Raw genomic sequence first — 71,386 nt, forward strand, 5'->3', positions numbered from 1 at the left:
CTAGGTAAGGAGTGTGGGATGCTGCAGGGGGGTTGGGGAGGCCCTGTGAGGCCCAGCTCAGGCTGCATGCGAGTCAGGGGAGGGGGTGAGCTCAGAAATCTGGGGAATGAAGGTGCAGGGTGTATGCAGTCACAAGGAAGTCAAGGAAAGAGGGTGCAGGGTACATGCATGCGTGCGATCGCAGGGAAGGCGCGGTGTGTACAAATGAAGAAGCACCCAGATTGTGATCACATGACTGCAGGAGTGGCTGGGATGGCTGCAACTTTGAAGACCAGTCATAAATCTCCTTTTTCAGCACATTCGTAACTTTGAACAGTTGCTGAACAAATGGTTGTAACTCAAGGACTACCTGTATAGTGACTTTGCATCAATGTAGCCCCGATCTATTTCTGAAAGTGACAAAAAATGTGTTCAGATTTCAAATGTAAGTGTTCTTTGTATTTCCCACAGATAAGCCCAAATACGGTGTTGGAACATATAAAGGAAATGGAGCCTCAGAGACTTCCTTGTCCCCCTGCCTCCCTAGAAGAGCCACCAGTTCAGCTCTCTTGCCTTCAGGCCATACCAGCAGCATCAGATCTCTTGCTGAGTCCCATGATTCTCCAGCCAGAACAAGCACTTGCTCAAACTGTATACTTGAAAGCTCTGACTGTTCCATTTTACCAGCCTATTCAGTCTAACCACAAACTTTCCAGAGTCCAGACCAATATCAACATAGACAACAGTAATATACCTTTAATCCTCAATCCACTTTTACATTCAGAAGGGACAGATCAACTTCAGGCAATCATTCAAAAGCAACCCAGCACAATAAACATAGTTAGTCATTTTTCAGTTTTGCCACAAAATTCTTCTCCATGTGCACCAGTTGGAAGCCCAGGGAAATCCAAAAATGCTGGGAAGTACCTCTGTAAGCATTGTGGGCATGACTGTCTGAAGCCAAGTGTCCTAGAGAAACATATGCGATCACATACAGGTGAGAGGCCTTTTCCATGTACAACATGTGGCATTGCATTTAAAACTCAAAGCAATCTGTATAAACACAGGAGAACTCAAACACACGTCAATAACGCTAGGGTGCCCTCAGAATCTGATAGCAGTAGTCTATTAGAAGAGAATGAGAAGGTGACCGAGAAAGTTGCATCCTCCCAGACAACAATATCCAATGATAAAAATGGTGTCCACCCAAGTGCAAGGATTAGACATGCTGCTTCAGAGCCCAGTGCTGTAGTGACTAGCGACAAACATATTCTTGCTACTTCATTATCGGAATGTGTTTCTGAAAGTCAGAGAGTGAAAACTGGTAACTCCTGCCATGGAGAGAGAAATCAGAATGCCTTTGAAAAAGAGACCACCAGAGATCCAACAGACCTACCTCAGAGAAGGAAGATCCAGGATCAAAGGTCTCCAACAGGAAGCAAACATAGTCAGCTACAGAGACAGCAAGCTCTGTATTCAGAGAAGCTGTGGAACAGCAGATCTGTGGACACCAAGCTAAAAAAGTGTGAGAGCACCGACTCGGGTTATCTATCACGCTCCGATAGTGTGGAACATCAGATGCCCTCACCTGGCTTCCTGCACAGTCTTTGTGAACATAGCACAGAGTCAGAAGATGATGCAGCAATCACCAATAAATGCATGCCAGACAGTTTCTCAAAAGTAGATTCAATTGAGAAAGTAGCAGGAGCTGTGACACTGGAGAAAAAGAAGTTGGAAGAGCATATCTCAAGGTTAATCTCTCATAATAAAGTAGTTGTGGACGATACCCAGTTGGACAGTGTTAGGCCCAGAAAAACAGTTCTGTCCAAACAAGGAAGTATTGACTTGCCAATGCCTTATATGTACAAAGACTCCTTCCATTTTGACATACGGCCTCTTGACATCAGCAAGAAAAAGAATCTTTCTCTGCGCTCAGCCAGGTCTATCTTCACTCCTGCAGAAAAGCCTAAGCCATTGTTTTTTCACTCAGTCCCCACTCAGTTCTCAACAACAATTGACTGTGTGCCTGTTACAAGAAGTAACTCTCTGCCTTTTATTGAGAGTACAAGGAAGATGCAGGACCAGGCAGATAGTTCAAAATTATCTTCTTTTACTAGAGTGTCCCCAGATATAGGTTTTTCTGGCTTGTTGCATAGCAGCAGCTTAGCCACAAGTATGACAAATGTTCTTAACAGCCACCCCCGGGCACTTGTCAGACAGGTGGCAGTAGATGATGCGCCACTAAATTGTATGAATGAATCTTCACCTTCTTTAGAAGAGAAAAAAGGTAAAAAAAAATCTGAGACTGGGGTGGAAGGAGTGAACAGCAAGAATAAGAAACCTAGTCAGAGAAAAGTAAAAATGTTTTCTCAGGAAAAATGGCAAGTTTATGGGGATGAGACATTCAAGAAAATTTATCAGAAAATGAAAAGCAGTAAACCAACCAAAAAACAAAAAGGCAATCTAACAAATGTTTCAAGCGTTTATTCAGATATCAAGGAAACTGCCTGTAATGAGGAAATTACATTGTCGAGAGATGACAGAAGTTCCATAACTAAAAATGTAATTTCATTAGCTGTAGATGTTACTACAAAACCAAATGCTGAAGTATTGGAAAGCCACTCCATAGCTGGCCCTGTTTCTCACCCTGCTTTTTCACAGGGGAATTCAAGAAAATTGGCAGAATTAATAGAACCATTGTGTTCAGTTGGTGATTGTGAACAACACAGCATGGCAAGTGAAACATCATCTGTTGAAAATAGATGCAGAGACTTACATGTTTCAAAACACAACCAGAGTGGCAATAGTAAGGCTTTGCCTATAAGTAATGGTTGTGAATTGAAAGTCCAACTTAAGGAAACTCGATTAAACCTTGCTAGTCGGCATGATCATGACTTAGAAGACACACATGGACGAAAGGAACTTACTGAATGTGTGCAAAAATATGAGGATATTGCATCTAATGGAAAAGGATGCAGTGGGAAAGAAACCTTCCACCATGGACACACAGCTTTATCAGCACCACAGTGCAACACCAGTGAGCTGGTCTATGAATCTCAGAAGTTACCCTCAGAAAGAAAAAAGCCTAAAGTGGATAAACTGAAAAACATGGAAAATATAACATCTAAAAACAGTAGTTCAGCTGAGTCTGTTGGGAAACTGATAGATTGTTATAATCTTAACATAGTTGCTCCAGAATCAGTAAAGCACTCAGGTAAGGGAGAAAAATGGACAGTTATGGTAGGAACGCATGTTTCAGGTGACAGCATGGAACGTAAGGAAGGAACCCAACATTCTATAACAGTATCTAATAATAGAGATTGTATTATAAGTCTTACAGATACAGCAAGTATATCTACACCTTCATTTCCGGAACAATTCAAGACTGATGTAACAGAGAAAGGCACCAGTAATTTGTTTGCTATAAAAAAGCTGACAAAGAAATCATCTCCCATAACAACAGGAACAAGAGAATTATCAAACTGTAGAGACTCAGCACCAGCACCAACCCCCACTCAGCATTTGGTATGCAATCAAGTGATTCCCCATCTAAAGAAAAATGATTTTCTTCCAAAGTATATCTTAAAATATTCACAAGAAGGGAGCAATATAGGTGTGCCATTGTTTCATACAGAAGAGCCAGAAAACATACCGTATGTTTCATTGCCAAGCATGTCAACCATCTCCCCATATCCTTCCTGTAACAATAAGCTACTTGATAGTAATTCTGTTGATATATCTTTGTGCCCTTTGCAATTGGATCTGAGCCATCCAGCTAGAAGAAAAGAGCTAAAATGGGATATGCACACAAAGTGGACATCTCTGGTAGCTTCCCCACCAGCTATCCTTGAAGCAACAACAATTACAACTATGGTAGATCAAAAATGTCATCTTCAAAGTGCAAGTAAGAAGATGAATGATACATGTAAAGGAGACAATAGAGACAGCTTAGATGATCAAAGATTAGTAACAAAAGAAGATGAGTGTGTAATTGCTTGCACATCACCTGCTTCTGGGAGGAAAGTGTGCTTTACAACTATATATACAGGAGGGCTTTTCATATCATCAGACATGACTGGGCAGAGTTCAGCCCTAAAGTTAATACAGTCAGGGAGGAGTTCAGTAATTTCACTCTCTTCACTGGTGGAAAGGGCAGTTTTGTGTGAAGGCAGTGAGGAGGAAGTCAAGGAATGGCAGTCAGAGACTAACTCTTTGTCAGGATTTGAGGACTTACCCACCTGTTCAGTGGGTAGTCCAAAATGTCTTTGTCATTCTTCCAGTATGCTTTATTGTCATGTACTCTGTACTCAACCAAAGGAATCTTGCTCTCGGCCCCAATTAAGTGTAGAGTCTCATGCAGGAAAGTTAAAAATCCCAAGCCTGAATCTGTCCTTCCCAACTCTAAATGCAGAGCCTCAGCTGACTTGGTGTTGCTTATCAAGAAGCCTGCCTCTTCCTATTGAGCAGAAGGAGATGAAAGATTCTGCATATTCTTCCTTGTATATGAATAAGAATGAAAATTTCATTTCAAAATGCGGACTGTCCATTTGCAAAATGAAAAGCCATGGGAAGGCTGCTAGCAAAGGCTGGAGAATTGAAAGCCCCCAAACACTAGTCTCTTCTCCGCAAAGGCAGCAAATAGAGAAGGTAATTGCTTTATTCTTTTCCTATCTGGATAGAGGAATGCTGGTAATGATTATGATTTAGCTGTAGAATAAAATGGGAATGGTAGTTAAGTGGAAGCTGCTATGCTATCTTATTAGTAATGAGATTTGAAGATACACACTCTGGGGAGTCAGTGTGACAAGATGATTATTGGTTGAACCATTAGGTTACAGTAGCATAGGTAACCTTTCTTGGAATTTTGAGTGTCCTCTTGCAAGTGGCTGCTACAGTGGGCATATCTTCTTCTTCTTCTTCTTCTTCTTCTTCTTCTTCTTCTTCTTCTTCTTCTTCTTCTTCTTCTTCTTCTTCTTCTTCTTCATCATCATCATCATCATCATCATCAATTTATTGGCTACCCAACTCCAGTTTATCAGAAGGGAGATTAGTGTGACATTTATCTAGCTCAGAAACACTCTTTGAACTCTCCCTGGTTTATCTTTTTGAGTCAGGGATGGGTGGGAAGGACAGGTAACACATTTCCAAACAAGGCACTCCTTTTTTGTTGACTTAAGAATCTTACAGAATGCAGGAGGGGCTCAGAAGTATTCTTGTAAGCAGAGAGGATGCTAGAGGCTGGTGCTGTGCTTGGCAGCAGGCCAGTTTCTTTCTTATTCATTAATTCATGATTTTCAAAGTTAAATCTTTTTTAAAAGACTCAGTTGGGTGAGGCATCGTGACAAAGGCATGCATGGATATATTAATGCCCATGGATGCCAGGTATCTTACCATATATGACTACTGGACATTATTTTCTTGCATTTGTATTCTGCCTTTATTCCATCAAACTGAAAGAAGCATATATAGGATGCTAGCTGATCTTCCATTCAGGCATTTACCAGACCCAAATGTACTTAAATAAAGTATGCCCCAAATCACATAATCTGGGGAATCGTGATGCATCACAATTCTCCAGATTATGTGATTTGGGGCATACTTTTTTCTGCTTGTATTCCTATTTTGAACATAATATATTGAATCAAATTAAAAGGAAGCTCAGGTAGCTGTTAGATTATTGTAATATAATCATTTTTATATTGATCTATCTGTTTATAGTCCTGAGGTCTTGGAGCTAGTATGCTTGGATCTTTTTTATTGACAAATGAATTATAAATATAATACAAATGGATTGATATAAATTCCCATTAAAACACACTAATTTAAGATGTTGACAGTACAATCCCACTAATAGTTGGAGAGTTCTGACATTTTCTGAACTCTGCCAGCAACAGACAGAGAAAATGAAAGTGAAATGGAAGTAAAATGGAATCATTTTATATAGGATTTTCCCTTTTCATCATAAGCAATAGAAGAGAATTTAAGATTACTGAGGATCATAGACTGCTTAATGATTTGGGGCTGCCTTGGGGAATCAGAGAGACTAGTGGTTTTCCAGATCCTCACACAGTATGCCTCCATTTCAATGTCATGATTTTCCCAGATGAGAAGAAAATGAGTCTCCTGCCACATTAGAAATGCCTTTGAATACCCCATTTCTTGCATAATCAGTTTGCAGCCACCTCAAAGAAGGCTTGTGGCAGTGGGAAGAGAGATTCCCATCATTCTGATTCCCTGAGTGCTCTTCTGGAAAGCAGAGGACCATTCTCATTCTTTTCCAAAAATAAGATATTTATAAATAATATGAGCAGTAATTAGCATAAAAGAAAAATACATTTAAAAATTGGGATAATAAATGGGTCTCTTCTAGCACTAGAAGGACAACATTGTAGTGCCACAGAGGGTCTTACAAGACGGAAATGTTTTATTTATTTATAAGATTTATAAGGCTGCCAAACTCAACCAGTGTGACTCTCGGTAGTATACAGCATAAAAACAAGAAATCAAAGAAGGAAAAAAAACCCCTTTACAATAAACAATACAGTATATAAATACCAAATACAAAATGGCAACCAAGCACATAGCAATATAATCAAGCAAGGGAAATAAAGGGAACTATATCCAGAACTCTTTTGAGAGGAGACAAACTGTTCTACCATTTTCATGTTTTGTGCTGTTTATATTTTGATTATTGTCTTGCAATTTTATTCATTTTTTACACTTACAGAAGTACTTTTTAAATACTGGTGTTCAGGAGATCTCTAAAAACATCCCAGAAAAGAAAAAAGAAAAACTTGACAAAAGGAGAGAAAACCAAAACCTAAAAAAGATAAAGGTGAAGATCAACCCAAAACGGTAAGAAATTTGGGGTCTAGCCTTAATCTTAGAAGAACAACTTTTCTTTGACTATGTGTGGCATGCAAAAACTTTGTGCTGAGAATTTCTCAAAATTTTATTTCAGAAAGAAGTGGCATACTTACATGGCTTGTGCTGTAGTAATACTAGCAGTAACAAAAGTAATCTTTACTAACATTTAAAAGTCTTAAATTAGTTCCTGGATTAACTATTATGTTGCGACTTCAGATGTCATGTCTCTCAGCCTTCATAACCTATTGATGTCAAGGCGCAGTGGGACGTAGATACCCACACAGATATCTGCAGTAAAATAACCTGCACACAGTGACATCATGACACAAATCCTATCCTGCCTGCATCACAAGTATTTAAGTTGCAGCTTTCACATACATTTTATCCTTCCCCAACCCATGTCTAGAGAATTAGGAATTTCCTCTGCCTTTCCTTCACATTTCTTGATCTGCCAGCTTTTTGTTTATGAGATAGCTAATTTCAGCTTCCTTCCTGCATTTGTTCCCTAAACACTCTTTTCTCAAATCTTCTTTTGGTAGACTATAGCCAGCTACTTCATATATTGCATTTCCTGTACATAAACTTTATCGCTGTTAAAACTTACAAAACCTGTTCAGCGGTTCTTGCACAGGTTTGAACTCACCTTCCAAGGAGAATAAAATGCTTCCTCCAACATATTATTTGTATTTGGTCTCGCTACATCTTTTTATTTCTTTCCCTGCAAACAAACATAATGGAAATATTAATTAAAAAAAGGGAAAGCAGCCAGGGAAGAAAGAGCAGAGATTATATGCTGAAAGAAGCCCCAAAGAGGACAACTTCTGTTTTTATGTTTTATCAATGTTGGGTTGTAATGCTGGTATTTGAGAAAATGTTTTTATTTCTCTTGAATCATGAGGCTTGTGTACTGGTAGCTGAAAATTTTACTGTAGCAAGAAAAAATACCATGCTAGACATAATTAAAATAGTATACAAATCTCCAAAGACAGAACAGCCATTTGGTTTTGGATGAGAACCTGCTTTTCAACACAACCAATTAAAGCCAGACAAAACAGATTATGTCATCAAGGAGATTTGAAAGGAAGAATAAAAATGGAACCACATTAATTAGATATAATTTCATTTGTTTTAAGTAGGATATTTACTGGCATTTTTAAATTCACAACAGTTAATTTAATAACCTGATTGCTGAGCATTACAGTTGATTACATTGAACATAATTTTTTCCTCTTGAGACAAACTGTGCAGGAAACAATATTCTTTATTTTTTTGGATTACTGAAATTTGGCAAGCTAAGTCAGTCCTAAATATTTGTCATGAAATATGGACTTGAAGGATGTTCTAAAGACATAACATTAATTTGTAGATTTCATTATATAGACATGAAGATCATCACAGACATAGACACCATTTTCTCAAAAGCCGCAAGTCAAGCAAGCAGTGCTGGGCCTCGAGGACTTCCAGAAAGCGTTCCCGTATCAGTGCTTCTGGCATTTGGGAGCATTGTGGAAAATGCCATTGTTTTCCAACAACTTCACTAGGTAAGCCAAATAGGAGGGGAAGTGGAGAATGACAAAAAATTCTGAAGTTAAGGGCGGCTGTCTCTTAACACTCATGATGTTTTGTTTTTTTTTTGGCAAATTATTGCTCCCTGACATGTATACGTATACTTATTTCTGGTATTCATATTTCAGTTTGCCATACTGTAACACAGAAAACCAGAACTACATGATTTTGGTCATATTCACAAGTTTACTTCCATCTGACAAGCTCTTTTTGATGCACTTTTAATTTGTAAACAATGCTTATCAGTATGTTTGTGAGAGATGATTGCAGGCATGGAAGCTCACTGGCTGACTTTCTTTCTGACCTACCTAACAGGCAGGGTTGTATGGTCAGAAAAGTCATGATAGACATGATGGTGCAATTAAAGTTCTGCCTGTTTTCAGTGCAGCACAGATAAAAAAATGAGCAGAGCTTCAGTTGTATCCTCATGGCCTCTGACTTTTTTGACCACATCTTGCAGACATCCTTGCTCACAGGGTTATTATTGATGGGGAAAAAATAGGAGATAGTCCTCTGTATGTTGCCATAATCTCCTGAATGAAAGGCAGGATATAGATCAAAGAAAGAAATAAAAGAGTAATAAAGAAAGCTATCTAGTGCTTAAGGATTTCTTCCAACATCTGCCCTGAAAAACCCTTCTGTGTCTGAGGATCCCAACAGGTTGCAGGAAACGCTTAGGACATCACAGTCATCCTGGAGAACTTGATAGTTCATCCTGAACATATTTTACTATCTTCTTTATGTATTGTAAGAAATTTGCAACTACAGGTAGTCCTTGAGTTAAGAATGCCTAGTTTATGGATGACCCTTAGTAAAGAACAGAGCCTACTACCTCGGGCCAATCACAGTCTCTCAACCCTAGGAAGGAGATAATCGCAAACCACTTCCAAAATCTTGCCAAGACAACTGCAGCGTTTAGTCCAGGCAGTTGCCAGGAGTTGAAACTGACTTGAAAGCAGAGGGAAAAAAAGTACTTAAAGATACACCCAAGCAAATTGGAAATGTTGAAGTGTATATTGCCTGGTAGTAGATAATCAAGATAATCATATGGTTGTTGTTGTAAGAAGACATTAATTTTGAGCGTAGTGCAAAAGCACTTCAATTTCTATGATGTTTGTGGGGCTGCATGTGTTCCAGGATTCCTGTGTAGTTTATTTTTAAATTATACTTGGGGCTTGATTTAAGGCCTTGGTCAATTTCTTGCTTGGCACACTTTTTCCTGGCTCCAAATTATTTTCAGTCATCCCAGTTTAGCCCTTAGTGTCAGTTTCCTTGAAGATTTGAACTTGTAATAGGGTACAGTAAAAAAATATAAAGAAAACTGCAGGGTCTAGTCCAGGCAATTGCCAGGAGTAAAAACTGACTTGAAGGCAGAGGAAAAAAAAGTTTTTCAAGCATGGAATTTTACCAGTCCCAGCTGTTCTGTAGCAGTAAGAAAAAACAGCATAGCTTTTGTACTGGACTTTTTAATTCTGTCCTTTGATCTTCAGATCTTAGAATTCAAGTAGTATGACAGATTATGAGTTTGAACTAATCTGTTTTTATCTTCCATAGATGGAAACATAGTTTATAAATCTGAAAGATATGTAAGTTTGGACTTTGTTGCCACTTGGTACAAATGTTCCATATTTAGAATATACAGATAGTCATTGCATTATTCCCTTTTGGGAAAAACAGCATTGTGGAAAAACAGAAAAAAATTAATCAGCAAAAGGTATTATAAGCATGAGATAAAACATAGCTACATCTAATTTACACTATTCATCATTTTTGATTACATCCCATCAAGTTGTTGTCAACTCTTAGCGACCACATAGGTACATTTTCTCCATGATGATCTGTTCCTAACCTGATCCTTCAGCTCTTTCAACAGTGCACTCATTCCTGCTGTAATTGAGTCTATCCACCTTGCTCCTGGTTGTCCTCTTCTTCTCTTTCCTTCCACTTTTCCCAGCATTAGAGCCTTCTCCAGAGAACTGGGTCTTCACATAATGTGTCCAAAGTAGGATAATTTGAACCTCACCATTCACTATATCTCTCCATAAACATCCTTGCTTCTACCACAACACAATTCTATCACAAACAATTTCACACTGTGCTTTTTATTCTTTATACTTCTCATCTGTTTCTTCTCAAGGATCTCATCAACAACTTCCACTATTTTTTGGCCTTCTCTTTCCTTTCAACCTATTTCCTCTTCATATATTTGTTGTACAATTTAATTCTCTTCCATTCTCTATGTCCAAAACTCTTTAATATACTTTTTTTTAATATTGAAGAAATTTTTAACAAGATAAAAACAATACAAATATTAGAAAAGAAACAAAGAAGAATAGTGAATAATTTGTTAAAATAGAAAAAGAAAAAAGATTATAAAGAAGCAGCTTCCAATCTTTTTGACAGTGTTTATAAATGCATTTATATTTTACCCTCTCTCTCTAAGGTAACATAATAATATCCTTCTTTCCATAAGCTACCCTTTCCAATCCTCAAACCCATAAATCACAAGTTCATTTTTCTCTTTTTTCAGCAAAAAGTCCGTAAGGGGTTTCCAGTCACTGATAAATGTACTGTAGTTGTTGACTTTCTTTAATCAAACAAGATTTTCACCAAACATTCTCCATTGTGGGTATTTCAGAATCTTCCCATTTTTGTGCATATAATAGTCTTGCAGCAGTAGTCCTATATAAGAATAATCTTCCATGGCTGTTTTCTAATTGACTGTCTATTAATCCCAGCAAGAAATGTTCCAGTTTCAGTTGAATGTTGATCTTTAACATTCTTTATATCATTATATGTATTTGAACCCAAAATTTTCTGGCTTTTTTACAAGTTCACCAGGCATGATAAAATGACCATTATATCCACATTTTCAACATAAATTTGAAGTAACTTTATGCATTCTAGTAAATTTTTCTGGAGTCATATACCAATGGTACATCATTTTATAAAAATTTTCTTTTAAATTATAACATAATATAAATTTCAATCCTTTTAACCAATTTTCCCACTATTCCATCAGTATATTCTGTCCAAAGTTCTTAAGCCTGTTTTATCATATACTTTTCACTCCTTTGTCCACCATTTCAAATTTCAATGAAAGTATATACATTTTAGCAATTACATGTTCATCACTTATACATAATTCAACTTCAGATTCTGTTTCTGCTCAATTCCAAATCTCCTATTATCTACCTTAAATGTTTCTCTTAACTGTGCATACAAACACCATTGGAAACTAAATCCCTCTGCAATCAATTGCTCTCTTGATTTCATCTTATATTCTCCATATTCCTGTTCTAACAACTCTCAATAAGTTAACCATTTTTCTTTACCTACTGTTCCTTTCCTATAAAATGCTTCTTGTGGTGAGACCCATGAAGGCATTTTCAGGCACAGTCTGGGGTTATATCTGTTCCATAATCTCAATATGGCACTTCGAATATAATGATTCTTAAAATCTACATTAACCTTAACTTTAACATACCATAGAAAACCATGCCATCTGAACCCCAGATTGTGCCCTTCTACTTCTAAGATCCTCATATTTCTCAGCAGAACCCACTCTTTCATTCAGACTAAGCAGCAGGCTGCAAAGTACAATTTCAAATCAGGCAGTCCCAATCCTCATTCCTTTACATCTTGAAGTATTTTATATTTAACCCTTGGTTTTTTCCCTTGCCAAACAAACTTAGATATATCTTTCTGCCATTGTTTAAATGGTACATCAGTTGTCAAAACAGGTATTGTTTGAAACAAAAACATCATCCTTGGCTAAACATTCATTTTTATCACAGATTCTCCCCAACAATGACAACTATAATTTCTCCCATCCTAACATGTCCTTGAGTTCATTCCATGTCTTAACATAATTATTCTGGTATAACACACAATTCATATTAGTCAGGGTGATACCCAAGTATTTTACTTTTTTCTCAGTCTTAAAATCAGTTTTTTCCATCAATTCCTTTTGTTTTTCAATGTTCATATTCTTTGTTGACACCTTCAACTTTTGTTTGTTAATTTTAAAGCCAGCTAATACCCAAAGTCCTTTAGTTTTTCCATTAATATTTCTATTCTTTCCAGAGGATCTTCTAAGATTATTAGCAGGTTCCAAAGTTAAAATAAATAGTGGTGTGAAGGGATATTCTTGTCTAGTCCTTTTCTATATCTCACAAGGTTTTGTTAATTCTTCATTCACAATTACAGGTAGTCCTTGACTTACAACCACTTGTTCAGCAACCATTTGAAGTTACAACGGCACTGAATGAATGGTGGTTATGACCGGTCCTTGGAGTTCCACCATCCCAGGACCCCCACGATCACGTGAACATGATCTGGGTGTTTGGCAACTGGCTCACGCTTACAACTGGTTGCAGCATCCCACAATCATGTGATCACTATTTGCAACCTTCCCTGCCGGCTTCCCCAGAAAATCAATGGGGAAGGCAGCAGGGAAGGTCGCAAGTCACTGGGGTAGGTCTCCTCCACCTGTGCACCCTCCCCAGCCCCTCTGCACTCATGCTTCACCGGCCACTTGCGCACCCCCACACCCTCCCCAAACCTCACCGCACCTTCCCCACCACACGTGCATATAACACCCCTTCCCTGACCCACCCTATGCCTCCCTTGCACCCCTGCGCAACCTTGCCTTGCCTCCCTCATGCACCCCCTTGCATTCCCACCTCTCCCCAAGCCTTGCCACACCTCCCTTGCCCCCTCATGCCCTCCCCCACCTAGCAGCTGCCACTTGCCTGCCTGCTTGCGAGCTACCTGGGACTTGCAACTTTCTGCTGGCTTCCCCACTGACTTGGTGTGGAAAGCCAGCAGGAAGTTGCCTTGACTAACGACTGTGGCATTTGGTTAATGACAGCAACCGGAACTTCAGGGATTGCCATCACTAAGCGATGAGGTCATGCTTTACAGCTGCATTGCTTAGTGACAGAAATTCCAGTCCCATTGCTGTTGTAAGTTGAGGACTACCTATATCTGTGTCTTTTGTGAAGTATAAATCAATTTTACCCATTTGATAAAATTCTCACCAAAGTCCATATCCTCCAAAATTTTAAGCAAGAAAGTCCAATTCAAATTGTCAAAGGCCTTTCCTGCATCAAGAAAAATCAGTGCTGCTTGTTTTTCATTATACTGTTCCAAATATTCGAAAATATCCAGTATATTTCTAATATTGTCCCTCAGCTGTCTTTTAGGTAAAAACCCACACTGATCTTCATGAATAAAGTCCTATAAAACCATCTTCATTCTCTCAGCGAAAATCATCATTAATAACTGATATTTATTATTCAGTAATGATATTGGGCAGTAATTTTTTGGTGAGGTCAAATCTTGACCTTCTTTAGGTATTAATGCTATATTGGCCTCTATCCAACTGTCCAGTATCTTTCCAGTCTGTAAAATAGAGTTCATCATATGTTGCAACAGTTGTAGTAGTTCATCTTCAAAATATTTATAATAAGAGGCTGGTAAATTATCTTGTCCAGACACTTTCCCTATTTTAACCTTGTTTATAGCTTCACAAACTTCCCTTATTGTTATAGGCCCATTCAATAATTGTTTTTCTTTAATCTTCGATAAATGTTGTTTCTTTAAATAGGCATCAACCTTTGTCAGTGAAATTTCTTCTCCTTTACATAATTTAGAGTAATATCAATGAAATATTTTTTGCATCATTAAATTATCAGTTCTTATAGTATTTCCATCTAGTAGTTTTAATATTTTTTCTCTTTTTCTTTCCTCAATTTATATGCCAACCATTTCCCTGGTTTATTTGCAAATTCAAAATGTTTTTATTTTGCATAATTCATTTCAAAAAAGTCATTTTATTTATTTTTAATCCAAAAGTAAAAGTAAATCGCAAGATAAAAGTAAAAGTAAAGCTCAAGATAAAAAGCAGATTTCTCTATTTTTCCCTCATTCACTTTCTTTATACACTTAAGACTTTAGTCCAGCTTATCTTTCCATAGTTTTAATGACACAGCCCATCTTCCTGTTACACTTATCTCCTTGTTTGGTAAATTCCACCAATTATCTTTTCCCTTTGATGTCAGACAACTAACATTCCCAGGAATCTGGTCTGTTTAATTCCACATAATACTGAAAACCCTTTCACCAAAATCTTGATCTTCAGATTAATACTGTCCCCTTTATCCACTTATAATCTTCTTAGTCAAAATCTTGATTAAGCTCTTTGTTGTTGTTTTAAAGTGTTTTAAAAGAATTATTTTCCTCTTTATTTTACTTTCTGTAATTAGGAAGGAATGCTAACTCACTGAGTTTTCTTTGTCCTGCTGTTTTCAAAGACCTCTTTTCAACTGTAAATTGATTATATCCCAAAGTGATCAAGAAAGTGAGGATTGGTCATACTTAGTGTCCTTGAAAAGGCTACATGGCTAGTGTGAGTGAGCTGTTTCTCCTGTGACCCCCAGGCGCTCTACTCATGAGAAGACTGCAAGACTTCAATCGCGCAGTCTCCTCCTGAAGAGCAGTTGTTCGGGGTGCAGGTGGGCAATCTCTTGTTCTCTCCTTTATCCGGAAAGACTTGCCAGGCAGAAGTCACCATTGGCCGGTGTTCACTTCACTGCACTGTCTCCACTACTTGTCAAGTACACCAGGGAACCTCAACAGAAGCCTTGAATATACTCCTTTTTGTACTTACTGCTTTTGTATTTAATCCATATTTAGTCATTGTCCATTCATTCTTGATCTGATCTTATTTTACTCCACAACATTTTTAAGTACCCTATTCTCATTGCATTCAACTTAACGTTACATAACCTGAAAATCATTTCATCACTTTTATTTTTCATTCTATTCATTCTGCTGGAAGCTCCTTGTTTAGCCTTCCATATATATACACACACACACACATACACACACACACACACATACACACATACATATATACATACAGTGGGGCAAAAAAGTATTTAGTCAGCCACCAATTGTGCAAGTTCTCCCACTTAAAAAGATGAGAGAGGCCTGTAATTTTCATCATAGGTATACCTCAACTATGAGAGACAAAATGGGGGGGGGGGAATCCAGAAAATCACATTGTCTGATTTTTAAAGAATTTATTTGCAAATCATGGTGGAAAATAAGTATTTGGTCAACTACAAACAAGCAAGATGTCTGGCTCTCACAGACCTGTAACTACTTCTTTAAGAGGCTCCTCTGTCCTCCACTTGTTACCTGTAGTAATGGCACCTGTTTGACCTTGTTATCAGTATTAAAGACCCCTGTCCACAACCTCAAACAGTCACACTCCAAACTCCATTATGGTCAAGACCAAAGAGCTGTCGAAGGATACCAGAAACAAAATTATAGACCTGCACCAGGCTGGGAAGACTGAATCTGCAATAGGCAAGCAGCTTGGTGTGAAGAATCAACTGTGGGAGCAATAATTAGACAATGGAAGACATACAAGACCACTGATAATCTCCCTCGATCTGGGGCTCCACGCAAGATCTCACCCGTGGGGTCAAAATAATCACAAGAACGGTGAGCAAAAATCCCAGAACCACATGGGGGGACCTAGTGAATGACCTGCAGAGAGCTGGGACCAAAGTAACAAAGGCTACCATCAGTAACACACGACGCCGCCAGGGACTCAAATCCTGCAGTGCCAGGTGTGTCCCCCTGCTTAAGCCAGTACATGTCTGGGCCCGTCTGAAGTTTACTAGAGAGCATTTGGATGATCCAGAAGAGGATTGGGAGAATGTCATATGGTCAGATGAAACCAAAGTAAAACGTTTTGTTCTAAACTCAACTCGTCGTGTTTGGAGGAGAGAGAATGCTGAGTTGCATCCAAAGAACACCATACCTACTGTGAAGCATGGGGGTGGAAACATCATGCTTTGGAGCTGTTTTTCTGCAAAGGGACCAGGACGACTGATCTGTGTAAGGGAAAGAATGAATGGGGCCATGTATCGTGAGATTTTGAGTGAACACCTCCTTCCATCAGCAAGTGCATTGAAGATGAAACGTGGCTGGGTCTTTCAGCATGACAATGATCCCAAACACACCGCCTGGGCAACAAAGGAGTGGCTTCGTAAGAAACATTTTAAGGTCCTGGAGTGGCCTAGCCAGTCTCCAGATCTCAACCCCATGGAAAACCTTTGGAGGGAGTTGAAAGTCCGTGTTGCCCAGAGACAGCCCCAAAACATCACTGCTCTAGAGGAGATCTGCATGGAGGAATGGGCCAAAATACCAGCAACAGTGTGTGAAAACCTTGTGAAGACTTACAGAAAACGTTTGACCTCTGTCATTGCCAACAAAGGATATATAACAAAGTATTGAGATGAACTTTTGATATTGACCAAATACTTATTTTCCACCATGATTTGCAAATAAATTCTTTAAAAATCAGACAATGTGATTTTCTGGATTTTTCCCCCCATTTTGTCTCTCATAGTTGAGGTATACCTATGATGAAAATTACAGGCCTCTCTCATCTTTTTAAGTGGGAGAACTTGCACAATTGGTGGCTGACTAAATACTTTTTTGCCCCACTGTACATACACACATACATACACACACAGATATATATGTGTGTGTGTGTGTTAATTTCCATCAAAATCAATCTGCATTTTCTTTGCTGCTTTTAATCTTAACCTTTCTTTGTTCTCCTCGACTACATTCTCTTCAACTCTTTTCCATAGTATATATATCTTTCTTTAAGCTTCAGGATTTTTTTGCAGCATCCATTTTCTTACATACACTTTTTCCTCATCCCATTCTCACTTCATCAATTCACCAAATCTCCTTTTTCATACTCCATAAATTCATACATTTCTGTGGTATTGTTTAATACAATTCTTTTTGCTCTGTTCCAAACAGTTTCCACATCCTTATAATTGCTTTCCTTTCATTCTCTTGAAAGATTGTCTTCTAGTAGACAGAGACTTTTATTTTCTCTTACAGCCATTCTACTTCTACTGTAGTTTCTTTTACTTCTTTCCTTTCCTTCCATATCCATATTTTCTTCAGGCTGTCTTGGCACTTTCAGAAAATGGTATGTCTCTTAATTCAGAATCACTGGTCATCCTGTACCCTTCACTGATTTTCTCAATCTTTCTTCAAACATAATTAAATCAGGTGGAGTCCTTGGTGCTCTCTGAGCTTGGTTGTTTGCTTGCAGATGTTTCATTATCCCCCCCCCCCAGCATCTTACAGATTTTTATAGGGCCAAAATTAGAGGAGTTTTTTTTACGGTATTTTAATAAGTTTTTAAATTATTTATAGTTTTTAGCCATCTTGGAGAGAATTGTATTTCTTCGTTTTTATTGTGAGCCACCCAGAGTCACCCGTGGGGGAGATGGGCGGCATACAAGCCGAATAAATAAAATAAATAAATAAACTAGGTAACATCATCAGTCTGAACATCATTGCACTGATGATGTTACCCATGTTGGGTAATGAAATATCTGCAAGCAAACAACCAAGCTCAGAGAGCACCAAGGACTCCACAGTTGAACCCTAAGCTATATATATTCTCTTCTGTTGGATAATTAAATCAATCATGCTTGTATATTAATTCCTTTACCATGCATATTCACCATGTAATCAAAGCAAAATACTCCCCAGTCACCATTCTTATTTATTATTGGATCGCTACATGGCCCAGTCACTTTTTCTGCACTTCATTGAAGTGTTAACATTCAATAATCACCAGGCACTGCACTTCTGCTTTTATGTGTCTCCACAACAACCTTGATGACACCATCAAGGACTTTCTGACATAAATTTTAGCCTTTTCATTCACAGTTAAACCTGCACCTTCTCTTCCTTGCATGCATCAGCTTCATTTCACAAGATCTGTTACATCTTTCTCTTAGCTTCACAAGCACACATTATTTCTATTTTATTTTGCATTATTTCATTCATTAATTCATTACCTTTCCCATGTACTTTTATGTTCCATATAGCAATATTCCACATGCCATAGTCCATCGCTAGATTATAGGCTCATCTTGGCTTTGGGCAATGGAGGCTTTCATGTAATACTCTTTAGTAAGTTACTATGCCCCAAATGCAACTAAAGTTTAGTTTTAGCCCAAGCATATTCTCACAATTGTACACAAGGTAGGACTGTTCATCTAGAGACAATTTTGGAAAATGATTGAAGCCATGTAGAAGCTTCTGTAATCAATTTTAATATAAATAAATCCCATCAAACAGGAAGTACAGGCAATGTGCTGGCAGTGTCATGCATCTTAACCCATATTAAGATAAGGATACAAATAGGTCTGATGGCATTTTCCATCGTTTTCTTCTATCTTCTATTACTTTGGAACACTTGGTTTTTCTTCACTGATTTTCCTCCCATTTTTTATCACTGCAAGATCAAATCACTAGATCTGGCTAGATGCAGTTTTCAAAGCCTAGAATTTTTCCATGATTCTAATTAAGAACATTCTCCATGCTGTCACATCCAGTTGTTACTTTTTCCTATGAGCTTCCAAAATTCTGTCATGAGTGAAGCAAAGTATTTCATTTTTTTGTTCTTCATATTAACACCAGACATTGCTCTAATGATGATTTCACATTATCATTGAGTGTGTCTGTAATATGAATGGCTATGCAATGCCTGGGTAGCTATTGACGTTCTCTGTAACATTTTCAGCCAGCTCTTAACCATTAGCCTAGCCTGGCTGTTTCAATATGATGATATATTCTGATCCATTTTGATCCCTTGGGGATAAGATGGTAAAGATATCTAAGCAATTAAAATTAAAGAGATACCTGTAAATTATTCAATATTCCTCAAATATATTAACAGTGAAATCAGAAGTAAGCAAAATCTATATGAATTTACCCTTCCCTGAGAAGCTGAAAATGTATCAGCATCAGCAATCCTGCTAATTGAGTATTTTCTTCCTAAACAGGAAATGACCAAAATCTGCAAGAGCCATCTTACAGCACAATGGATAAAGCATCTTTCACTTTGGAAAAGGCTGAGATGAAACAAGTAAGGAGTAACTTGTACACGACATTTTCATCCCATGATAAATCAAATAACTTCACGTTAACCTGACAAGAAGTTGGTTTTTAACTGTTGGTTCACCAAATGAATAGTTGTAACATCTGCTTAAAAACAATCAAAACAAAGATATTCACATTAATAAAGAGATCATATAAAATGAGTTAAGGGAATATCTTTAGAATGCAGAGTAGGATTGTGTCAAAAGAATGTGGAAAGACAACATTCAAGAATACCAAGAACCTATAAAAAATATAAACTTTAAAGAGAGTTGTAAAGCATTGGGTGACATCATGAATGCCATTTTTTTTAATACCAAGAAAGAATACCATAATATTGTATTGTAGTACCATTTACGATGGTCAATGGTTAAACATATTCAGATGATATTAAGTAAATATGTTCTTAATAAGAGTAATTGTATTGTGGCCATTCTTATGGAACCTAATTTTATGTGAAGATATATTTCACAATTATTTACAAGACCAAGTTGCATGAGATGCTTGCCACAAAGCATGTTATTTTCAGAAGACATTCTTGCAGATGATGCTTCTATTAGTATCCTAGCCCTATTGGCTTAATCACTGATCTTGTCCAGCATTCTCTTCCCAAAATGACCAATCATTTTGTTGTGAAGAAGTCCTCAAGCAGGTAAAGGATGTAGTAACATCTCTCATTCTTGTTTCCTCAGAAAGTGGAGTTCAGTGACATACTCTTATCCATCATTACTAGTAGTCTCATAGCAATTGATAAATTGATAATTTCTTCTTTATGTCTGGCAGGATACTCCTGGGCTTAATGAATGCTCAAGTGACAGCTTATTACTTCAAAGAATTTCTACAATTCAAGAAGTACCTACATACTCCTGTCCACTGTCTAATAATGTAGCAGCAGAAAAACCCAGCAGCCTAGATAGTTGCTCCTTAGGAATCTTTCCAAAAGAACACCACCCAGATGTGGATTCTGACTACTGCGGGCCTTCCATTGAACCTTATAATTTGGAATTCAAAGATACAAAGAAGAGCCAACCATGTAACTTTGTGGGATCACAGATTACTCGGCCTATTTTTGTTAATTCAAAAGCAGGTTGTAATAATGTAGAATCAAAGGATAAAAATGTTACCATTCTAGAGCCTCCTATTCCTATCGCCGGAAGAAAAGAACAAGTCATAAATGGAGATTTGTATCCTCCTTCAAAAGAGCAATTTGTTCCCACATGCCAAAATCCATGTTCTGTTTCGCTCACATCAAGACTACTTACTGAGACATCTGTTTCAAATAAATCCTTACCTGGAACTCCATCTAAACAAAAACAAAGCCTGGAAGCAATGAATAAGCCAACTCATTTGGAATATGAGGATGTAAGCAGCAGTGATGATGAAGATAGGCTGGTTATAGAAATCTAAGGAATAGGCTACCTATTATTTAAAGCAGGAGCTCAATATGAAGGGGCAGCCATCATCAGTCTGCCTTTCTCTTGTATCTTCAGTGTCAAAAGCCGTTCCCATGCATATATTTGCCAAGGATCTGGGCTTCTTTGTATGTGCTTTTCTTTTATATGAGCAATTAGTTGCACATTTAAATGCCCACAATAAGCTTAGTACATCATAATTTCTCTCTTCATCAAATTCTCTGTATATTCAACCCCATTTTATCACTTTCTATTCATATTACAGAAAGTAAATCAGACAAGAATCACTTGCCTCATTTGAGAAGTGGAAAGTTGGCCCTGAAATAGGAAAACAACTTCTTTTCTCAGCTGCTCTGTGCTGCTTATTTACTATAACTTTTCCCTTCTACAATTTTGCATGAAATCAATGTCCTTGAGGCACTCTACAGTATTTTTGTATTGCACAAATATTCCATTTTCTCTTTTGGCAAAGAACCCAAGCACGCATTGCTTTGTTTTGTGCCTTCTCTGTAGAGATCTGTATGTATTTCCTTGTTTCTTTGATGCAAGGTTACCTTTTCCAATATAGAAGATATTCTTTGACTCATTTCTCAGGTCAGTTGGGGAAAATATTTATTATTCCAAATGAAAATGTGCATGAGTTTTGTCACAAAGAACTGAAAGCATAAATAATCAAGGTACTCCTTTTCTTTCCTCCCCTTCTATACACGTTAAATCTGTGCACTTAAGGTGGCAGTTAAACTTTTGTTGAGGAACTTTGTTCAGTTGGCTATCATACACTGTCCAATTGGTTATCATGCACTTCGCTGAACACATCTCCATTGCATTAGAACACTGTTGTGAAGCAATGGTCATTTGAAGCTTAACTGCACTGTTGTATTATACTTGTTTTATATTTAACCTTTCATATTTTTTTAAATTTTGTGTTAAAAGCTATTAAAACTTTCATGTAAAATTCATAGGTGCCTTTCTTTGAGCAGGAGACAGATTGATCATGATAATCTGTAGGTTGTTCCTAATCATGGTCCCAGTCACGCAGTAAAGAGAGAAAAAAACACATTTCTGCAAAACTAAAAGCAGAGAAGGATGAGTCTTCTGCTGAATGTATTAATACTGAAATGACTGAACATCTAATCATCTGAATTAATTATTGAAATGCCACCACATATGTTTATTCCTTGAAACTGGAGATCACATTATGACTGATTATATCTATTCCTAACTTTCTAAAAGCCTTTCCACAATGTAATTTTTTTTAAAAATGCAACACGGGATAAAAGTCCATGGTACAAAATGGTTGCAAACTCCACTGCAAGCTTGGAAAAGCAGGTAGAAAGCTTCTGAAGGCTTTCCAGTTAATATTTTAGCCATTTTTATGTAATCCTTGAAATTAGCTTTTATCTTCATGCAGTCCTTAAAACTTTGCAGGGAGCTATAGTGGCAGAGCACAATAATGGCTTAACAACTGCTCACAATCCTGAAATACAGATGGAAAGGGGTGAAATATATGACCCCCTTCCAGTGACTGGCTTTCTTTAATATTCAGTAACTATGTCCTTATGACTCAGTGTGAAATTCACTCCCTATATTTGCAATATTTATTTGCCACATCCATAGATGGAGGAACTAGATGGGGTGGGGAGAGAGGAGAAACCACTGCCTACGTGAAATAGTCATGGCCCCTCAGCATAAAAACTCCTGATCATCTCCTCTTCCCCATTTCTAAAATTTCACAGGCATAGCTGTTTTCTAATGAACTCAAATTTTAGTCTGAATTTGCATTGTAAGGCTCAACCCCAGCCCTTGGTAGCAATATGCAAATATTTGCCCAAATAGGCTGCTGATCCACTCTTGTTGCCTAGCAATGGGGAGGCTAGCAGAGTTGTGTAAAAAAGAGGGGACTGAGTTGCAGTTTAGTTGCCATGGTAGTAGGGATTAGCAGATCCTGGGCGTTTCCCTGGAGATGGCATACAGATGGGTAGCCCGCAAAGCCTCCATGTGGCTGTTTGGAGTCAAGTAAATGTTGACAGAGGAATCTAGAAGAAACAAGAACACATTTTGTGATGCATCAGCTTTGCCCTCCTTGCTGCATAAAGTTACTCTTGAGTCCTTTTGGATTTGTTTTAGCCAGAACATACAACAATCCAAAATATTTCAGGTTTTATTGCTGCTGAATCACTGCTGATCTGAAATTATTCATCAGAATATCCAGAGCACAATAGTTCTGAGTTTGAAAGAGAAGTATTTTTTTTGGTTCATGCACATCCTTACTTGCTAGTTTATTAAAATGAGAACACAAATATCTTTTAAAAATGTTTATATAAAGTGGAAGACATAGACAATTCCTTATGCCACTAACATAAAGAATTTTGATTTTACAATCACAGGCTGGGCAGTTTTCCTTTACCCAAGACTTTATAGTATCTTGAAAAGATAATTTAGCACAGGTTCAACACAGAGTTAATATATATTAAGTTCCCTATTATACCCTAGCCTAAAATAATTCTAATAATATTTACAAATTATTATTTCCAAAGGGCTGTAAGTAATCATGCTGTATGAATCAAGGTTTCTGTAGAACTAAACAAGTACTACAACTCTGATTTAAAATGTATAAAATATATCAAATCTACAAAAACAAAAACAAACAAAAAAACCCATAGCACATTCGTGCATGTGTGAATTTATTGCATATATTATGTATTCATGATCAAATTTCATAGCAAACATTTACTAATACGTTAAAAGACTGTACCATATAATTTCTCAGTATAATCCTATTGATATATCAGAGTAAGGAAGTTGTTATGGCCAAGCTGAATCAAATCCAGGTTAACATGTTGGGGGGCTACATGCCAGATAGAAATGTAGTCAGATCCCCAAATGGGCTAAGATACACTCTTCTTGGCACAGTCCTCAGTATGCTTCCATTCCATGTATGTTGCACCCATGTACAGAGCCTAGTATCCTCCCATCACTTTACACTAATGGAAGCTGGTTGAAAGCTTCACCATTGCACAGTACAAAGAGAGATGATATTTGCATTAATCTGTAGCACTGTCAGCCCTTTCCAACAGTCGCTTCAAAAATACCCTTGAACAATAGGCAAAAAGTTATTCCCAAATATGCTTTTTCCCCCTTCTGATTCCTTCCACAACACAGGCTGGAAAGAGGATCTCCATAGTTTAGGCCTGCAGGCTAGTCTGATGCCATTAATTAAAATGTTTGTATATAATCCAGTATCTCCAAATGGATAATGCACTTGACCCAATTTTTCAGTATACTTGGGGCAAATATTTTAGTCTTTATTTCCCACTGAACCATTTCTCACATTTTCTCAGTTAAGATACCAAATCTTACTTAACATAAGCTCCTTGCTAGAGGAAAATAAGATTCTGGAGCACTCCAAATACTTTAATACACTACTCTGGCAAATGTTATCTGATTAAAATGCTACTTGTGAAATTCTGCATTTCTCCATCCTTACAGACAGGGTGATATCTTAACTCTATTAAATTGCTTAAAAAAATTAAAAATGTCCCAGAATTACAGTAGCCTCTTTTGGAAAAGGACAACTTAAAAGAGTCACTTATATGGTATTCAGATATCATAATGTATATCAGTGTGGTCCACTGATACTTTGTTCCAGAAAAATAGCCTTATTAGTGAATTATATAACCAATTCCACTTGACTGTGGTACAAGACTTGCAATCACAGTCAATTGTATCTGAACTTTCTCTCCGAGAAACAAAGCACATCAAAACAATGAAATGTGTTATGATACTGCGCTAGTCTCGTTGAACGCATTTTACATCTCCCCTCCCTTGGGAAGAAGACAACATAGACATAACCGAAGTAGTATTGAGGCCACATTTAGAACTAAGGTACGCTTACTCAGGCTTGCTCTAAACCTTAAAATATTTGGAATGAATTACAGCACAAGGATAAAAACGCAAAAACATCACACATTTAAAAAGAATGTAGGGGGGAAGAAGCAAATGACACTTACTGACCAGGTGCCATCTGGCTTGCTTTATTTCGGTCTTGTCTGCTCACTAACAAGCATTCAGAGCTTATCTAGGCAGTCTGTGGAGCAGAATACTGGTTATTCTTCAAATGGTAATATCTCATAGCAACCTGTCCAAAATAACCAGAAAAGAAGCACATATTTCTTATATTAACCACTCCCTGAATAGTTAGCAGAAGTTAAAGCCATAGCATTAAAAAAAAAAAAGCCTTTTAAGAAGTAGAATACAGAAACAATGCATTAAAAATGTGTTCATTTTTTCCTAAAATGAAAAATGTCATCTTGGAATATATATGATCACAACTTAAGTTCCATTTCCTGGCTGAAACTGATTATTTGGATGTGATCCAATTGGATTTCTGGGTGAGTTTCAGAACTGACATGTTCACCCTTAGTGGATGATCTGAGCCAGGAAGGTATGAGAATAGTATTATCCTGAAATGCTTGATGACTTTCAGCACCAAGAACCATGGTATTGTTATAGTATTAGTGATAGGGGGTGGGCACACATCGTAACATTAATACATCATCTTTACTGCATTACATTTATTTATGAGATGAGTTTGGTTAAGGGCAGTGGATTAGAAACCAGGAGACTGAGTTCTAGTCCTATCTCAGGCACAAAACCATCACCAAGAGTGACTTTGGGCTGGTCACTCTTTTAGCTCTGGGAAGAAGGCAATAGCAAACCACTTCCAAAAATGTTGCCAAGAAAACTGCAGGAACTTGTCCCATGTAGACATCAGGACTGACTTAAAGGCCATTTTTTATTTATGTACATTATCTTTAGTGCTTCCATTCCTGACCTCAGAAGGTGCTGCTAGAAGGCTGCCATTTTCTGGCATGTCTGCTGGCTTGCAGGGTTATACTGAGAGCCTATTTCATTTCCATGGTTTGTAACAGCTACATAAAACCAAAGGCCCCTCCCTATAAGGCTTCTAGATGAAGCACCATCACTTTGCACCTGCAGCTCTACCTCTTATTTCTACTGTCTAATTTTAGAGAAGCAGTGGAAGTAATATATCAATGTCAGGAGTAAATACAAGAATGGATGAGGTCAAGAAGTTTAACATTAAATCAGGTAAGATAAATGTAGCAATGGTCTGGGTAGTGGGTTACATTCCCCAAGGACAAAGAGGTCAGTATGTGCTTTCTTCTGGGGAGGTGGTGGAGGGAAAGTCTTAAGGAAATACCTTTTTCTCTGGAGGACAGGTGACCTTATCAGCTTGTGTGATTCACATGCCACCATCCTCCTGGAATCAGATTTTGCTTTGGTTACCTATAGTGCTTTTGAATATTTAGCTTCAATTGGTCAAAAATACAGCAAACAAATTTTCACTTAACTTCTGTGGGCCAGAATATAACTCTTAGTCATTTTAGTTTCATTGTCCACACATTCCAAATATTGGACTTTATGCCCAATTCTTAGGAGAACAAAGAGAACAGAAATCAGTTATTATTCTCCAAGCATAACAGCACAACATAGCAAGTATCTGCTTGTGAGTCTAGTCTCAATCATTTTAACTACAGATCCCATTCTCACTGAGAAACTGCCAATTAAATCACTATGGATTATGTACAAAAATATAGCACAGAGTTGAGTAATCTGAAATGTTACGAGAGAATTGCTTTAACAACACTTAGCTTAACCATGTTTTATAATGTTATATAATATACCTGAAGCCCTTACAACTATCCTGTGGAACATGCGGCCTTTTTTCACGCACATGTGATGGAATGGGCTCCAGTGTGCTACAGACAACATTCTTGCTACCTGCCACATTCCTACCTCATCTGACTTAATTTTTTAAAAATAAAGGGGAAGCTGGCATGCTGCAGAACACTAGCTTCCAACATAATCTATTTCCAAGAATACCTCGTTAAAAATAAAAACAGGGGAGATGGATTGCTACAGCTTGAGCTTTATTTCAACATGCCCCATCTGAACAGGAAAAAGAAAGGGTAAGCAGGTCATAAGGATAATTGTTCTGACTGTGCATTATACAGCTGTGTCAGTCTGTAGTTGATTGAACTACAGTTTACTTGATTAAACCATCTGCCCACCTTTGCACAATAGATTAACCATAAACTAGCCACACGACTAATTAAGCCACAAACTTGCTAACTACTCACTAAACTAGCTCATTATGCAAACCTAATCTGTATACACATTGGGTTTTTAATCCAATGTGTGTGGCCTTTGAAAATTAGGTATTTAGTTGTATTTGCCCCCCCCCCCCAAATAATTGATCTAATTTTGAGCTCAATTGCATTTATTTCTGGGACAGATTTCTTTTTGCCTTCCCACTCTGCTTCTGGGAAAAAACTGATTTGTGGCTGGCCACGCCCACCATAAAGAATGCCTGTTCTGCCAATGGGTAAACCTCCCGCACAGCCTCTAGCTCTGCTGACCGCCAGGGGGACTTTGATACCACATGGGAAAAACCAAGTCACCTCTGGCTGCTCAAGAAGCTACATGATTGCTTTCCTTGGACAAAAGGAAAGCGTGTTCTTAAGCAAAATGAATTTTTAACCGTCCAGGAAGTCACTTTGTGGGTGGTTAATAACCCCCACCCCCCAATTTATAGAGTGACTGAAAGTGTTTCCTTACTATTTGTCAACATTAATGCCTCCAGCATTATCATTATCCAGGATATTTTCTCTGTTTTCCTAAGGGAAATGTAAAATATTACTATCAAAACACAATTCACTGTAAAGTATACACGATTTAAGTAACAGCCCAGTTTAAACTGGGTAGTGAATCTGTTCCTTCCCTTTTTTCCCTGCAGATTTTCACGCCCACATCCTTTATTTCTTATTGCATTTAGGAAGATCAGCTATTTTTCTCAACTTAAAGTTACTCAAAGGTAACTTGAACTTACCTTTAAAATGAGAAGATCACCTTACATTTTCTGAGAGTATAGCAAAAGGGGTAAGTGTATGTTTTTGGGTAGTCTTGCTTTATGGGGGGATGAACCATCTTAAAATTAGGTTCATATTCCTTTTGGTAAAAGCAGTATTATTACTTCTACTCTGACACTGGGAAATCATTGTACATAAACTAGTTCCAAGCTTACCTCTGTGTTGCCCAAGCACATCCTATATGTGGGACACTGGTGGTGAAAATACCTCTGGCAAATTTATTTTTTGTAAACATAACTAGAATTACAAGGAATTCTCCACTGATTAAGGGTGACATCTAAGCCCCACAACACAACCATTTTGAAGGGGTTAGGACTGTTCTACAGTGTTACCAACACAAAGATAGAATATTGCTAACCCTTTCAAGGTCACAATCCAGTTAAAATTTAGGTAAACCGAACCCCTTCACAGCACAAGCCCAGGATATTCAGGGGGCTGTCTGTCTCCTATTATCTCTGCCTACCCAGTATGATCAGTGACAATTCTCTTGCTCCGGGTCCCATTTATTAAGCAGTCCCATTTTACAAGGTCCAGAAAACATCCCTTCTTTGTTGCTGTGCCTGCCCTATGGAACAGCATCTACTGCACCCCAGCTGCACCCCAAGACTGATGACCTCAATCCTGTCGGCGTTCAGAAAGGCCTGGCTCCCCTCTTGAACCCTGGGCCAGGATGTTATGTGAGCCATCATAATAGAATGCCTTCAGTGTATTATGTCAGTTATTGTTCCCGGTGATACATTTATTTGTGGCTTTTTTCCTAGGATGCAATTCACAGGACTATTTTATACATGTCTACTCTGAATCAAATCCCATCACTACTTCCTTGCACATACTTGGGAGTTGTACTTTTATTGCAACATATAGTGAATGTACAGCTCATATGGTTTTAATTATTTTGTCATGTCCTGTGCCTCCCCACAGAGGGACAGCTAAGGATGGCATTCTGCTTTGAATGTTTCAAAACTCCAAAATAAATGTTTTAGCAGAGTGATTAGTTCCACTACTGATTTCTTATTTCCCATATACTGAGCATGTGTTAGTCCTTCAGAGCAACTGTGTGTGTTTTATTCAGAGTAAAACTACTGAGGACTGTTACTTTAAAAGCTTGTTTCCAGGCAGACCTACATATTAATTCATGAGCCAAAAGCAGGCCAAAGGCAGCAGTACCGAAGCACATATAGATAAGGGCGGTAATTCTTCCCACCTTGGTTATTCTTTCATTGGGTATACAGTGCAGCTGAAGCTGTTTCAGAGACCATATAGTGGATGCAATTTTGAATGTGAACATTGCCTGCTTATAGCCCACTTTATACCTTTCTCTGCATAATAATGAGCTTGAATATCATATTATTTTTTGTGATGTTACAAGCTCTAAAATGGTGTTTGTACAAGCAACATTAATATCTCCCTTTGGGTGAGGAAAATAGCAGATCTTACACAAGACTTGAACTAAGTAACCTGTCCAAGCTTGCCTTCACATGCTTAATGGTTTCAGTGATGGAAAGGTAACATGCTAGCAGATAGAAGAGCAATACAAATCTACTCTGAATGCTTTAGACTATGAACTACTCTCAGTAATAAAACTATATAATCTAATCTTAATATGCAGGTGATTCTGAAAACTGAATCTGGTTATAGCCCCAGCTCCCAAGTAAAAAAAAACACAACTCTTTCCACTGACATTTCACTTTCCACTGATCAGAAAAAGGCACATCTGCTCATCACTTCACTTGGCCCTCACTATAAAGGCACTTACAAATGTTTTTGGACAATGCTGTTTCATCCAAACCCTTTTCCTTTGAATGAGTGGACAGAGTTGGGAGACAAATAAATAGCATTCTTTCCTTTTTCCTTCTACTCCTTTGCTGAACGAAAAAGAAGACAGGAAGGGCTCTTCAGTTGGTTCACAAAATTATTATTGTAAACTACCTTGTATGTTTGTATAACAAAGTTGATGGTTAATAAGTTGATGGTTAATAAGTAATACAAAACACATCCAAATATGATGTGCAGCTTAGCAAACCCAGAGAGCCTGCCTTTTCAACCACTGATAGGAGCGTAGTGTGAATTCAGTAAACCAGGATGTTGGGCAGCTGCTGCTGAGAATCCTGTTGGATTGCAGGAGGATATAAATGCAATTACTGTATCAAACAAGAAAGAGAGCCCACTACTTTTTCTACGGTGTTGGGCTGGCACTGGGGAGACCCTGAAAACTCCCAGCATTGGGCCACTCACGCTCTTTAAGCCCAACCCGCCTCACAGAGTAGTTGTTGTGGAGAAAATAGGAGCCAGGAGCATTACCTATGCCGCCTCGAGTTGCACAAAGTAAAGGTGGGATAATAAATAAATGCAAAATAATAAATATGTGCACCGTCTTGAGCTCCTGGAAGAGAAGAGGGGTATCGAGGTAAGAAATGAAGGAAGTGTGGTGTGAGGGTGGGACTGGGAGAGGGGAGACCCGGGTTCTCGTCCGCTGGGATACCGGGACCCCCCAACCCCTCGGTCGCAGAAGCTCCCTCCACTCGCCTTCTGGCCCGCCTGCGGCGTCACGGAAGCCCCCGGTCGCTGCCCTCCCACAGTGAGACGAGCCACCCTTCAGAAGCCCGGCGCAATCCCCTTCCGATAGCCCTTCTAGCCCTGCTTCACCTCACTTCTTGTCGGCTCCAAACAGAAAACGAAGCGGCACCTCACGCGAGGTTTCCAGCGAGGGGCTTCTCCCGCGAGATCTCGCCCAGCTCAGCCTTGAGCACGTGCAGCTGAGGGAGCGAGCTCGAGCGCCGGATGTCCGTTAGGGGCGCGGCGTCCTTCCTGCCGGCGTTAAGCACGTGACCCTCGTGCGTTTAAAAAAAAAAAAACCCACCTCAGAGGAAAGGTTTTGTAACTGCTTCTCAACCTCAGCAACTTTAAGATAGGAAATTCTAGGAATTGAAGTCCCATCATCCTCAGCCAGTAGAACTGGCGTGTTCCAGGCTGGGCAAGGCAGTGGTAGAGGAGTGCAGGGCTGGCCAATCAATTTAAATCTGGTTCTCTGCAGGAGTCATCCTCGTGTTTACACACAATGCGGGACAGGGCTTGGGAAGGAAGGGGTCCATCTTAGTCACCCCTCCTCTGTCAGAAATAACCTCTAGAGCAGTGCTTCTCAACCTCAGCAATTTTAAGTCTTCAACTCCCAGAACTCCCTGTGTTCACTGGGGAATTCTGGAAGTTGAAGTCCATTTATCTTAAACTTGCTGAGATTAAGAAACACTGCTCTAGGGAGTAGGGCTTGCCTAGCTGCCCTGCAGAAATCCAGAAGACCAGTAGATGGCAACAAAAGATTCAGAAAACCCAATGTTTTTTTGTTGCCATTTCTCAGGTCAGCTCTGCTAGTCTTACCAGTGAGTGAAATGGGAAAAGAACAGAGTTGCAATCAGCCGCTCAGTGATGGTGGTGACCAAGAGGGCAGGGGATTCAAGACCAAGAGAAGGAAATATTTTTTAAGCATTTAATTAAACTAGAATTTAGATTAAACTGCCATAGGGACTGCAGCCAGATTTGAAAGAGGAGGCTGGACAGGTTTATGGAGGATCAGCCTATTAATGGCTATTCATTCTGATGGCTCTTTGCTGCCTCCCAAATTGTAGGCTTAGCATTGGCCTTAAATACATAGAGGTGCAACAATGGACGTGCAGGCTGGTGAGCTTCCCTGATGCTATTTGGCCACTCGGCCCCAGAATACTGGGTTAGACATATTTGCCCATCTCACATAAGTGACTCTGGGCATCACACACAATTAAAATTATAAAAACCTGATCCCGCCAGGCTCTTCTTTTGTGTGGGTAGAACCAAAATAGCAAATCTTGTTCTTCTGTGGGAGTAGAACCAAAATAGCAAATTCAGTGATATGCAGAAAAAGGCCATATTGCTAGGTTGATGATGCAGAGTTCCCCTACTCTCATCTCTGTAGCTGTTTAACAGAGGCTAGTCAAAGATGACTATTTACCTGAAAAAGATGACTAGGTCTTTATTCTAAATAATTTATTTTTCAAATGGGAAGGTCATCTTAGATTACCTGAGAAACTTGTAATGAAAGCAGGTGATTTTTTTGTTTTTGTTTTGGTCTAATCTTCAGTACAAAGTGGTTTACATAGGCCTTATTCCTACAATAATTTTATTCCCACAACCTTGTGAGGTAAATTAAACTGAAAAACAGCAATTGGTCTGATTGTAATTTAAAAATTATTAGAGATTTTACTATTACTGCATTTTTGACACGTAAACTGCTGCATGATATTGTTTTAAAAATCATTCTTCTTGCATTAAAGTACTACTTATTAGTATAAATTAACATTGTACATAACAAATGTCATTGTAGGCTGGGTAGCAAATTCTATTGGATTTAGTGTGCCTTACTTCTAGATAAGTGTAGGTGGGATTGCATTTTTAAATTAAATATCTTACTAAATCCAGATATAACTCTTTTTTTTTTTTTTGCTACTTCATGCACACCCACATACATGTCTCACTATTTTTTCAATAGATGCTAAAAGCTCAGTCCCAAAAGGCCAAAAGTGTAAATATTTGTATTCTCAGACAAGAGATTGCAATATAGATTATCTCCACAATCAATCAAAAGCTAAGCTAATATAATAAAACATTAGTTATTTAGAATCATTTGATATTTTTGTTCAATCAGAATCCAAATTAACAAGATTATTACTTTATATTTTTACCCTTTACATCTCCTTGCCCCAAAACTCAAGGCAGAATATTTCCACTTTAATGTCTGCAATGCAAAAAAAAAACAAATATAAGGCAGACTTACTTGTCCTGAGACAGAACTGCCTACCCAAGGACACCAAGATCATTTAACAGTTGAGGGATGATTTGAATCTGAGTTGTGTAGTGGTTTAGATACTAACCTCAGTACTTTTAATTCAGAAGCTCAGAAGCAACCAGCGTTCTGTGGTTTTAGGATCTGGGTAAGTATGATTCCATATATTTTCTACTTAACAACCTGTGAGGTTGCATTCTGTATCAGCTGCAGCTTCTGGACTGTTTTAAAGATTAGCCCGATATAGAATGTATTGTAGTTTGTAGTAATCCGGTTGTAAAGTTATTAAAGTATGGATAACTGAAACCAGGCTATTCTGGCCTATGAAAGTCTAGTAGACTAGCCAAAGTGGAATGTATGCCCTCTCACATCTGAACCACGTGTCCATTTAATGACAGTTCTGAACTGAGGAGGATGTCCAAACCATGGATTCCTTCTTTCAGGTTCTTTATGAAGACCAACCTATTGAAGCTAGACAATCTGATCCAATCTTGCATTTCAAAAGGTTGACAGGAGTTTGATTTGGTAAGCATGAAAGCAATAGTCTTTCCCTTATCTTCAAGAAGCATTTGATGATATACTTTGAATGTGTGGATCCCAATTGCCTAGCACAGCTGATAGTCGTGGTTCAGACTCCTGGGGTGAAATGTCTAGCTCTGAGATTTTGTTTTATTTTATTTATTTATTTTTATCAAATTTGTCACCACCCATCTCGTTGAATGATTCTGGAGATGCACAACTTCTGCTCACACATGACATTTAGCCATTTATTATATTTGGCCTAGTGTTCTGTATGAATGCAGTTGCTGTGTTTTGTACTTTATGCCATGTAAACTCTGGTCAGTATTTTTTTAGTGAACAAACCAGGCTCAACAAACCAGAGCATACTGCAGAGATGATCCATCCATCTTAATGGATATACCGTATGGCAAGCATGGGCATTGTCAACCCTGATTGCTCATTGGAAGGATCGATAATGAAGCTCAAGCTCAGATACTTTGGTCACCTAATGCGAAGAGAGATCTCTTTGGAGAAGACCCTGATGCTGGGAAAGATTGAAGGCAAAAGGAGAAGAGGACGGCAGAGGATGAGATGGTTAGATAGCATCACTGAAGCAATGAGCATGAAACTGAGCAAGCTCAGGGAGGCAGTGAAGGGACAGGAAGGCCTGGCGCAATATGGTTCATGGGGTCACGAAGAGTCGGACACGACTTAACGACTAAACAAGAAGCATGGGCAGGAACAAGTCTTCAGAAAATATATTTTGGTATGTGTGTATGTGGAGACGGATCTGGAAAGAAATCTCAAAAGCTCCTTCACTAAGGACTACAGAAAGAGAGAGAGAGAGATATTTCTGCTTTCATCTGATTTAGAATGTTGGGGGCAATGCCTTGACCTTCCAATTCTCACAGCAGTTTTGTCAGTTTTATGTGCATACCTAGTAATCAGTTGTCCTCATACTATGGAATGAAACAACTTAAAGATGAAGAAAAAAGGGTTTGAAAATTCCTTTAAGCCTGCCTGCCTGCCTCTCAACATCAGTTCTGGCATTCCCATTGGAAGGATTTCAGGATTAGACTTTGGAAAGCCATCGTGATTCTAATTCAAGCTTGGTAGCAATGGTGATAAAGGTGGCTCAGGAGCACAGGCTGATGTAAAGTAAATCTCCCACTCTGGCCCTTCCTGACTTGCATTTAACCCTGGTGTGCTCATGCCTCTAGTTCAGAACTAAAACAGGCATAGGCCTCAGCACAGGAAGCATTTTATAGGAAAGAAACAGCAGGTAAAGAGAAATGGTTAATCTATCAAGAGTTGTTAGAACAAGGAGAATTTAAGATGAAATCAAGAGAACAATTGGCTGCAGAGGGATTTAGTTTTCAATGGTTTTTGTATGCACAGCTAAGAGAAAGATTCATGGTAGATAAAGGAACATTTGGAATTGAGCAACAAAAGGCAGAATTTGAATTTGAAGTATGTACAAATGATGAACATATAATTGCCAAAATGTATAAACTCTTGCTGAAATTTGAAATGGAAGACAAACAAGTGAAAGAATGTATGATAAAATGGGCGAAGAATTTTGGACATAACATATTGTTGGAACAATGAGAAAACATGTGGTTGAAACTATTGAAATTCACATTAAGTTATAACCTAAAAGAGAATTTCTATAAAATGATGTACCATTGGTATATGACTCCAGAAAAATTAGCCAGAATGTATAAGGGTACTTCAAATTTATGTTGGAAATGTGAGCAATATGAAAAGTCATTTTATCATTCCTGGTAGACTTGTAAAAAAGCCAGAAAATGTTGGGATCAAATACATAAGCCAATACAAAGAATTTTAAAGATTAAGATTCAACTGAACCCAGAACTTTTCTTGTTGGGATTAATGGACAGACAACTAGAAAAAAGCCATGGAAGACTATTTTTATATATGATCACTGCTGCAAGACTATTACATGCACAAAAATGGAAAGACTCTGAAATACCCACAATGGAGGAATGGTTGGTAAAGATGACAGAACTAGCAGAGATGGCAAAATTAATTTGTTTACTTAGAGAAAGATCAATTATTACATTTATTGGTGACTGGAAACCTGTTATGGACTTTTTGCTGAAAAAAGAAAAAATGAACTTGTGATTTATGGGTTTGACAATAGAAAGGACAGCTTATGGAAGAAGGAAATTATGATGTAACCTTAGAGAAAGAGGGTAAAATATAAATATATTTATAACCGCTGTCAAAAAAGATCAGAAGCCACTCCTCTATAATCTTTTCTTTTTCCTTTTTTCCTTTTTCTATTTTCCTCCTTACATTCATTATTCTTCTTTGTCTTTTCTAATATTTATATTGCTTTTATCTTGTTAAAAATTTCTTCAATAAAAATTATATTAAAAGAAAAGAACTAAAACAGGCATAAACCATCATTAACATTATTGATATAAACAGTATATTTTCCTCTTTATTCTGACACCCTAACTACAGCTTCAAGGTGTGTGAAATCTGTTTCACTTTGGTATCCGTTATCTTGGAGGCAAAGTCAGCTGATCTGTTCTGGGCACGATACACAGCATATTTACGTTAGCACAATATTCCTGAGTTTCTTTCATATCCACCATCTCCCTATGTTTCAAATCAACTTTTCTCCAGAGTTCCAGCCAGGGAAAGGAGAAGAGAGCAAACCTCCAATTTTTTATTTGTGAGAATAGGGAGGTGGATATGTTGTTCAGCTTAACATTCTTCTGAAATAGCATAAGTGGGCAATCTTTGCATTCAGATTTTTACATTTATTTCCCAAGCTGGAAACTTCCAGATGGATGGACTTCACCTCTCAGAATTCCTCAGCATGGCTATTGCTGAAAATTCTGGGAGTTGATGTCTAGACCTCTGGAAGTTGTCCAGCTTGGGAAACACTGCTTTATTGCAAAGTTGCTTATATGCCAGTTTCCCTATAGCTGCCAGCTCCAGTCACACCCCAGTCCCCTAGTTGCTTAGCAGCTAGTGATGTTTAGTCTTCTGCTTTACAGAAAACAGCTGTTTGAATAACCATGGCAGATACTGCCTCTTTCCTCTCTGGGGCCATTTTTGCCCTGCCCTGGTATCTTCCCATCTTTTTCACATTTTAACTTGGAAGATGTCCAGATGGGGTATAGAGGGAAGAGGCAGACAAACTGGCCTAAAAGAACCCATTCAGAATCCAGAAATCAGACCTTCCTCATTTCTGTTGCAACGCCTTGCATCTCTCTGCGGGCTAGTGACCTACTGAAGGGAAACCAATAAGCCAGAAGAGAAAACCAATAACAAAGAGCACACTCAACAGTCAAAGCAACATTATTTGGCAGTGATTACTTGGAACAGACACAAAAGAGGGCCTTTCCCCACTTGCTCCTAATCATGGCCCCAAAATGCCCTGGCTGCATCTCTTCTAATTTTTTTTTCTTGTCCTCAGCTTGTGATTGAAGCAGGCTTATGTTGTCCTTAACTGTACTGATGTTAACATAAGATTTTCCGGGTAGCCTCAGAGTGTGTCAAATCTGTGAAGCTTTGTCATCTTGGCTCACATCCTGAAGGAAGCAGGGAGACTCCTGGATTGAAACAGAGACAATCCAGACAACAGCATAGAGATTAGCAATAAGGGTGGCAAATTTCATGCCATTACAGCTTTATGCTGCCGTAATGAGGGAAAGATATAAACCACTTCAGCTCCAAAGCTCTGTTAAAATTTAATCCCAAGTGTTATTTCAGTTTCTCCATTGCCTCCTATTTCTGGGGCTGTGGACTTCAATGAACTAAAACAATGGAGAAATATTACACTGGAATAGTAGGCAGGGGCAAGAAAACGGGGAGAGGGCTTATATCCACATGCAACTCCCAGACCCCTCGAAGTCTTAAAAGACCCTGAAATGATCAGATGGATCCATATTTTTCATTCAAGATAGTAAACTGAGTCAGTATTTTGGGTTTCCCACAGGTTTCCTGGGCCGTGGATTTCATTGGACATAAAATAATGGATGAAAAAGAGGATACTGCCCTAAGACATTCCAAGAAGAAAGCTAGAGGTGTGTGCTTAAGTGAATATTCTGTTCTGGAGTCTGGGCTCTCCTATCTCAGGCTTGGAAAAATATCAGTCTTAGAGGTCCACACAAAACCCCTTTCTGCTAGGGATCATTGAATTAGATAATGGTTTGTAGAACTGATGTGCTAAGCCTGTTCCTGTTTTATTTTGACTTCCATCACATTTAAGATTAAACTGGTAGAGAGGTTGCATAAACATGTTTGCACTGAGATTGGATATGGGATTAGCAAACTGGAAGTTTCAGATGAAATAAACTCAAAGGAGAAATAATTGTGGGGAGGAAGGGAAGAGCAGATATTTGATCTAGGGAGAAAGTAGGAGGCTTAAAGGATTAGGAAAAAAGCATTTGCCAATTGCAGCTTGATTGAAAAAAAAAACTGTTCAAAAGAAAATTATTATCTTTGCATGTCTGATATGAAGAGCTTCAACAAAAATAAGCTACTTCGTTTTATTCATACCATATGTGATCTATGGAACCATGGACAGGAAAAAAAGGGGAACTGGGGTCACTATCCATAACTGGCACCATTCCTGAAAGAGCTTATCTCATATTTCAAAGAGTCCAGGGACTGTTGGAGATACTGGAATGATCCACAGAACTGACAAATGAAGTGGAAATTAGAGGAGGAAAAGGAAAAAATGATTAAGAAGACAGCTGATTTATAAATATAGATTAAAAGAATCACATCCTGTACTCATTTCTCTGTGTGCACATATGAGCGAAGGGTCAGTTCCTTGAAATCAGTGAATGAGGTTGCATGCATATGATGATGGCTGGTATCCACCAGACAATGGCTATCACTAAGGGCAATGCATTCTGAGACTACAGAATGATGTCTGGGCTGAATGCGCTGAGAGGAAGAGATGATGACAGTGTTGCCATATAGTGTTAAGCCATAATATGATTTGAGATGGTAGAAAAAATATGTAGCTCAGGGCTGGCGTGTTTAGCTGTAGGCTTATGCCTTTGACCATGATAAAGATTGAATGAGAGATAGCTGTAGGAGTTTTCTGAGCTTGGTTTTCCATTTCCAGATGTTTCATTGCAGGTGAAGAATTAGACTTGGGCTTAGTACATTGTGAGAACTAAATCATTGTGGCTTATAAACCCTGTTTATTATTCTGCAATTCTACAATTGTATGAACCCAGCCAGTTGTAGCTTACTCAACTCACTCTGCATAAGCAAACCATGGGCTTAGCACAATGGATAAATCAGATCAACTTTTGAATCCATGCTTGAAAAAAAGCAAACAAGCACCTCTAAAATATGGGACCCAGGAAAGCTTGTATTCAAACTGGAAGCTGTTGAATGAAGTTGAAAAGAATTTATGTATCATTTGTATCAGTCAAAATAATGTATGTAGTTCTAGAAACAGTTCTAGAAACAATATGAATTTGTTCAAAATGTAATTTCATTAGAGTTTTTATGGAAGGCTAATTTAGTACATTATTGTCTCTTGGGCTCTGAATCACAGTCTCTCCTTTCTATCCTGTCACCTTTGTTGTAGCCACAGACAGCAAGAGGCACACACAGGCATGCATACCCAGAGCAAAGTTAACACAAAACGGAACAAAGGTACCACAGCTCAAATAAAGTTTCATAAATAAAACCAAAATTCTAATCCACATATAGCTTCCACTAGTCCAGTGTTTCTCAACCTTGGTGACTTGAAGATGTGTGGCTTCAACTCCCAGAATTCCCCAGCCAGCATGCTGGCTGGGGAATTCTAGGGATTGAAGTCCACACATTTTCAAGTCACCAAGATTGAGAAATACTGTCTAGGTTGCTCTATTTTTCCTTGATCTGCAACCTAGCCTGTGGGTCAGGGCTCTGCTTACCTGGTGTGGAACTCTTCTTCTCTGCCCATGGACGAAAATGAAAAAAGCAGAGTGGAGCTGTCCTCCCTCCTCTTTTAAAAGCTCACCTGAAAGGGAAACCTTCCCAGTCTAATTCCCTGATTAGTTCCCCAGATTTTCCTAGGCTTTGATTGTCTCTGCCCTTTACCTCGATTGTCAAGTTAGACTTGACTGAAAGATTAGATTTGGGTTTTCCTTGAACTTTTTTTTGTATATAATTTTATTAAAGGTTTTAAAAAGAAAGATTAAAAACTGACAGAAACTAATATAGACTAGTGAAAAGAAAGAAAAAAGGAAAAAGAAGAAAAAAGGAAAAGCTAAAAGGGCAGAAGAAAGAAAAAAAAGGAAAGAACTATAAAGAAGTAGCTTCCGATTTTCTTTATAGCAGTTATAAGTATAAATTTACCTCTTACTCTATGGTTACAATATAACTTCCTATTTTTTCTATAATCTATTTTTTCTGCTCATCAAAACCATAAATCATAAGTTCATTTTTTTCTGTTTCACTCAAAAAGTCCATAAGGGGTTTACAGTCAGCAATAAACATAGATATTATCTTCTCTCTGATCAAGTCAATTTGACTATCTAGCAAATTCCATCATCTTCACCATTCATTCATCCATTGTGGGTAAAGTCAAATCTTTCCACCGTTGTGCATACAATAATCTTGCTGCAATTGTCATGTATAAAAACAAAGTTCCATTACTTTTTTTCCAACTGTTTATCCATCAGTCCCAAAAGAAAAGCCTCCGGTTTCAATTCTATATTAATTTTTAAGATCCTCTGAATTAGTCTATGTATTTGAATCCAAAACATTCTGGCTTTTTTACATGGCCACCAAACACGATAAAATGCCCCTTCTTGTTCACCTTACCAACATAGATTTGAAGTACCTTTATACATTCTAGTCAGTTTCTCTGGTAACATATACCAACGATACACCATTTTGTAAAAATTCTCTTTAAGATTATAGCATAATGTAAATTTCAGTCCTTTCAATCACATATTCTCCCACTGTTCTATTTGTATATTGTAACCAAAATTTTTAGCCCACTTTATCATACATTCTTTCACTTCTGCTTCAAATTTCAATAAAGGTTTATACATTTTAGCAATAACATCTGCTTTGGGAGAAAAAAAATTGCTTTGATCTCTCAATTTAGAACTGCCTTAGCCAGACTTAAGCCAACCTGTCTAACCTGATCCTCTTCTGGAATCCTCCCTACTTAAACTATGTGAGATCCATGGCTATTAACTGAATACTGAATCTGCAAAGCATATGCTCTACTGTATGTCACTTCCTTTCTTTTATTGTCTGATCTTCCAGTTATTTACTATAGTTCCCATTTGATGGAGAGAATCTGTAGCATCAACAATTACATTTTTTCCAGGTCATCTTACAAATTAACAGGTGAACAGTACTAAGAATTTAGTTGAATTCTTCTTTATCCAAGGCTACATTAGTTATAGTTCAGAACCATTTATTAGAATGGTTCTGACTTAGAGGCTTGATGGATTAATGGAAGAGTGGGAGATAGATCATGGTTTAATCATGGCTGGTGGTCCATACAGCAACTAAATAATAAATCATGGTTTCCAAATAGTCATGGCTTACTTAATACAACCAAACCAAACTATACTACTATCTTTGGCTTTGGATGGGGTTGCACTGCCCCAAACCTGGTGTGTAATCTGGGGGTCCTCAGTTGGTGTGGTGCACCAGTTATGCCCCTTCTTGGATCAGGAATGTCAGGTTCAGCCCAAAGAACTCCACGAGACAGTACAGGTCTAGTTCGATAGCATTTATTAGCTTTCACCTAAAAGACAGAATCTTGCCAGACTGAATCTAAACTTCCCACGCCAGCAAGCACACACTGGGAATTCCTTAGGGTGGTGCCAGTCTCATCCTCTTCACCTTCCCACGCTCTTTCTGGGGGCTAAGGAAATGCTTATTTCCCCAAGTGCAGCCTTCACCAAACCATTCCATCACAGGAGGCTCTCTGGTCAGTCACTCGTGCCCTGGTCATCTCTTGTTTAGACTATTACAATGCGCTCTATATGGGGCTACCCTTGAATAGTATCCAGAAGCTACAGCTCATTTAAAATGCAGCTGCATGGATGATATTAGGTGCCCCTAGGATGGCACATGTAACACCTTTGCTGCAGGAGCTGCATTGGTGCAAACCTGAAGTTTGCTTCCAGGTCCAATTCAAGGTGTTGGTTATCACCTTTAAAGCCCTACATGGCATGGGGCCAGGTCACCTGAGAGCCCATCTCATCCCCATTACATCTACCCATCCCACCCGGTCAGGCAGAGAGGGCATGTTGCAGACCTCATCAATGAGAGAATGTCAGCTGGCAGGGCCCAGGAGGGGAGCCTTCTCTGCCATTGCCCCCACCCTTGGGAATATTCTCCCCCCAGAGGTGCGGCAGGCCCCTACCCTCCCAGCTTTCCAGAAAGGATTAAAGACCTGGCTCTGCCAGTGTGCCTGGGGCAACATGAGCTCTAACTGTCCCTGAGGGTGGTTAGCGCCCTGACGAAGCTCCCTGAGTTATTTGCCAACTCTCCATCTTTCTTGGAAGCTATGTGATGGAATGGAATTATGAAGGCCAGACTCAGGGAGAAAAACATTTTCTTTCATCTCCTGAGGTGAGAGGATGAGACAGGCACCTCCCTGAGGAATTCACAATGTTGTGGCTGGCATTACTTGGGAACTGGGGTTTCAGTCTGGGAAGATTCTTGCTAGAGGTTGTAGCTAATAAACATTGCTGGACTGAATTTACATGGTCTCTTGGAGTTCCTTGGGCTAGGCCTGACAAGCTATTTATTATTGGGATTATTTTTATATTGTACTTTAATGAATTTTATCTCTGCTGTAAACCACCCAGAGTCATTCAACAAGATGGACAGTGACAAATTTCATACATACATACATACATACATACATACATACATACATACATACATACAGTGGCTTAGTCAAAGACTATTGAAAAGTTCAGTCTGCATGTAAGTCTTTTTACTCTTCTTTGCTCTTATCTGCTGTCTGTCATTACTGTTACAAGTTGCCTTGTTATGTGCTGGTAGAATGTATTTCCTCATAACTTTTTTACAATCTTCATTTTGATTTATTATTTTTTTAAAGTTTCAATCTATAAGTAAACCAGATGCAGAGATATAAGATAGATAAGACCTGGCACAGAAATAATACTTGTGCCAGACTGCAGGAACTAGAGAAAATGCAGAAGAGCAACAAAGATGGTGAGGGGCTTGGAGGCTAAATCCCATGAAGAATGGTTAAAGAACTGGGTATGTACTTGACAAACTGTCACAAGAAAAAGGGTATGGATTCTTCATTGTACCTGAGGGTAGGACAAGAACCAGTGGAGAGATAGATCCAAACTCAGAGTAAGAAGGAATTTCCTGACCATTAGAACTACTAAACATCAGAACAGCCTGCTTCTTGGAGTCATGGATGCTCCATCACTGGTGGTTTTCAAGGAAAGGTTGGACAGCTGTTTGTCCTGGTTGATATGAAATTCCTGCCCTGGGCAGGGGGTTCAACTAGAAGACCTCCCAAACTCATTTCAACCCTATGATTCTGTGATTCTGAGTAAACTATGGGTATAAAACCTCATCATTAATCACCTTACCATCATCAGAAAAGAATATATTTAAGCTTTGCAATACCATTTTAAAAAATTCTTTATTAGAGTAAAAGCCAGTGTGATCCTTCACTGAAGGCAAAAGAATTGTCCTGTCTCTTTCATGGTTCTCAAGCTGTAAAGATAGATTTTGCTTTTATAGCCCTGCCCTGCCTTACTTGCCATTTATCCTCAGGAGTATTTGCACTACAACAGTGCAAATTACAGTGGGTGACAGGATTAAAAGAGCTGAGCCTTTATATCCTCTTCTGCAATTTCTGATCTGTGACTGATGTTGCACAATAATGTAAGGCATCATGTACTTTATTTGTGACTTAGTCTGGTTTATCATTGCCTTCTTTAAAGATACTGCTTAAGAACTTTAAACTGAACTGCTGAGTGGAGCCGATAGTCCTGGTATATCTTGCTGGTTTCTCATCTAACTACTAACCAGCTGCAACTCTAATTAGCTTTTTGAGATCAGTCAGGGTCAGCTAGGTGCTGACACCTAGTGATGGACAATTTTAGTTCTCAAGAATTGCAGAGCAAGATAGATTCTTCAGTCTCTGTTTCCACAATGAAACAGGGAACAGAGGGATTAAAAATCACAGAAGAAATACTTTGATTCATTCATTTGCCTTCATCTGGTATGGCTCAAATCATAGCTATCCTCTGATGCTGATTAAGAGCGGAATTGCATGTCGTGATAAATGCATGATTTGTACTTCCTTTGTTTTTTAAGTAGTCATTTATGTGTGTTGGGGGTTATATGTGTATGTCTCTCTATGTATGAAACAGGAATCTGGGTTGGAAGTGTGATTGCCTATGATACCAACATGAAGCTGGAAAATTGTCTTGTATGGTCTTCCAAATTAAAGGAGGAGTGGCAACAGCACATTCCCAGATTCCATATTTGCAAGCCTAATTATTTGTTGCTGGGTTTGGCTCCTATTTGGCTCCTGTATTGTCCGCTGCAAACCACAACTTTTTATAGGTCAACCCCATTCTCCTTTCATCCTCATTGCTATTTCTTCTGTTTTCCTTGCCAAGAAAACTTAATCCATGGAAATCAAATGATTTCCATGTGGTATCATTTCTAGCATTGTGAAATTTTGTGAACTTGCAAAAGTTACGACAGCCAGAAAAATCTTCACAACTACATTAATGTAGTCATCTCCTAAATCAGCCACTAAGCATTTCACAGGAATATGGTGGCCTAAATTATTTGAAAAGATATTGTGAGAAAAGTAATTTGAAAGCAAGATAAACATGTGACAAGCTGGGATGTAGTTTATGCATCAATTAGCAAAATATCCACTCAGTATTCCTATTTTCTCAGCCCTGATCCTGATAAATTGCAGTTCCTGTTTTCTTCCTATTTCCCTTTGGATATGCTTTCTTAAAACACATAGTCTTTGGGACTGTGGTTGGGAACCTATCAGGTTTAGCCCTCCACCGCACCAAACTCCTAAAATAAAATTTAAATGAGGACATCAGGTACTTCATGCCTAGCATTAATGCCCAAGGATAATCCCTTATGTGTATGTTCCCAATTTCTCTTCCATTTATTAGCTGAAAGAGAGCTGAAATATCCATTGGAAAATGTGGGTGTTTGCCCTTGACACTCTCCTTCTAAGTGGCTCTGGCATAGTGTTGGCAGTGTGACTTCAACTGCACTGATTCTTCAGCACCTCACGACCTCCTCATCAGAAGGGGACGGGTTGTAGATAGAGTTAGGGATTTATTGTTTGGCTCCTCTTTGTCTTTTATTCTGTGTGTTGGTTGCCCAGGAGACTGCTCATCTCAGGGCCTTCTTTCTGGCATTCCTAAGGTATGCATGCATGGATGGAGCTGTAGAACTCTCCTTCTGATAGGATGTAGCTAGGCCAGGGTCAGGCGTGAGTCTCTGCAGGGTGGGGCAAGGAAGCGAATGATGACATATATGTCAATTTTTATCAATATCATGATAAAAACGCCACCCATTTTGTACTTGCAGCATGATGTTGCATGCAAGTATATAAGGGGTGGAGAGTGTGTCATGACATCATGACACACAATTCGTCATTCTGACGAAACCTCAGTTTGCTGCGGACATCCCTTGTGCTAAGCTTTACCTATTCCCCTCATGTATTTCCTTAATCCTTTTTGTTAAAGTTCTAAACCAGCTTCAGTAAGCCTTCCTCCGGCTAGATCCTCACTCTCAGGGGTGTGTGCCGACACACATACATTTGCTTTCTTCAACAGAAAGTGCAGTATGCTGTCCAAGGTCTGACTTCACAGAAGTCGTATTTCCACAAAGCTCAACCTCCTCTTAGAGAACACGTGGCATTTGCATCTTCTACTTTCTCAATTCCACTTGTAAATAAGGTTGTGTAAGTAAATTAAACTATCCAAATTAGGACTAGCAGAGCATTCAGAAAACTTGGCAGGGCTGCTTTGGAAGCTTCCTCTAATCGTCTCCACCTCTGTGTGTGTATAGAATCTGTTTCACATCATCCACAGTCCCAGAATTTTGTCTTAACTGCACGTACAGATGGGACTGGGAAAGCCTTTAAAGCAGCCCCACCAAATCACGCAGGGGATGTGACAGCTTCAAGGAGAAGTGCTTGGCTTGCAACAGTGTGCTCTGCAGTGCCCCTTGAATGCTTTGTGTCGTTCTGGTCCATTTCAGAAGAACTGTATTCTGGTTTTGTGAATTTTCCTATGGATAATTTTTAATTGTTCACATTTGTAACACATTTGTCATGGCACTTTGTATAACTGTTACCCAAGATCCAATTTTTAATACAAATCACTCTCATGTCTTTGTTTGACATGATGACTATTAATGTTTGTACACTGTGTAGAGCTACATAGGATATTCATCTCATCTGAGGATTCAGTATGGTTATATGACTATATAATAAAGGTGGATCAGATTTGTACAGCACTAATAATTCCAGAAAGTCATAGAAAATGGCAGGGTGGTTTCCAATGTTGTGTATCGTCGATGAAACAGTGTGAGTTGGTGGGTCCCAGGAAGTGTGCCTTCTCTGTCATGGCACCTACCGTATGAAATAGCCTCCTCTCCTCCCAAGATCAGGACAATGAAGACCTGGCTCTTCCCCCAGGCACTGGGGCTAGGATGTTAGTAATGGGGGCTCTGGCATTGGTGTATGTGATTGGTGAAGATTTTATTGGACCTTTACTTGTTTTGTTTTTCTTTGAGTTTAATAGATAGTTTTGTTTTTGTTTGGTTTCTGCTTTGTTTGCCACTCAATGTTCCTTGGGATAGATGGGTGGCCACATAAACTGGATTAAATAAATAAGTAAATCAGGAGAAAGAGAGCAGACCTTGTGGTTGAAGGTTTATAACGTTCAGCCACAGGCCACGCAACTTATATCAAAGTATTTTTCTTCTGATTCAGGGATGGGGAGGAAAGTGCCTTAAAGCAGTTGCCTGGATGAGCCCTTTGATTCTGACATGTGTTTCTGTTTCAACATCTGTTTAAGGAAGGGGAAATTGGCAATTTCAGGCAGCAAAGTGTATTACTCTCAGATAGTTTCATCACAGTGCATGGCTGCATCAAAACTATATCTTCCTTCTTTGCTAGTAAGCACAACTGTGTTGGTTGGGATGATGGGAGTCAGGGCTGTCCACGGGGAGGGGGTAAAAAAAATCAAGATGGTGGCCACAACCATGTGATCAGAGCCCCACTCCTTTTTACATGTGCAGTGGCCACCATCTTGAATTTTTGGACCCCACTGAGGACCCCCCTAATGGGAGTTGTAACCTTCCAAATCTAGAAGGCATCTGGCTAAGTGCAGACCATCTTTTGATGGCCATCTTGGAAGATGATGATCATAGCAACAATACAAAGTGGGGAGGGCTAAGTCAGAGGCAAGCACTTGCCAGGATTTTCTGTTATTTATTGGACTTATGGAAAAGGTGGGACTTTTTTCCAAGGAGATTCACAGGGAGGTTAAAAAGTCAAAATGGTGCCCACAACCATGAAATCAAACCCTAACCTCTTTTTACTTGTCTCATGCCACACATAAAAAAAGGGGAGTTTCGATCACATGGTTGTGGCTGCCCTCATGACTTTTTTGACCCCCCCCCCACCGACGCCCCTGTTTTTTTCCTTTTGCTTTTTAAGCCTCTTTGGAGATTTAGGCTATGCTTTGTATGTGTTTCCTGACTTGATACAGTGGGAAATGATTCCACTATTTTAGTTTTTGTAATCCGAAGGCTGCAAAAACTGGGGCCAGTGAGGACCGCGTGCAGTGTTGGAACTTCAGCTATTCACCCTGAGGTTAAAGAAGTTTAGCTTAGCTTATGTTAGCTCCCCACCTCAGTTCTCTGTTTGTAATTATAGCAAAGAGAGATCCTTCTTTTCCTCAAAAAACTTTCCTCAAAACAAAAACAAAACCCCTTTGGCAATAGAACCAAAAAAGGAAATTAGTTTGCCTGGTTGTACAGACCAACTGTTGTAGTGTGAAAAGAGCATTGAGTTATATTTATGAAAAATTGTCATGGTTCAAAATATGACATGCCAGTGAAGAACAGTATTAACCAAAACAATCTGGACCACAACAAAAAGGCAGCACAGCTAGCATAATAATAATAGGATAAAAGGAAAAGTTGAGCTATGTGTCTGAAAAAGCTGATGTCTTCAATGTTAAAATATTGTAAATAATCATCAGAGGACTGCAATGGCACATTATTGAATGATCTCCATTTCTCAAATGACAGTTACTCAACTTTTTTTCCATGAGTTGAGTCTGGTTCATTTATGCACAGTGGGTAACTGGGACAATTAGAGAATAAGCACTGTTTTGCTGTAAAAGAAAGGCATCCTGAGTGGGGAATTCACGCTAATCACCCTAGTTGGGTTGAATAGAAAGTGAAGAAACAGACTCAAGATGCAAACAGGAAGCTTTTGATTAAAGGCACATAAGATGATAGAAGTGTCAAAAGAGGCTTCTGAGGGACTTTGGGGCAAAACTTGAGGTTCAGTGCAACTTGATGATGTGTTGCTTATTTGATGAGCATATTTGTTTTATAGATCATAGCATCAAAACTTTCAAGTGGGGCTGAGGGAAGATATTGCTATACTTAACACAGGTGTTTGTAATAAGCCATGAGATATAAAAATATTATCACACAAATTCTGCAGTTATGTAATTTGCTTCAATTGTGTTATGACATCTAACATAAATAAGATGAATCATTGCACAAGGATACATAAGTAATTTTTTCCCTGACAACTCTCGTAGACCTAAGGAAGATCTGCCTTTGCTTTTTTTCCCCTCCAACTTGCATTTTTAAATTTGCTTGAATTCACGTGACATGCTTATCTAGGGTTAACTTAACCATCACTCAATAAATTCAGTTTTCTCGGTTTGCATGACAAAGGTGGCTAAAATAAACTTGCTTAGTTTGTGTTTCAGTGTGTTGTGCAAATATAACCATAATTTCTGCTGTTGCTGTTGTTTTGGTAATAGGTGAATTCTTGGACTAACTCACCCCCCCAAATAATCTCTTCTTGCTTGGGTTGATCTTGGATCTTTTCCCATGGAAGGTTATGCATGTGGATGCAACTCTATTGTGTTTTTTTTCTTGCTCTTCTAAAACAGTGACTTTGAGCAATTCTAAGTTAATTGCTAAATGTTCTACCATCATTGCTTGTGCTTATATGGGAAGCATGATGGTAGAACATTTAGCAATTAACTCAGCATTGTATACAAATTCCAAAACTATGTTAATTAATGCTGAGGAAATTAGTTTTAGCCCCAGACAGACTAGGGGTTTTTTGGGGTAAAAAAACTTCCCATAGTCAACTAACTCACTCTGTGTTGGATGAACTACTTACCAGGGATTTACTGGTTCTTTCTGAAATCTTTAATCTTTAAAGTCTTGGAGAAGCCCTTAAATGGGATCTCTTTAGGATTTGTTTATTTATTTATTTATTTATTTATTTATTTTTTCAACCGCCCATCCCCCCCCAATGGGAGAACTCTGGGTGGTTCACAATAAACATTAGAACATAAATATATAAACACATAAAACCATAAATTAAAACATAACTAAAAAGAAGAAGGAGAGACAAAGGGGATGAAAACCTGAGGCTGAAGGCCGAGGCCTCTATGGGGCTAGCCATCCCCATGCTTGAGGTATTCTCAGCCCACCCCAGGCCAGGTGGCAGAACCAGGTCTTCAAAACCTTACGGAAGGCCAGGAGTGTGGGGGCTAATCGCATCTCCGGGGGCAGGATGTTCCAAAGAGCAGGGGCTACCGCAGAGAAGGCCCGACTTCTGGACCCCGCCAGTTGAAGTACTTTCACTGAGGGGGTCCGAAACATGCCCTCTCTGTGTGATTGGGTGGGATGGGTTGAAGTCATAGGGGAGAGGCAGTCCCTTAGATAACCTGGTCCCATGCCATGTAGGGCTTTAAAGGTGATAACTAACACCTTGAATTGGACCCGGAAGCAAACTGGCACCCAATGCAGTTTGCGGAGCAGAGGCGTTATATGGGCCCTCCTTGGGGCACCAACAATAGCCCACACAGCTGCATTCTGGACCAGCTGTAGCTTCCGGATACTCTTCAAGGGTAGCCCGATGTAGAGTGCATTGCAGTAGTCTGGGAGAGAACAAGGGCGTGAGTGACTGTTCGAAGGGCATCCCTTCGATTATGCCACCCTGGCCATTTTTATGGCCACATTCAGGGTAAAAACAGGGCAGAAATTAATGTGGAGGAGTGGATAGTGCATTCACTTCAATTCCTGTTTACACATGGTAGCACTTTTATAAAATCTGTATGTCAGTAACGCTCTTAACAAGGCTGAAACATTGACCATTCATGTCATGACAATAGGGCTTTAAAGTAGAAACCTATGGTTGTTCTGTGTGGATGTTGAAATAAATAACATATGCCTATCCCAGGTCCTTGGGAAGGACTCGATAGATGGACAAAAATTCCAGATCCAGTCTAAACATCTGGCTGACTGTGTGACCAACCATAATAATAATATATTTAACTTGTATGCTGCCTGACTCTCAACAACTCTAAAAGAAGTAATCAGTTGCTTAGTTGTGGTGTATAGTGAATTGGGAGTCAGTCCCATTGAACCCAGTTGGACTTAGAACTTAGATTTTTTTAGGGGGAGGACACATTGAATCTAATCCTCTTGTTTATGGCAGGAATCCAAAGGCATCCTTGATCTGTGCTGGAGCTCATCCAGTGAAGATCATTGGTCCCATTGTTGGACTGCTCTTCCTCTGTTAGGAAGTTTTTTTCCCCTTTAACATTCAGCTTACACTAAAGTAGAGCCTGATATACTTCCAAGAGATTGTAGTAGGAGACAGTCTAGACCATGTCCTGAGATTCTTTTGATCCTTCTGGGTAGACCCACCTCAGTGAGTTTAAATGGCTTTGGGGATTGTTATGTTTTGCATGCTTTGACAGATTACTTGTATTGCTTTTGGACAGTCCCATATATGTTTCCTGGAGCAAAATTACCAAGATTATTATTCAGTGTGATGCTGGCTTAACAGATTTCTCTAATGTGTTTGCTTCTTGACTCACTAAAAATATCACTCACCTCAAATAAACTGCAAGGGTCTTGGATGGCTGAATTATTCAATGTGTTACCATAATAATACCAGAGTGGCATTCCTCTCCTTAATTTCAGTATTCAGACTAGCTCATATTGATGCTATTTTGTTAAGTAATGACTTTTGGAAACAAAGTTAATTAGGACAATATGTAATTTAATATCCAGTAGCTGTTGCAACCAATTTACAAATGCAGAGAATTAGTACTGTATGCGTTTTGGAAGAAACCAGATGATGGGCAGTGGAATGGTATCAGCAGTTCTCTTACCTGAATCTTATGTGCTTGATTTGGCTTAGTACCTCAGCCCTACCTGCTACTTCAGGACTAGAAAATCTCCAGGTTATGATTTTTGTGGTTTATTTTTATTTATTTATTAAATTTTTCAACCGCCCATCTCCCCCCCAATGAGGGAACTCTGGGCGATTCACAACAAACATTAGAACATAAAATAAACAAACACATAAAACCTTAAATTAAAACATTACTAAAAAGAAGAAAGAGAGACCAAGAGGATGAAAAACCTGATGTTGAAGGCAGAGGCCTCTATGGGGCTAGCCATCCCCATGCTTGTATTCTCACCCCACCCCAGGCCAGGTGGCATAACCAAGTCTTCAAAACCTTACGGAAGGCCAGGAGTGTGGGGGCTAATCGCACCTCTGGGGGCAAGATGTTCCAAAGAGCAGGGGCTACCGCAGAGAAGGCCCGCCTTCTGGACCCTGCCAGTCGAAGTTCTTTCACTGAGGGGGTCCGAAGCATGCCCTCTCTGTGTGATTGGGTGGGACGGGTTGAAGTCATAGGGGAGAGGCGGTCCCTTAGATAACCTGGACCCATGCCATGTAGGGCTTTAAAGGTGATAACCAACACCTTGAATTGGACCCGGAAGCAAACTGGCACCCAATGCAGCTCGCGGAGCAGAGGCGTTACATGGGCCCTCCTTGGGGCACCAACAATAGCCCGCGCGGCTGCATTCTGGACCAGCTGAAGCTTCCGGATACTCTTCCAGGATAGCCCCATGTAGAGTGTATTGCAGTAGTCAGCCTCGCCCAAGCCATTTCTCTATGCTGCTCCCACTCTGGGCTACTGATGTGATTTATTCAGTCTCCAATGACAGGAGAGTGGTCAGAATGGAATGAGGAGGATATTGGGTGAATTTGCTCCATTGCATGGCTATCTTAGTCCTTTGTAAGAGCTCAGTCTTATCTCCCACAGTATTTAAGTTTGTATAAAATCACTGGAAGAAATCCTCAGGCAATGTAGGGTGCATTACTAATATGTGATGACTTGTAGCTGTATTTTTCTTTTTCATCTCTTTTTCAGAGAAGTTATTGAGTTGTGAATCACTCTCTGAGGGCAGCAATTGGCTGGATTTCACTCAAACAGTGAAATGATCCAGACAACATAAAGGCACTCTGTCAAGAAGCAGGCAGACTTGAGCATAGGAATTCCACCAGTTTTGAATGGAGTAATAGAATATTGGAAGAATCAGATCTGCACACTGGAGGCACAGTCGGGTTATAGCTTTGTACCTAGACTTTACCTGGAGCCAAGAGTGCTTTAAACTGATGCACCAAATGTGTGCTTCTTGATGAGGTCAGGCCTGCTTGCCATAGCACAGTACTAGTTACATCCTGTTTAGATCTTTGCAATATGGTCTACTTGAAGCTATGTTTGAATAGTCTTTGGAAACTGCAGTTAATCTAGAATGCAGTGATGAGAATGTTGGTAACTGCTTGCAAGTTACTGCCTGATGACATAGCCAGGTCTTGAGGGACTTCTGGAACATTAACAGGGATGGAGCTAACCTCACTTCCGGGGGGAGAAGATTCCATAAGGTGGGCGCCATGGCAGAGAAGGCCCATCTCCTGGGACTTGATAAGTGTAGTTCGCTAACAGCATGCCTTCTCTGCCAGATCTAATGGAACGGGCAGATATAATTTTTCCTGATTTTTTTTTTTTTACTTTGTTTACAAGTAAAAGGAAAGGCATTGAAAATGTTGGCCTGATTTCAAAGTTGCAAGCCACTTGAATTATGCATACCTTTGAAGGAGGGGATAGAAATTTGTATTATTTTGATTCATTTATTTTTGGTCTGAAAAGAGGAATTTTAAATGAAACCCTTTTTCTTAGAAAGATGCAAATCTAGCCATTTGCCTTTTGGTGGATTTCAGACTGTTCCAATGGTTTTAAACATTTTCTTTATTTTGGTTTGGTATTCTTATATTCTTCATTGTTGCTTTAAAATGTGTATGCTGTTCTGGAGGTTTTGGATTGCACAGTGGAATGTTGCAGTGTTACACTGAAAGGAACAAAAACACATTAATATCTGAATCTGGAGAGTGTAGATTTGTCTTATTAACTGACAAGCTCAGAGGAAGTTAGATGTACCAACACACTGATGACCTGCTGGGGATTCTTTTTCCACACTATGTTTTCATTCAGCCCCCTTATCTCTGCACTTGTAAAGCAGTCCTAAATTACAAGGAAGGATGAATACTGCTTCCCAAGTGAACTGAACTTCTGATCCTTTTGCCTCTTGAGAGTAAGGTCTCCAGATTTTTATGCTTATGGACACCGGAGAATGTTAAGAACCTCTTTGTTCCCCTAAAGTGAGTCTGGGATAAGTCTCTATTTCCCCAATAGCTGTCAGTCCCGGCCCCCTGCCAAGGAAACCAGGGTTACCAGATCTGTACATCGGGAATTAAACTAGTATATTAGGTAAACTAATAGTTTACCTAATTACAGTTACCAGATCTGTAACTCTGTGCATCTGATGAAGTGAGCTGCAGCTCACCAAAGATTATGCCTTGTAATAAAATCTGTTAGTCAGAAAAGACACTATCAGATTCTTTCAGATCTGTACAAAAATGTTTCTGACCACTAGATAGCAGCAAAGAGATACATACAGCTCTAACACGGTGGCCATCTAAGTGGCCATATGAATTTGCAGTCCAGATCTGATTGATTGATTGATTGATTATGTGCCATCAAATCGGTGTTGACTCTTAGTGACCACATACAGATTTTCTCCTGGGCTCCTTCAGATCTTCCAAGGGTGCACCCATCACCACTGTAATTGATCTGTTAGCCATAGCAGAATACAGTTTGGGAAGCAAATCACAATCCTTTCTAAGAGTTTATGAAATTGTATGTCATTCTTGCTCTTGCTTATCTGTTATTTTTTTCTAGAGGGTAAGTCAACAAAGCATTGAGCAGCAACCACCCATCATTTTTATTTTCTAGGAATAACAGGCTTTTGTATGGTCCAGATGCATTCATGGAAATAAAAATAATGCTGGAGGATGGCACTTTATTTTGAAACATGCTGCTTTCAATTTACTACCATATTTAATCGGAAAGGATCTGCTTTTAAAAAGTTTATTGGATAGAGAGCCTGGCTGACAACAAGAGAATTCCCTTTGGGAACCACATTGTGTATCCCTGTGTTAAATTGAGATTCAATAGTGCTACTACAGTTCAGAATATTTGTAACCCCCCTAAAGGCTACTAGGTTTGAAATAGAGGATCTATTGCACAAATAAGCAAATAAATGAATAAAATATTCCCGTATGCACAGCACACAAAATTTATTTCCTTATTTGTTTTGCTCTTTTCCCCTCTTCAGCAGGTATTCTGGCTGGGGAATTCTGAGAATTGAAGTCCACTCATCTTAAAGTTGCCAAGGCTGAGAAACACCACCCTAGTCTGTCAGAACGTTTAGCCCTTCTACTTCTACTTTTGGTTGAGCACTAGAAAAAGCAAAAAGGAAATGTTCTAGAACTTTTTGCCCAAAACTAGAAATATAAAAGTCCATAAGCTTTGTGCCAATCCTGAAACATAAACAATAGTTTTGCAACCATGAAGCCAATCTCTCTGTATAAAAAGCAGTGTCTTGTCACTAGGTTTCCTACCCACCTTAATCAGCGATTATAAATCCCTTACTGGGAACCCAATTTACTGAAACATCTAGGAAGGTTGCCAAAGATTTAGCTGAAGCAATGGCCATCAGCAATAGAGGGTATGTCTTATGACTAACTAAATTTGGATTCTGCTTTCTGTAGCCTGAGTATTCTGTTTCCACTTCTTCTATTAACTCCTCTACTAAAGTCTGTTATGGTACTGCCTACTCACTGTTGTGGGTTTGACTCATATAGGGCATGTTTGACCCCTAATATGTATGCCAGCTACAAAGCTCCCTGACTGCATGTTTTTCTTTTTCCCAAATTATGTTATAGCTTCTGATATTTTCATTTTTCTACCCAAATGCAGTCTCTGATGACGAAATAAACATCCTGATTTATCTCCTTTGCACCACTTAGGCTGCTTGCTGGGATGCAGGAAAACCTGTAATCTTTGTTAGTTAAACATGAAGCAGCCAACAAATAAGAACAGAAATAGAGAGAGCCGGCCCTTGCATGTGTCACACCAGTTACTGCTCATGTTTAGTGACAGCAGCCTTTCCTTATTTAGGCCTGTAGCATTCAGCTTGCAGGGTGCTGGGAGTGGTAGTCCAACACATCAGAGGAGACCAGGGGGGTGAAGGCTGGTCTTGACATAGAAAACAGCAGCTTGCCAGTTTGGTTTAAGCAACTTATTACCAACATTTTTATGCACAATTATCTGGAGGAATATATTTTCAGTGTTTTCCCCTTTTCTGTATCTACGAGATTCTCTGTCAGATGACAAGATTTCTAAAGCTTTTAGTATTAAAGAAAAGCATGTCTCAGAGAGTTGTATCATTAAAAATAGTTTTCTCGGTACATTTGGTTGAACAAGTAATAAAACTAAGATATTAGTTAATTGTATATATTGCCTCAATTAATTGTATATATTGCCTCAATCCAATGCTGAAGCAAGAGATAATCTGCAAAATTCAACAGTGACATCCTTGGTGAAGACTGAACAACAAAATAACCATAAATCACAACTTCTGAGTCCTTGTCACACCTTTGGGGTAGGCTGGGTGTGACCCACAAGCAATATTAAAACTCTCCTTTATTGACACAGGTTATAATAACAGAATCTTGAAAGCCTGACAGCATTTCCTCTTTCCTCTCTCTTATACCAAAGAGAATTAAGGCAGGGCAGTCTTGAGTTTCTTTTTTTACACTTTCTTGTTTTCCTGGGCTAAGCATTTTCCTAACAGATGCTGCATATTCTCTCCACTACCATTTCTGTGCTCCTCTAGGGCCCTAAGCTTTTGTGTCAAAACGGGCCTCTCTTATGAAAGAGGGATAAGCACATTTAGGATTACCAGATGTGGACTACAAAAATCCAGACAACCACCAGACAAATCCAGATAGATACAATTTCCCCGTTATTACTCTTTGCTTCTATCTATTGGTCATCCTGCTTTTTATAGGAAGGAAAATCAAAGAAAAGTATAACCATGAAACAAAAAAATGAATACTATCTAAGATTAATCATTTTATATCAGAGATGTGGCTTACATTCCCCTTGTGGCTCCCCCAAATCCTTTTCTGACTACGCCGCCTAAACTAGTAAAAGGCTACTGTTGGGAAAATGATGGATTTTTTAAAAGCATCTAGAGATGCTGTTACCTCTACTGTGTGCAGTAAATAAGAAATAGAGCAATATGAATGCTAAACTGTAGAGATGGATGTATTCCAATAGCAACTTCTGAATCTTCATTTTGAAAATGAAGATGGCAGAGGGGCCAGATGTGACAAAAACTGCTGTAGCAATTTGTGAACACATGACAACACTGCTGTGCCATTCCATAATATTCTAAATATAGGATATAGAATGTGCTGACATCACCTGACTCAGGAGATTCTGGAGTCCCCCAAGTCAGGTGACCTTAGCACATTCCAGATCCTTTTTGGTAATCCTGGTGTCTCCCTTCTCAGCTGTTCTACATTCCAAAATATTTCCATGAGTCCTGCCCTTGTCCCTGCTTTAATTGGATCCTTCTTTTTGTGTTGATCTGCTAACGGAAAGAGAATATACCAGGGAACTTGAGCTAAATTGAAAAAACACCTGGTGAGCTAAGAACAAAAATATTAGCTGCTTCACCATCTATCAGTTCTTGAGTTTAAGAATAGGGGACCTAGCAGAGCAGTAAGGTGTAGTGAATAGTATGATAAATCTCATATTAGAGGCATATTGTCAATAGTCTTGACAAATAAATCTTGGCATTATCTTTTGAACAAAACCGAGTTATGTCAGGCTGTACCCCACAGGCAGGGATGGACCACTTAGGTAGGCTCAGAAGAAATCCAGGACTACAGATAAATAATGTTTATTAAAGAAAGAAGGAAAGCATAATAAAGAATTTCAACAATTGCTGATTCAAGAACAAGCTCTACATACCAAAATAATGCCCAAGCCCTGTTTTGTTTTCTTTCCATCCCTACATGGACCCATCTTTTGAGTGGGCTGGTCTGTCTTCATCTGTCCTTTGTTTGCATAAGGATATTGTTTGAATAAGAATATTCAAAATAGGAACATCTTCATTCAATTATGCTAAAATCAATAAAATTATACTTTGAAGTATAATACAGTTACACTCATTCCTTATAATTGGACATCATAGAAACTTAATGTACAGCTATAGAAAACTTTGTGGTGTACTCAATGGCATTTTTTTAATCCATCAGTGTTGTTATTATCCCAATATCTGAAAAGCCATCCCATTGCTGAATAAAATGGGGAAGGAATCCAAAATCCTTTTGGATTAATTTGCAGGAGACTAAATAATGCAAAATATATTAAATTAATCCGCTGCCAGAGATGTACTTCTGCCTTTTTTCCTCCTTGCCACAAATATTTTTCTTGACAGTATTAGAAGCTGTTTGCCTGGAATACCACACTATTATCTTACTAAACTTATATAAATTAAAACCCAATAACATACAGCAATAGCATGCTAACTTCCCAGTTTTAATTTTGTCAGATTTCCTCAGATTTACCCTGCAAGTATGTTGAATTATAACTTTATATTATGACAGATGTTTGCTGCATTCCTAGATTTCAACTATTAGAATTTCATTACTTTTTTAACAACAATAAAATTTAAATCATATAGCTATATGGAACTAATCTAAATGTAATAAATAACACCAAGGAATAGACTGTCAGGTTCAGCCAGTGCGGCACTGCTAGGAAACCCGGCGAGTCGCGCTGAGCCAATTCTACCGCCCGCTCACAAGCCAGGGAAAAAGAGGAAGTGAGAGCCGTGGCTAATTAATGGGCCACCTGCGCCCACTTAACAAGGAAACCGCAGAGTGGATGTTTTGTATCCACTCTGATGAGCGGCGTGCGCCGAGACAAAGGGCAAAGCCGCGAGCCGCGGAAAGGCGATCACCGCGCGATCGAGAAAACCCCGGCTTTGCGCACAGCTGAAAAGACCCCGAGGAAACAAGACCACGCCGGAGGGGCAGAGCCATCAAGGGACAATGGGAAACTGGCTGAACCTGCCATTTGGACCATTAAGGGGGATTATTGGGGTACCGACAAGCCGCAACATGTGACTCGACGACGGGGCGAAGCATGGGAAGGGGAGAGCTATATATTGTAACAAGAAATGTGCCAAGCCAGTCTTGGCTTTGTTTGTAACTGTTGCGTTACGCTTGAGTAAACCTCTTTGTGCTACACATGTATCATGGGAGTTTCTCTTGACGAACGGGGCATTCCTTACATAAAGCCAGGACTCACCAACTAATGCTACCCGGTACACGCCGAGGAGCACTTCTTTCTTTTTCAAGTACAGGTGATGGCCAGCGACGGGGAATCCACTAGCCAACAAGGCCACGAGGAGCCTGGAATTGAGGAGGTGATGACGGAGCCAACTCGAAGTGAAGGCGCCGCGGCCATGGCCAAGAGCATGCCCGAGGAACGAGGGTTGTTCCGCGTAAACCAGGGTTCCAACGAGTCGGGAGTCATGACAACCCGGGGCTTGGGGTCATGGACCCACAAGCTGGAGGAGAGACTCACCCAGCTGGAGGTGAAGATCGATCACCGCCTCGATGCCATCCAGGCAGTGTTACAGGCCCGACTACTGGGTGCTAGTCCCTCGACGACGGAAGGAGGGGCGAGCGATGGGGGCAGCAGCTCGGAGCCCCAGGCGGCTCCAGTGCCAGCCTCCCGGACAGTGGATCGACGGGCAGCAGACACACTAAGGCTCCAGGGCATCATCGGGAAATTCTCAGGGGATCCTGAGCAGCTGCCTCACTTCTTGACTCATGTCCACAATTTCATGAAGCGGAGTGGTCACCTGTTTGCCGGTGACGAGGAGAGGGTTGCCTATGTGGCGGAGCTACTAGAGGGCCAAGTGGCCAGTTGGGTGGTCTGATTATATGATGCCAACGCGGCGGAACTGAAGAGGTTCTTGGAGTTCATGCAGGCGCTCCGGGACTGGTTTGAGGATACCTTAAGCGCCAGGTGGGCTGGAGACGACATCTTGCGATTGCGGCAGCGACAAAAGTCGGTGGCCGAATACGCGCTGGAATTCCGGCAGCTGGCAGAGAAGCTCATGGATTGGTTAGAGTCCCTGAGGGTGACCTATTTTAAGAGGGGTCTCAACCCGGAGATCCTCGAGCGGGCACTGGGTCGGGACGATCCAACCACTGTGAGGAACTGGATCTGGCTGGCTGGGACAGCGGAGTCAGCGTGGCGGCAGATCCAGCAGAGCTCGAGGAAACGAGAGCCGATGAGAGATGGGCCACGGGAGAAAGCCGAAGAAGGATGGAGCAGCCGGTGACAGCCCACAGGGGGGTGAGAGGCAGCGAGGAATCCAACTCTCTGTTTCCGGTGCGGGGGACAAGGCCCCCGGGCGGCGCAGTGCCCGACGGAGACGGGGTCCCACCCCGCTCAGAGGCCAAGCTGGCGAGGAAAACCGGGAAGCGAGCGGGCGATCAGCCGTGGAAGGATGTTGTGGCAGCGGCAGAGCATGGCGGGGCTGGATGCTCGATCCCTGAGACGGCGTCCTCCGGAGAGGAGTCGGAGCCGGCGGGAAACAGGCGCGCTTGCACTCAATGGCGTCCCAGTGCGGGCAGAGGAGCCGAGATGCGTGGATCCAATAGTGGAGGAGGATTGCCCTCCCATGTGGGTGAGGGTACACATCCACGGGGTAAGATCCGGGGCCGAAGCACAACTGCAGGTGCTGCTGGACTCTGAATGTACGCATTGCCTGATGCACCCAGCCCTAGTCTCAGGGCTCAGACTAGAAATGTGGCGCCTCAGAGAGCCCATTGCCTTCAGCCAACTGGACGGCTCGCTCGCGGGGGGGGCGGCTCAGTACTATACTGAGCCGGTCCAAATGACGATCGGGGATCACCAAGAAGAGCTGAGGTTCGTGGTGGTCCTGATCGCCGACTACGCAATGGTGCTTGGCCTGGCGTGGCTGTGATGGCAGAACCCGTGCATCGACTGGGGGTCAGAAGCGCTGAGGTTCGGTGATGGAGAGCCGGGGAAGCGCGAGTGCAGAGGACACCGGCAGCCAGCAACGAGAGGAGACGCAGCCATGATGGGGCAGATGGAGAGCCCGGAGTACCTGGAGATGGAGGAGGAGCAGACCGGGATGGGGGTCCAGGCAGCGGCAGCAGCAGGCCCAGAACCCAGAGGGGCAGTGGCAGTGCCGAGGAGTGTGCCAGCGACGACAGCCAGCGGGGCCACGGCGGCACGTGAGCCGGGGCCAGGGAGAGCTGCGGAGGCAGGGAGCATCCCATGGCAGTACCGGGACCTGGTGGCAGCGTTCGGGGAGGAGGAGTCTGATCAACTCCCACCCCACAGGCCCAGTGACTGCCACTGAACTTGAGCCAGGGGCAAAGCTGCCCAAACCGAAAATGTACTCCCTATCAATGAAGGAGATGGGCGCCCTTCGGGAGTTCATAGACAAAAACCTCGCGTGGGGTTTTATCCAACCCACAAAGTCACCATTAGCGGCCCCGGTGCTATTCCGTGAGAAGAAAGATGGCTCGCTCCGGATGTGTGTGGACTACTGGGGCCTGAACACAGTCAGCACCGAATACAATTACCCCTTCCCCTTGATGAAAGACTTGCCATCACACCTGTCTAAGGGGAGGGTGTTTACCAAACTGGACTTGCTTGAGGCGTATTTCAGGGTCAGGATCTGCGCAGGAGATGAGTGGAAAATGGCATTTAATTCCCCGTTTGGAAGTTTCCAATTCCGCGTGATGCCGTTCAGGTTAAAAGGGGCCCCGGGGGTGTTCATGCAACTAATAAGCAAGGTACTGCATGACCTATTCTACCGGGGTGTCCTGGTCTACCTAGACGACATACTGATATACACTGAGACCCTGATAGAGCATGTAAAACTGGTGCACATGGTGCTTCAGAGACTGTTGAAGTCACAGCTGTATGTGAAACTCTCTAAGTGTGAGTTTCACCGGGAGCAGCTGGACTACCTCGGCTACCGCATATCCAGCCGAGGGATCGAAATGGATCCGGCGAAGGTGAGGGACGTCCTGGGCTGGGAAGTGCCGCGGACCCGGAGGCAGCTCCAAAGCTTCTTGGGGTTTGCAAACTTCTACAGGCAGTTCATCCCGAACTTCACCCAAGTCGCCCTCCCGCTAACGGATCTACTAAAAACATGTGGCAGCGGAAAACCCCCTAAACCCAACATGCCGCTTGCATGGACCGCGGAGTGCCAGGAGGCATTTGGGGACTTGAAACGACGGTTCACGGCGGAGCCGATCCTGCGCCACCCCGACCCAGACCGGCAATTTGTCATCCAAGTGGATGCATTGGACATGGCAACGAGGGTGGTCCTGTTGCAGCCCGCCTGGAGGGGCCCCTCCACCCACGTGCCTACGCCTCCCACAAATTCACCGAGACAGAAAGAAGGTGGATGGTGTAGGAGAAAGGGGCATTTGCGGTCAAGTGGGCCCTAGCCACCTGGAGGCATCTGCTGGAGGGAGCAAACCAGCCATTCGAGGTGTGGACAGACCACAAGAACCTCGAAGCCCAAAAAACCCCGTGGAGGCTATCTCCAAAACAGGCATGCTGGTCCCAGTACTTCAGGAGGTTTGATTTTGTCCTCAAACATATTCCCGGGAAGAGGAACTTTATAGCAGATGGGCTAGCGTATGCCCCAGCACACCAGCCTGCGAGAGGAGATAGTGGATTCTGTTGTCCCCACCGGCAGGCTGGCTACGAAAGCTGTTACCTGGAGTCAAACCAAGAAAGAGGTAAGGGACACAGAGCCTGAGCTAAAGCGGGATTTTTCGGAAGCAGCGGAGCGAGACACCTGGCTCAGAGAGAACCGGGACACACTAACGAAGCAGGGGGACTTGTGGTGGCGTGAAGGGAAAGTGAACGTGTCTGAGGAATGCCGGCGGGGGGTAATGGAGTGAGCCCATGACAACTGGAGTGCGGGGCACTACGGCTTCGTGAAGACGCTTCACTTGATCCGGTGGCAGTTCGGGTGGCCAACGCTCTGGAAGGATGTGGAAGCATACACGGGGGGCTGCCCAGTTTGCGCGATGGCTAAAGGAAGCAAGGGCAAGCCCTGGGGACTGCTTCAGCCAGTGGCGAACCCCGATGGCCCATGGCAGGAGATCGCCATGGATTTCATCGTGGAGCTGCCGGAGAGCAAGGGCAAGACAGCCATTTGGGTGGCAACTGACTTGTTCTCCAAGCAAGCACACTTTGTGGCTTGCTGGCAAGTCCCCACAGTGGACAGACTGGCGCGGCTGTTCATGCAGCACATCTACCGGCTGCACGGCGCGCCCCGACGGATCGTCAGCGATCGAGGCGGGAACTTCATCGCGTGATTTTGGTGGGAGTTCCTGAGGCGGGTTGGAACGCAGCAAGCCCTCTCCTCCACGGCGCATCCGCAGACAGACGGAGCCACAGAGTGCCTTAACGCGGGCCTAGAACAATACCTGCGGTGCTACGTGGGGCACCAGCAGGACGACTGGGCGGAGGTACTACCGTTTGCGGAAGTAGCCTACAACAACGCCGTCCACAAAAGCACCGGGTTCTCCCCGTTCAAGGTGGCGACCAGGCGAGACTTTGTTCCCATGCCGGAATTGCCCCAACCGGCATCCCGAATAGACTCTCTGAACACTTGGTTCACCCAGATAGACGCCACAAGGCAAGCCGCGCATGCGGCACTGCAAAGAGCCAGAGCGGATTATAAAAAGCACGCTGACCGCAAGAGGCTCCCCGAGTGGCAGTGGAAGGTGGGGGACCAAGTGTACCTATCAACGAAGAACTTAAAAACGCACCAACCATCGAGGAAGCTCAGCCCGAGGTTTGTGGGGCCATTCCCCATCATGGAAATAATCCCCGATGACTGTCAGGCTAACGCTCCCCAAAGCCCTTGGGAAGATTCACCCAGTATTTTACTGCAGCTTATTGAAGCCGCACCAACCGGGCAACAGCTGGCACAAGGCAGGCCGCCCCCGGCACCCATCATGATCGGCGGGGAGCAGCACTTCGAAGTTATACAAATCTTGGACGCGAGGAGACATAAAGGACAGATCCAGCTGCTGGTGCAGTGGAAGCATTTCCCAAAGTCCCACAGTGAATGGGTAAGCAGAGCCCACGTGAAAGCGCCAAAATTAGTGAGGGACTTTTACGACCAGCACCCCGGGAAGCCAAAGTAGGGGGGGGTCTGCTTTCAGGGGGGTGGTATGTCAGGTTCAGCCGGCGTGGCACTGCTAGGAAACCCAGCCAGCTGCGCTGAGCCAATTCTACCACCCGCTCGCAAGCCAGGGAAAAGGAGGAAGTGAGAGCCGCGGCTGATTAATGGGCCACCTGCGCCCACTTAACAAGGAAACCACAGAGTGGATGTTTTGTATCCACTCTGATGAGCGGCGCGCGCCGAGACAAAGGGCAAAGCCGCGAGCCGCGGAAAGGCGATCACCGCGCGATCGAGAAAACCCCGGCTTTGCACACAGCTGAAAAGACCCCAAGGAAACAAGACCACGCCGGAGGGGCAGAGCCATCAAGGGGCAATGGGAAACTGGCTGAACCTGCCATTTGGACCATTAAGGGGGATTATTGGGGTATCGACAAGCTACAATATGTGACTCAACGACGGGGCGAAGCGCGGGAAGGGGAGAGCTATATATTGTAACAAGAAATGTGTCAAGCCAGTCCTGGCTTTGTTTGTAACTGTTGCGTTATGCTTAAGTAAACCTCTTTGTGCTACACACGTCACAGGAGTTTCTCTTGACGAACGGAGCATTCCCTACATAGACAATAGAAAATGTACGAACAGTAACCATAGTTCTTTTAATGTTATTGCTAGCAAGGCATTTTTGCCTCTATTAATATATATGAATCTAATATTTGGTAATTTTTAAAATTAAATGCACATGAACAGAAATACATTTGATTAGTCCAGATTAAAAATGAGTTCATAAACAGAAAATCATTAATGTTTGGATAAATATCATACTTAAAGCATTTTTTGTTTAGTTTTAAAATTATCTATGAGGTAAATAATTTCCAGGCATTTCTAGTGAATTACTACTGTAGCAAGATTTATAACATCTTGGTGTTCTTACATAGAGAACACTTCTGGAAGATTTAGATCTGGAAGAACAATCAAACTACATCCAGAATGGTTAAACAAATGCATTCTAATGTTCTGATGTTCCTTCGAATTTTGAATTTTGTACAAAATTATCTAGTAGTTACACTAAGCTCATAAGACAGGTCAGAGATTTATTAGAACAAATAAGGCAGTATAAAAGGATCTGTCATTGGAAGCAACACTCATAGCAGCCGAACAAATGTTCAAACCTGGTAAGAGTGACAATTTGAAACAAAATATGTGGAAGATATTCTGCCACTAGAACTCAGAAATAGTTTTCAGGCCTTCTCAGAATAAATAGGCTCTGAGCTTCCAGTGATGGAACAAGAAATTACTAACAGCAGGTGAGAAGCTAAGCCCTGAAGAGCAGAAGGGATTCCACTGCTACTAGTAGCAAGGAAACAAAGAGGAAAATTGTAATACTTAGTGATTTTCTATTATGAGGAATAAAAATAGTCTTTGCCAGCTAGATCTCATGGCTTGTGAAACGTACTGTCTCCCAGGAGCATAGGTCTAGGATGTGATGGTGCACTTGGTAAAATTTGTTCAGCCTACTGATAGATGCTGCTACATGAGATGCTACAGTCACATCACTTTGGACTTAGAAGCTTTCATTTGGAAGCCGAAAACTTTGGAGGCTTGGGTGATGTTCTCATTCATTTTTTTCTAAACTATGGAAGAAGTTTGGAAAGGGAGAGAAACATGCTTTAGCTTAATAGTGTTGACAAATGTAGAAGTGGTGGCTTTGGTTGATGGGATCATTGTCTACATTACTTGGATAATGAACTGCTAGGACGAGATGGGTTTCATCTTACAAACACCTGGAAGAATATCTTTAGCTGATTGAACCATGTCACACTTAATGAAGAGGGTTTTAAACTGAATGCTGTGGAAATTGGAGGTTGAAATTTAGATACAAGAATTTCAAATAAAATCTTGTACCTTGCAGGATTAAGTATGAAAGTAAGTGCGGGTTACTCAATGAAAACCTCAGGAAAAACATAGATTCATAAAGTTCATGGCCTTGATTATGTATATAGTAATATTCAATGTATGGGAAATACCTGTGAAATAAATGAGAGGAGAATTATTATAGGAAGGCAAATATATCTTCATTAGTATAGTTCAGATCTGGTAGGATTGTCATAACTGGAATACAAATGAAGGATACAGTTTGTTAAAAAAAAAATAGGAAGAAAGGAGGAGTTGCACTATATATAAAAAATACCCATATTTCCATAGAAATCAAAGCAAATGAACTTGATAACAATGTGGCACGTAGCTTGGGTAAAACAAGAGGAAGAAAAAATACAAGCAGCAGTGCTCTTTATGTGCTCTTTATGTCTTCTAGAGGAAAAAGAAGAGGACATCCAACAACAAGGTAGATAGACTCAAGTTACAATGGTGATGAGTTCACCATTGGGAGATCTGAAAGAACAGATTAGGGACAGATTGTCAAGGAGAAAATCTATCTATTGCTAGGACTTGAAAACGACTTGATGGTACATAGTCAATCACTGTCTACTAGGCCTGGCAGCAATCTGGATTTAAAGGGGAGGTGATTCAGAGCACTCATGGGTGTATACTCTGCACCTCTTGGCATCTCCCTAAAGAAATGCATTTTTTCCTGGATTCTTGCCAACAACCCAATCAAGAGACCACCCAATCAGGTGAAAATATGGAATTTTTCCAAAAGCAAATGCAGTCTTTTGAAAAGATGCAAAATAGTAGTGAATGGGATTTAGTTACCTTGACACCTGTTGGGAGACAAACTCTACCAAGCATGATCCTTTAGAGGGTGAAGGAAGGCATGTGCAGGAGGGAGTCACCTATAATTTCATCTTAACCAAATTACTTTAACTTGGTAGATTAGGTAGTAGTGTTATGTCTGGAATTCTCTAACCATAACTTTCTTCACTGGATTTTATAAAAGAGGGGCCTAGCAACTCATACAGTCTGCTCATGTGTACCACTTTTAGCCACATGTTGTGGGATTGGTAACTCTTCAGCTGACTACCTCTTTGAATATCTTTCACTCTGTTAGCTTAGGTTGGACATGCCAACTCATGATATCCAGTGGCCAGAAATGAACTGTATTCAGACCCTCTGAAGATTACAGGACACAGGAAATCTATTCTCTTGATCTGAGACCATTCACAAAATACACTGCAAGCAGAGCTGGGATTTTCACTCCTCTGTGGGCTTACCAATATATAGAATTGCTTACTTGCTTGCTTACTTATTAAGCAAGTAAGCTGCTTACTTCAGAGGCATTCTCTTTTACAGTGGATTATTTTCTTGGGTTTGATGATCTACAGAATATTTTGCCCCTCCCCATCTGAAAAATTTAGTATTTTTCTTTTGGTAGCAAAACAAGCAAGTAAGGATTACTGCAAGGTAGGCAAAACTCCTACGTAATTATTCTGCATAGAAATTGTTCTTATATTTTTATATGTAAAGATCTTTACCCAGCTGATATAGGCTCTAGTTAGATGGCAATCTAACCAGAGGCTTGAAGATGCAGAAGCAGATAAAGTGAAGAGAAGGCAGGAACGTTGGTTCATCTCATTGCTGGTAGTCCCTCTAATGAATTTTGTGAATTATCAATGAGAAATCCTAAAAGATAGATGAAATGCTAGATGACTGGAGGAGAGCAAGTATTGTCCCTGTCTTCCAAAATGGAAAAATGGGGGATCCAGAGAACTACGGTTATGTCAGTCTGACATCAAAACTTGGTAATATTCTAGAACAAGCATTAAAGTGATTGATTTGTAAGTATCAATGGAACAATTTAGTGATTACAAGGTGTCAGTACTGATTTATAAAGGACAAGTCTTGTGATACTCATGTTAAAGTATTTCATTTTCTGATACTTTACTAAATTATTTCATTTTTACTTTCCTATTAGATGGTATATCTACTGTAGATATATCTTGACTTTAGCAAAGCATTTGATAAAATACTCCTGATACACTGATTAGCAAACTAGTTAAATGAGTTGGATACCATGTCTGTCTGATGGAATCATCATTGATTTGAACACCATCCTCAAATAGTGTTTATGAATAGTTCCTTGTTAAACTGGAATGGGTATGAATAGGGTTTGATCATGAACATAGTATTATTAACATTTTATTTAATAACTTGGGTGAAGAGGTTGAGGGAAGGCATGTAAGATTTGCAGATGGCACAAAACAGGGTAGGATAACTAGAAGACCAAAACAAAACATAGAATGCTCTTAATAGGATAAGAAATGGGCTGAAAATAAAATAATGAACTTCAAGAGAGGGAAATGTAAATTTATTTCCTTAGGAAAAAGACATTAAATCCATAAGGATAGGATGGGGGAGGGGGTACTTGTGTTGGTAATAGTAGATGTGAAAAAAATCTTGAAACTGGAACCAATCATAAATTGAGTTATGAATCAGCCATTTCAGCAATATGATTGTCAAAAACACAATGCAGTTACTGGCTGCATCAACAAAAATCTTGTTTCCATATCTCTAGAAGTAATTGTTCCATCTTATTCTGCATTGGTCAGTCCCCCAACCTCCAGTATTGTGTCTAGTTCTGTGTGGTGCATTTTAAGAAAGATCAGTGAAACCATAATGAAACCATAACTATAACCATAATCAGAGATGCATAATGAGAATGATCAGGGGACTGAAAATAGATGTCATCAAGTAAGACTGAGAGAATTGTGTATGTTTAACCTTCAAACAAATGACTGAGCAGATAAGCTAGAAGGTGATCTATTCTCCATCATCCCAGGATACAGGAATGGAGTGATGATCTTATACTACAGAAAGACAGATGTGGAATGGTGGGAAAACATTCCTAACCATAAGAGCAGTTCAACAGTAGAACAGTAGAACCAGAGACAGGGGATCGATTCTTCTCTGTAAGTATCAGGTTAAATCTGAATGGCTACCTGTTGGGGATGCTTTACTTTGGATTCAGAACTGAAGAAGGATTGGACTAAATGACAATTACTTTCTCATTTAAAAAAACAAACAAACTTGGGTAATGATGCCTTACCCAATGGTATCAAATCATTTATGGCTGAATTTAAAATGTCACAGTCATAGGAAAAAATTAAAAATTCAGCAAGAGCATTGCACTTGTATGTCCAATCTATCCATCCAAGTCTCTTCACAGATGTCTGTTCTGTTTGCTGAAAGTGCTTGTATAACTAGCAAAATTTGGAAGTCTGAACTTTGCAATTTTAGCATGCTGCTTGAGAAATAGATGTTGCTCTCAATCGAAGTATGACCCAATAGTTATCATTCTCACTCAAGTGTTGCAGTGATAGTGTTTAAAATATTTTTATCCTACTCGTTGATCCAAATGGTTTGCAAAGGGGCTTATAAAAATGGAAAACTACAAGGATGTGGAAGAGCAGAGTGGGCTGTTGTCATAACAGAAAAAAGGCCCCATTCTGTTGTTATCTTCCCTGGTGTAAATAAAGAAACATCTAATCCCTGAACACATGGGGACTGAGGCTGATCATTCCTCGAGGATTATTATTGTACCACTTCAGTTACTGGCAACAACTGTAACAATCACATTAAACAAATCTTCCACTTGCATATGAGGAAACATCTACCTTCTAATTAGCACTAGATAGAAAATTGGCTGGTTTTATGAAATATATTTGCTTTGGAAATGCATGTATCTTCATAATGAAAGGCTGCTAGGAGACAAAACTAATTGAATCCAGGTGCAGCAATCCATTGAATTCTTATGTGTGTGAGCTTTTTTTAAAAAATTCAGAGATAGTACCAGACCTGTGCATTCATGAGGATGGTGATTTAATAATAAAATGCCAGTCTTTCCAAGCTGTTACTCTCCAGAGGCTTTGGATATCAACTTTCATAATCCTCAGGCATTATGAGGGGTAAAGTCCAAAATATTTGGAAAGGATGAGGCCAAAGAAGACCGACATCTACTCATTGATTTTTCCCACTGAAATTAATGGAAGAACTGTTTATGTCCATCAGAATTCCCAGGCAGCTATATATTGTTCAGTAGCTGTATGCGCAAAGGCTTTCTCGGAGCAGCGTTCTGCATTGCGTACAGGGATGCCTGTCCTTCAATTGTGTTATCAGAGTGACATCCTGAAGGTAGTGGGCTTCTCACTATTGTTTGCAATATTGCTACTTTTTGGAATACCCCAATAGGGCTAACATATCCTTGATTTTAAGAGGGCTGTGAATTGAATTCTTAAGTAAACAACAGTGACCCTAGGGTCTCACTGCTTTCATCAGAATAATGAAACCAGCATCCCCCTCCTCATGGAGAAGACTGTTCACGTAATGCCTCTTAATTCTGGAGAAAGGACCATTGGCAGTTCTTGACTTCACTACAGCTTCAAAATGCTTATCTGGGCTAATTTAAGCCCTATGGGGCACAAGCCTAGAATCTTAGAGCTGGAAGCAGCCATTAAGGCCTCTGAGTCCAACCATCTCTCAGTGTAAGATTATTAATGAAATGTTCTGTGCATCTTGTGCATGAACACCTCCAGTGAAGAGGACTCTATCTCATTTTTTGGTATTTGATTCCATTCTTAAATTGCTCTTGTAGTTAATTTCTGTAATGATTCAATTCAAATTTATTTTTTCTGCAATTTAAGACAATTATTTTGTGTCCTTTTAAATTGGGACAACAGAGAGGGAGATCTTGGCCATCTGTGTGACACCCGTTCAGATACTTGAAGGATGCTATCTGATTCCCCCTCCCCGCTCTCTTCTGAAGGCTAAGCATACTCAGTTCCCTCAATTTCTCCTTGTAATATTTAGTTTCTAGTATCTGATGTCCAGCTTACGTTTTGTTCTTTTTTTTTCCGAAATGAAAAAGACTCCTTGAATTTTCTTCAGATTTTATATTTACCCAGTTTAAAGAAGAGCATCTATGTCAGCTTTCATGTGATTTTTATCTGCTATCAAAATAATCCAGGGATTCTCAATCTTTTTTTGCTGGTGGCCCTCTTCTGAGCCTCATTTGCTTCTGTGACCCACCTCCATAGTCACTCTTAAGATACATATTGTAAACTCTAGTAATTTTCATTATTTATGCTGTTGAAATTAGCACAGAGAATGAGATGTGAAGTTTATGACAAGTTGATTATATACCTGGGTGGCCCCTCAGAAACTCACTGTGACCCCCTAGAAATATGACATGGCCCCCTTGGAGGGTCATATGACCCATGTTGAGAACCAGTGACTTAATCCACCAAGTTTGCTAACTTTCAGGGCCTGGTCACACATAAGATTAAAGCCATTCTTGCTTCAGGAAGCAAATGTAACACAGGCATTTTGCTATTCTCAGGTTGCAGGTCATATCTTTCCCTTCTATCAGAATAATCATGCTGAAAAGAACATTTGATCGAAACCATTGCAGACTTGGAAAATTTAAAGAGGTTTTATTTACTTATTTGGAGAGTTTTATTTTTCAGCAACGAAAGCCCAATCAAATCCTTTTGCATTATATCCCAAAGAACGTAATTGGATCCAAGCCCAGGATTGGGGTGTTTTATTTCTGAACTTTGCACTTAAAGAAAAGGTTTGATTGCTTTTAAAGCTGACTTTGCTCTTGGTGCAAAGACCAAAGCACTCCTTCACTCCTAAGGGTCTGATGAAATGCAAGGGGAACATACTGTACCATATTTATTTTTTGTTCTTTAAGAAAGTCCTTCCTTGCCTCTGTGGAATCCAGAACGGTGTACAAGATTCCTCTTGTTTATTTCTTTTGTAAATAACAATTGGATAGAAAATTCTGCAAATGTTCATGCCATGTTTAAAACAGTGATAAAAACAGACATCTCTTTTGGCTACCTACAGAATAGGGAAGTGGAGAATTCAGCCAACATTTGATATGCTGGTATCCTATGTTCTCTGTCATTTCAGTTGCAAAGTCAGTTCTTTTGTCACAGTCTTGCCTTCACTTGAGAAATAGAATACATGCTGGAGTGGGGGTTGATGCTGGTGAAGGGGCAGAACTGGATTTCCAAGCTTCAAGTCACCAGAAATGAGATCAGTCTTTCCCACTAAATCTGTGTTAGGATCAGAGGCAAGCTGGATTCACACATTGCTAAACTGTAATGTATTGAGTTAATAAATTGTGTGGACTACAGAGGAGATTGGATCTTTACACAGGGTATGCTACTACAATGCACTAAACAACGAACTACCCAATCACCTTTTAGCTGTGCAGCTGTATTACAGTTTGGTGTGTTATGCAAACTCAAAAAATTGTATTGATCAAGTAAACCAGGGTACAGTTAACTATTGGATAAATGTGTATTGTGAGTACAGTATTGCATCTTCTTTCTTGGAAAGAATTTCTTAGAATGGTTTTGCTACCACTTAGCATCGCATGATCACCTGATCACTCCAGGAAATGCTGTTGATTTTACAGTTGTCAGAAAAGAACCTCATACTACTGTTGAGCAGTTTCAGGGCAGGAAAGTGGGGAGAGGGGCGGGGGAGAGACCCTTCAGCTTTCTCTTGCAGTTAATGAGATCTCCTCCCCTCCAATGAGGATTTCTAAAGAGATTTCACCCCACTTGCCATTTGTTTCATTCCCTTTTACATTCCTCCAT

General features: G+C 40.3%; 1 protein-coding gene and 1 long non-coding RNA gene across 2 annotated transcripts; one reads left to right on the forward strand and one right to left on the reverse strand.

Annotated features, from left to right (window-relative positions):
• Positions 1–485: 485 nt before the first annotated feature.
• Positions 486–21,259, forward strand: ZNF831 (zinc finger protein 831). The gene is made up of 5 exons (XM_025169569.2): positions 486–4,626; positions 6,707–6,834; positions 8,227–8,387; positions 19,314–19,396; positions 20,191–21,259. The coding sequence occupies exons 1-5, from the start codon at positions 487–489 to the stop codon at positions 20,812–20,814; spliced, it is 5,136 nt and encodes a 1,711-aa protein (XP_025025337.2). The 5' UTR covers position 486; the 3' UTR covers positions 20,815–21,259.
• A 146-nt stretch (positions 21,260–21,405) lies between these two features.
• On the reverse strand, positions 21,406–30,563 carry LOC148214275 (uncharacterized). The gene is made up of 3 exons (XR_015798309.1): positions 30,416–30,563; positions 24,830–24,957; positions 21,406–22,855 (listed from the first exon to the last, which is right to left on the reverse strand). It is a non-coding gene; the product is annotated as an uncharacterized LOC148214275 (long non-coding RNA).
• Between the last annotated feature and the right edge of the window lie 40,823 nt (positions 30,564–71,386).

This window comes from Python bivittatus, unplaced genomic scaffold, assembly GCF_059951505.1.
Source record: "Python bivittatus isolate LINGU-HERP-01145 unplaced genomic scaffold, Pbiv_v1 ctg000700_np1212, whole genome shotgun sequence".
Taxonomy (NCBI): Eukaryota; Metazoa; Chordata; class Lepidosauria; order Squamata; family Pythonidae; genus Python; species Python bivittatus.

What these genes read in the sequence shown, in the direction of transcription:
- ZNF831 (XM_025169569.2), top strand. Translation starts at nt 487, where the DNA reads ATGGAGCCTCAGAGACTTCCTTGTCCCCCTGCCTCCCTAGAAGAGCCA. An exon ending in GTGAAGATCAACCCAAAACG is followed by an intron (nt 6,835 to 8,226) that starts GTAAGAAATTTG and finishes TTCATTATATAG; the next exon opens with ACATGAAGATCATCACAGAC. An exon ending in AAAAGGCTGAGATGAAACAA is followed by an intron (nt 19,397 to 20,190) that starts GTAAGGAGTAAC and finishes TATGTCTGGCAG; the next exon opens with GATACTCCTGGGCTTAATGA.